General features: G+C 38.7%; 2 protein-coding genes across 3 annotated transcripts; one reads left to right on the top strand and one right to left on the bottom strand.

Annotated features, from left to right (window-relative positions):
- Positions 6263–12848, bottom strand: LOC109211847 (probable WRKY transcription factor 32). Of its 2 annotated transcripts, XM_019375430.1 has the most exons (5): positions 12454–12848; positions 11895–11947; positions 7661–8325; positions 7398–7553; positions 6263–6862 (listed from the first exon to the last, which is right to left on the bottom strand). In XM_019375430.1, the coding sequence occupies exons 1-5, from the start codon at positions 12731–12733 to the stop codon at positions 6505–6507; spliced, it is 1512 nt and encodes a 503-aa protein (XP_019230975.1). In that variant the 5' UTR covers positions 12734–12848; the 3' UTR covers positions 6263–6504. The 2 variants fall into 2 exon arrangements, with proteins under 2 accessions (XP_019230975.1, XP_019230984.1); XM_019375439.1 differs by lacking the exons at positions 11895–11947; positions 12454–12848 and adding an exon at positions 8976–9700.
- LOC109220557 lies at positions 59945–61309 on the top strand. The gene is made up of 2 exons (XM_019385020.1): positions 59945–60616; positions 61010–61309. The coding sequence occupies exons 1-2, from the start codon at positions 59945–59947 to the stop codon at positions 61307–61309; spliced, it is 972 nt and encodes a 323-aa protein (XP_019240565.1).

The following is a 66896-nucleotide window of genomic DNA, read 5'->3' as shown; positions in this document are numbered from 1 at the left end:
AGCTCGAAATAACACCCCTACGGCCAAGGGCCATCGCCAAAAAGAAGAATTCGGCCTCGTCCGAATCAGCCTTCGGCCTCATCCGAATCAACATTCGGCCTCGTCCGAATCAACCTTCGGCCTCGTCCGAATCAACCATTACGGCCAAGGGACGTCGCCAAAAAAGAATAAGTCGACCTTACGGCCAAGAGCCATCGCCAAAAAAGAGAAGGTCGACCTTGTTCAAACCACGACGGGTTAACATATCGACAAGCTCGAAATAACACCCCTACGGCCAAGGGCCATCGCCAAAAAGAAGAATTCGGCCTCATCCGAATTAGCCTTCGGCCTCGTCCGAATCGATCCTTACGGCCAAGGGCCGTCGCCAAAAAAGAATAAGTCGACCTTATGGCTAAGAGCTATCACCAAAAAAGAGGAGGTCGACCTTGTTCAAACCACGACGGGTTAACATTTCGACAAGCTCGAAATAACACCCCTACGGCCAAGGGCCATCGCCAAAAAAGAATAGGTCGACCTTACAACCNCAGCCAAGGACCATCGCCAAAAAGAAGAATTCGGCCTCGTCCGAATCAGCCTTCGGCCTCGTCCGAATCAACATTTGGCCTCGTCCGAATCAACCTTCAGCCTCGTCCGAATCAACATTCGGCCTCGTCCGAGTCAACCTTCGGCCTCGTCTGAATCGACCCTTACGGCCAAGAGCTATCGCCAAAAAAGAGGAGGTCGACCTTGTTCAAACCACGACGGGTTAACATTTCGACAAGCTCGAAATAACACCCCTACGGCCAAGGGCCATCGCCAAAAAGAAGAATTCGGCCTCGTCCAAATCAGCCTTCGGCCTCGTCCGAATCGACCCTTACGGCCAAGGGCCGTCGCCAAAAAAGAATAAGTCGACCTTATGGCTAAGGGCCATCGCCAAAAAAGAGGAAGTCGACCTTATGGCCAGGGGCCTTCGCCAAAGAAGAAGAGTTCGACCTTGATCGAACGATGACGGGTTAATATTTCGACAAGTTCGAAATAACACCCTTTAAGGCCAAAGGCCTCCGCCAAGAAGAAGTGTTCGACCTCGAACGAACGACGACGGGTTAATATTTCGGCAAGTTCGAAATAACTCCCTTTAAGGCCAAAGGCCTTCACTAAAAAGAATAGTTCGACCTCGATCGAACGATGACGGACCAATATTTTGACAAAATCGAAATAATACCCCCTAAGGCCGTGGGCCTTCGCCGAAGAGAATTCGAAATGTCCCTAAGGCCAAGTGCCGTCAGAAAATATAAAGGGAAAGAAATACCGGGACTCGCCATGCGGGAATCTACCTCGCACCAAAGTCGCGAAAAGCGAAAACATGGAAAAGTACAAGGCGAATAACAACGAAAAATTCGTCTTTATGCAAAGTCACTGCGCAAGTAGTCGCAGATTACATACGACCCGGATCAATGGTCAAAAAAGACAGCTATCTTTTCACTCGGCGTCACCATCGCCACTCTCTTCACCACCATCTCCAAGATATTCTCCATCGGCATCCTCAGCTGCAACCCATACTATTCGACCTCCCCATCCGAATTTCTCGAACTACGATTATTGAAGTCCGCTCACCGAGCTCAACCAAGAGACGACCTCGATAAACGGAGGGACTAACTCTATGGGTCAAAATTAGACCAAAGAAATTCGGCACGCGAAGACATAAGGACAAGGTCGGACCGTCCTCAATAAAGCTGAGGTCGGACAGGCCAAGGTCGGACAGACCGAGGTCGTGATGAAACAACTAGTCTGCTTTGGGATCCTCAAAAGGAATATTCTACTGAATATTCCCTCTAATTGTACCTTTTTGTAGGATTTTCTTTGGATACCTCCTTATAAATAGGAGGGAAGACTTCCCCAAAAAGGGGGCTCTCTCTCTGTCTCCCTCTCCCTCTTTCTAAAAAAATATGTAAACACACCTCTCCAAAGAATTGAGAGGATCAGTGATCACATACCTTCATCGGATCCAAAAAGGGTCATAAGGTTCTTGTATTTGTCTACCATTGATCTTTATTAAATGAAAGAAGATCCGTCTCACTGAAGATCGAGTGAATCTTTTCCTTTATTCATATTTTTGTTAGTTAATGCATTTTTACTTATGCCATTAAATCCGATCTTAATCGCTGTCAACATTTATACTCGGTTATGTTTTTCTACTCATATTATTCGTCTCGGATCTAGAGTTAATTATCTTTAACTATACCCCTTCATCTTTGATTGATTTGCTTAAAAAGAGTTTAACATCTTTTGAGCCAAACACACTTTGTTTTCAATTACTACATTCGTACTACTTTCACAAACTTCACCAACCTATAAATATTCTTTAATTTCTACAAACATAATACATATATGGTATGTCCTTCTTTATTAGTTGGAGTTATAGAGGTTGGAACATAGCCCATATTGGAAAAAAGAAGTTTGTCACTCTTCGTTCCTCGTCAGCTTGCCTTCCGTTATAAGCGTCACAGCAATATAAAGAAAAAAAAAAAAAAAAGATCATTCTTGTTACAATAAATAAATTGTTTTTGCATACAACATGTTTTGTTTTCGACCCTCCAAAAGATGAGATAAAATTTTGAAAAACGAGAAATTGAAAGGGTTCCTATTTGAATCATTCAAGATTAAGAAAAAAAATTGGAATTAGCACCTTGACATTATTGACAACGATTGTCACTAATTATTTTAATCAAGCTATCATAATGATTTATGCAAACAAGAAATGATTGATGCCAAGAACCAACACCAAATTGAGAAAGCATAGCCATAGAACACACAAGTTAAAATGAAAGTATAATATCTATCATCATAGAGGAAATTAGCAGACAGGAGAAGAACAAATTGTTGGATTTAGCACTTTTAATTTACTAAGTTCTAAATTAATATTTTTTATTAAATGATTTTTCTAACAAAAATACAGAGTTTGAACCAAAGTTACTGGGTTCAGCAGAACCCGCACCTCGGTCTCTAGCTCCACCCCTGATTAGAGTAATGATTGGATACATGAGCCAAAGAAGAAAACAAGTGGAAAAAGTGGCGAAAATAGGATTTTCATTTAAGGGGAGTCACAATATTTAAAAAGTAAACATAAGAAAAATTTAAGTGCATATAATATATAAATATTAAAAAAACTACCTATTTACACTGTGTAATTTCCGAAATGGTATCGATTGACACTTCTTGAACAAAGGTGGCTCCGCTACGGAGTGTAGGATTCTACCTTGAATAAATATAACATGAGTTTAATTTTTATATAATAATTACACTACCAGTGTATTTAAAAGTAATTGTAGGTAATCTGTGTAATCAAGAATTAACATATGCCAACAGATAAGGGGAAAATGAGAAACCAGACTTAAGAAATAATACGCAAATACCTACAAAAAAAAAGATTTGCCTAATATAATAAAAAAATTAAATACATTTTTGGTTTAATGTCAATTGTAAAAAGGAAAAGTAAAGAGTTGGTACTTTATATAATAGTAATACTTTAAATATTATTAAAAATATTATATAGAATTTATTCACGATATTCACTTATCTAACATTCTCCAAACAAATATCTTATATAGAAGGACGAAGTCAAAGATTTCTCAAGAGTATTCAAATTTGAAATAAGTAAAAAGAACTCCTCGACAAAGGATATTCAACATATGTCATATACCTTTAAAACCTAATATTTTATTCTATATACACAATGTAACATTCTCCAAACAAATATCTTATATAGAAGGACGAAGTCAAAGATTTCTCAAGAGTATTCAAATTTGAAATAAGTAAAAAGAACTCCCCGACAAAGGATATTCAATATATGTCATATACCTTTAAAACCTAATATTTTATTCTATATACACAATGTAATTTTTCGACGAATGGTCCTTATGGTCCGGGAAAGGTTCACATCCCAAGTGGGTGTAATGTAGGTAATTTATATCAGTGGCTGATTCCACGACTCGAACCCGTGACCTATAGGTCACACGGAGACAATTTTACCGTTGCTCCAAGGCTCCCCTTCAACTAATAAAATGCAAGTTGACAAAGTTACCCTCCGGTCCAACCATATCCGGTTCAGCAGTCCTAAAACCGGTTGTCCGGTCTGCAATCAACCCCAACAAGAACCCTCTCCGATTCATTTCACTCTCTTTCAACTCCAAGAAAAAAAAAAACCAAAACATGATTATTAATGGGATGATCACTTTATAGTGCCCGTTTGGACATAAAATTTGATGGAAGATTTTTCCGAAAAAAATTCACTTTTTTTCGAAATCGATGTTTGTTCATAAAATTTTCAATTTTCACTTGAAGATGCATTTTAAAAATTTTCGAAAAATTGAAAAACTGCATTACTGCAAAAAACTGATTTTCAAAATTTTCATTCAAATCACTCACAAAACTTCAAAACAACTCAAACTAAAATTTATGTCCAAACACAACTCTAAATTTCAAATACCATTTTCACTTGAAAAATCTTTTAACCATTTTTTGGAATTTTACAATTCTTATGTCCAAACGCCTACATAGTGTCAGCTTTTATATTTCATTCACAAAATGATGAATTTCTGAAAAGACAAAGTCTCAGTTCATCTCCTCTCTGCTAAAAGAAAGCAAAGAAAGAGAAAATGCAGTATTTTGGGTACATTTTTATTATAAAGTTTAGTTCTTTTATAGTATGTGTATGTTTGAAAATATGGGAACTTGAATCTTGTCTTTAGGCCCCGTTTGGCCATGAGTTTTGCCAAAATAAATTTGGGATTTATTTTCAAAAGTCATGTTTGGCCATAAATTTTGCCCATATTTTGGCCAAATCCCAAATCTCAAATCTCAAATCCCAAAATCAGCTATTTAGTTGATTTTGGGCCAAAATCTCAAAACTTGGGAATTATATACATGTTTTTCCAAAATAAAGTTGGAAAATATGTTTTCAAAACGTATGTCCAGACACATTTTCATCTTCAAACCAAACTTCACCCAAATCAGACTTCAAAATAAATTTGGGATCTGTGGCCAAACGCTAGCTTAGTGAAAGGTGAATGAGATTTTTCTTGTGCATTTGAGTATTTATAGATATGTTGAATGCTTAATTTAATGGGGTTTAAAGTTTGATTCTTTGATTGAAAAAAGGTTGTAAATTGAGATGTTTAGTTTCGAACCTTATATTTGTCTTAAGAAATCCACTGAATATGTATAAATTATTAATTTAGAACCTAATAACTTAAAAAGATTAGAATTCCCAACCCAATAAGCTTGAAATCCTGCCTCCGCCTCTGGTCACAGGCCAAAACTATCTGTTTTGCTACATTTTATATTATTAGTTTAGTTTTATGTAATATATGTATTGTATGGAAATTTTGGAACTTGAATCTTGTCCTCTCTCAAAGGTGGATGAGATTTTAGTGTGTATTTGAGTATTAGTTTAATGGAGCTTAAAGTTTGAATCTTTGATTGGAAAAAAAAAAAGATTGTAATTTGAGATGTTTGTGATGTTGGGTCAGCCTTTTCACCGGTGTGATTTGAGTCATTTTGCATTTCAACGAGACAATTCAGAGCCTACTTGTAACTGCTGGTTATCATCTTAGCTCAACAGATTTAGTAGCAGAAACTGGTTGTGTACAAAAACGACGTCGATTCCTCTGCTCCCGCTATCTGCAAAGTCCAGGGAAGAACTGGGCCACAAGGACCTTATATATTTTTAAGGAAGTCCCAAGTCTATATGACCTGTCATCTTTAGGGCTATGGTGAAACGGTATGGACGATAAACATAAAGTGTCCATTAGGTGCATGTTACGAGTTCAAATCTTACCACTTAGTATCAAGTAGGAGTAGGGTAAAGGAGTGGACCCATACTCCCCCAATTATTGAGCTTAGGTGCATGTTACGAGTTCGAATCCTACCGCTTACTATTAAGTAGGAGCAGGGTAGAGGAGAGGATCCATTTCCCCCGTTATAACTTGTGAGCACAATCGGGCTGAGGCTGCTATTAAGTAGAAATGACACCAGATAGCCACTCTAAAGGGTTGCTATTTAAGAATTAGCCAATGCATTCTGAATTTCTTAATCTCTAAATAGTATTTGTGTACTTGCCCCGCTATTAACTCGTGGGAGATTTCTCGGTTATTGAGAAAAACTCTCGAGAGTTGTCTAATCATGCAGTTCTTGCTCATAGTGTTCTGCCAATTACCAAACTGTAGGTTGGCCCCTTAATTCTTGAAATGGTAAATGAGAAGCAAATGATTGTTGGACATGGACAAACATATGAAGATATTCTCTCTAAGTTCTATTTAAATTAGTTTGATCCTCAATAATGTACATAACCAGAGTATAAACTATCTATATTGGACGACTACAACCAATCTACTCAACCTATTGATAAACTGTAAGACTTAAAAAAAAGGTACATGCTTCTTATTTCTACAAGAAAGCCCTATGACGGAAAACTAAATAAATGCAAGGGGAAAAAAAGGCGATAAAAATCAAAGCAGCTAAACAATTTCAGCAAGGCTTTATTTCAAATCCAATACTCAACAGAGTTCGAGCCGACTCCATTGCCTTTTCTCCTCCAAGGTCCAATTTCTCACCTGTTAACGCACCTTCTTTATCCACGGACCATTGTGTGGTTGATTTTTGATGCTGTAGCAGTTCGGGTTTCTTACCCTGCAGATTGGTCAAGGAAGCAGGGGCAGCAGCAGCAATAAGAGGTGCACTCGGTGGACTTTGACGCTTTTTTGGTACGGGCATGTCATGATCGTGTACTCCCTTATATGTTATTATCAATGCACTCGTGCTATCTACGGCTCTCTCAATGTGCTTTCGAACCGGACATCCAGCTGATGTACAGCGATAGTAGTTCCTAAAAGTTATCCAATAAACAACTTAGAATAGTACAGGAAAACCAAGGAAGAAAATTGGAGCACAACTTTGACCAACAATGAGTTAACTGTAAAGTAGATAAAAACAAGTAATATGTGAAAGTTATTTTTAGGTTTACAGATGAATGACAACGCCATCTCCTTAATTGTCTACTCATAAGAGATGCTATCAAGCTAGAATATACCATTTGACAAGCTTTTTTACTTTGTTTGACTCAAGGCTTGGCATTTCTATTTCTTTTAACAAAGGACCAAAAATTGATGTTGCATAAAAAATCCAAATTTCTAACTTAAAATGGAAAACGTGATGGAAAATATTACATGAAGAATGGCTAAGATACAAGGTGCAAGAAAAATAGCACTCGCCTTTAAAAAACAGGATAGGGTGCATAAATAGTAGCACTTTCATCCATCAATACAATCAAGTATGAATCATGGAATGCATCAATGTGGCATCAGTCTTTCTGGCAGAACGAAAACGAATTATCAAGTGTAAAGCATGAAAAAATATAGTACCTTGGGTGGGGATTTCCCTTCACCATTTTTTGTCCATACTTGCGCCATCTATAGCCATCACTTGAGATTCCTACGTCACAAGCAGCATGCACCACAAGTTTGGGTTTCTTTCCGGGTCTAGAAACAGATTCAGAACTTTCGCCACTTTTCTTCAACCTGGAAACCATAGGTGAGTTTTGTGATCAATTCTATGGTTTTGAACATCTGTGAGATGAAGGCCAGATAAATAATGATAACTAAATTACATACAAGAGAGAACTTGCCTCTTCTTTTCATCACTGTGCTCCTCTTTAATAGTGATTTCAGTGTCAGTATCAGACCCACAAGAATCCTGATTTGCTTTCTCAGCAATAGGTGAAGTTTCTTGTAAATTTTCTTTTAAAGAGGACGGCACGGTCTCATTAAAACTTCTCTTTGGACAAGCTATCATACGGTTGTCATTTGCAGGTGCAGGCAATACTATGGGCTTGCTTTCCTTTGAGCAATTTACTCTCGGGGGTGGATCATGATTGTGTTGACTTCTATAAATAATCTCCATCACACGATTACTGTGATCAGAGCACTCAATCTTCTTGGCGCAACACTCAGAATGAGTGCATCGGTAATAACTTCGAGAACCTTGAGGAATTTTAACTTGCTTTTGACCATACTTCCGCCAATTGTACCCATCACGGGATGGTGTCTTCAGGACTGGCACAACAGGTAGAACCTTGCCATCGGAACTCCGCTTAGCCACTTCTCCTGTACTACCATTTACTGCTGCTGACAATTGTCTTTCTGCTAGAGTTGGGCTCGGCACTGATGAAATGGACGGTGTAACAGATGTAGGGGACAGCTCCAATGAGGATGCTTCATCAGGCATACGTTGCTGATGTTCTGTTTGTACTTGAGCACTCAAAGTATCAGGCCTGGTAACACTAATTTTATCCTGCATACAACATGAAATGACTCATTTGATGTCACCCCATCCCACAAACAAACATATCCAGTTCCAACATTTGCCTGAATTAGCTTTTCAGTAAAACTATAACATTATACACAGAAAAATAGAAAATCAGATACTCCGAAAAGCTAAATATATTACGAACCTACATAAGTAATTTGACAATGTTCATTTATAACATCACGTGATAATATTTTTGCAACTAGAGAAATTATGAATTACATTCAGTTTTGGAATTTTCTCAAGTACACGTACAGTCATTCAAATGATTTCAATTGTCCCCAAGCTCCGGAAACAAGAAAGCAGTTTTATTGTGAGATGCGATTCCTAGCCACCGTGGGAAGCAAGCTTGAATCGTGATGACACTTACAACTTATACAAATTCTAAACCTGCTTTATGATTTTGACCAATTTCCTTCTTCATATTCCTGGATCATTTTACTGAAATTATACTGGATGTCTTGACCACATGACCTGTTTTAACCAGTAACTCTCTACTCTGAAGCTTAATCAGTTGAAAAATCCAGCAGTTAATGACCTAATAAGGACAATATTATGATCTTGATCACAAACACAACTGAAAGCACCTGCAAAAGACATGCGATAGTCACTTAGCACGATGTTAAGTTTCCTACCTTTGCTTGGCGCAACTTCAATTTATCCAAACACAGGATTATGATGATCCCTATGGTAGGAACTGCAATTCTAAACATGAGAATAAACAGCAACATCCTCGGATAAAACACTTCCATTGTAAAGTTTCATGGTGCTTTTCTGTATAATTCACTATCATCCAATTTCCACCAACCACAAAGTGCCCAGGAATGAGAGATACATGTCAGGCCTTTGCCAGCTTATGTGCACCTTGACTATTTCCACCGGGTACCTGCTATCTCCCACTAGCACAAGTACATGCACAAGTACATGGTAACTCTGCACACCAAGACTTGGGTAGATATGAAGAAATCACCTAAAGTTTTGTGACAGTGTTGGGATTTGAACCGTGGTTTCCAAGGTTTTCACCCACTTCATTGACCACTATGCCGCGCCCTTAAATGCTAGAGATACATGTCAAGTTAAGATGAATAATTTGATTTTAGGCCTAGAACACAATGAATGAGTATTGAGCACTGTAAGGAAACGAAGTCTAATGCACAAAAGATAATATTGCTATGTTAGTATGTGTTTTCATCTATGTAATTATAAGCTCCTCTCTTTCTAATGTACAGTGCCACCTTACGCATATAAACAAAAACTCTTACTTGTAGATCAATGTAACAATACAAAGTAAATACAGGATCCTTCCTCTCTTTCACAAAAACTCTTACTTGCATAACAATTTACTCCCTCTTTCCTAATTTGTTTGGCCTAGTTACGTTGACACGGATTTTAAAGAAGAATAAGATAATTTTACATATATAGGATAGATAATAATAAAATAATAATATGCCCTTGTACCAAATTATTTACTTTTGTATTCAGTGGAGCGTGGCCTACAACAAGTCATGTCAATGGCAAAACAAGAATGTAAAAGTAAACTAGTATCTAGTCTAGATATAGAAAGGTGTCTGTCCTTTTGGTATGGACATAAAGGACATGGTGTCAAAAATATTGGGATGGAAGGAGTATTTCTCGGTGACTTTAATCTTGATTGACAAAATGTCCTATTTTCCTTTTATTTATTCCTCTTTCATTTCTTTAGTCTGCAGGGAAATCATGAATGCTAAATCTCTTCCTGTTTTCAATCTTGATAAATTTTTTTAACAACGGCAGTATCCGGGACAACTTGCTATTCTATCAGGTACTTGCTACTTTCCACTAGCATACGTACAGGGTAATCTGTTCAAATCTGTTCACCAAAACCTAGATAGATGTAAAGAAATCGCCAAACATTTTTTATTTCTGCTGGGATTTGAACCTTCTCTTCAAGGTTTCACTCGCTTCATTCTCCACTAGGCCACATCCTTAGATGTTTGTGTCAATTTAGAGAATACCTTGTTAATAATAACAACCATTGACTTTTCCGTTTGATTTCAATTTCAGGGGAGAATCTACAACTCAAAGCATGCAGAGTCCTGAATATAAGAGTTGATAAATAAATGACGAAGCATCACAAATGCTAAATAATTTAGTGAGATAAAGAGATGTTGCGGATAACGCATTCAAGAGCCAAAAAGATGAGTAAAAACATGAGCTTCACATTTCACTAGGAAAAGCGGGAAAATAAGAAATAGAGAGTAAATGTGAATTAAACAGTACTGTACTTAGGATTGAGACAACTGGGTAAAGCAAAATGTTGGTTAGATGATTCTTGGGTAAGAGAGTTAAATTGTAAGTATAAATAAATAAATCTATGTCCCTCTCAGGCAATTTAACATTTTCCAAGAGGTATTATTAACATACTTCAACATGATAACAAAGTTGACAAACCAATTCTCACAGTAGCAAGTAGGGTGTTCAACAAAAATCAGAAAAAAGCAACATGCAACTTTGATTTGATTCAGTTAGTGTTAAATTAAAAAGAAAAAAAACAATATTTGGTTTGATTTGGTTTAGTATTAAACAAAACAAAAATGGCAAAATATCCCCCCCCCCCCCCCCAAAACCTATGGCCGCCGACTTTCCAGTTGTAGTCCCCACCTTTGTGGCGATCTTATTACCTACCTGGACTTGTTTGAAATAAACCCCCTAAGTGCTAAGGTGGCAAAGGAAGAGCGAGAAGGCACAAAAAATGTTAAAACATTATTTTTCCACAAATGGAAACAGAGAAGCACAGAACGGTGGGATCAATAGAGCATCCTACTAACAATTTTTCCACTTCTCAGTGGAATCCCTTTCGTGGACTACTAGCTTCCCATCACCTACTTACACTTCCCAATATCAACCATCAAGAAAAAGAGGGTATGAACTATGACGTCGTTCTACTACATTTTCAACTCCTTCCTTACATTGAGTTTTACGTAGCAAGCTGCAGAATAGTTTGTAACTTTGTATATGCAACCATGACATGTGCACAGGATCTTATATAAAACCGATAATCATGCATCCTATTACCACATTAACCTCAAGAGATCTCAGCGCTTTACCTTGCAGAAATTTTTGGCTCTACCATAAACTAACATTTAAGTTTCAGCATTAGCTGAGTCTAACCTCCATATCCTTATCATCCTAATAATCCACGTACATATCCTCTATTTTTCTTTATGCAAATCTAGTACACAAAAGCAGCGAGATCTAGTGCCCAAATAGTGATTAAGCATTTACCTTGAATTTTCTAATTGCACATGTCTTACCCCTATGGTGAATTGCCTCGGTATTTCTGTGCTACCATTCAAAATACACAGCTCATTTTTTCTTTTTTTGAATAAGTACAATTCAGCTAAGCAGCAGAACTATGATTTTAAGTAGTATAATTGAAAAACTAAAACATTAAAATTAAAAAATGTATGCTACCACGGCGAATCTACTCAAAGATCTCCCGAATCTCGAAATCTCCAGATAAACTGAAAACAATGCCAAACCAATAAATATCAAGTAAAAGCAAGAAAGCAAACCTTGATTTCTTTCGCTGGTTCAAATGGTGGCAGTGCATATTCCACTGGTACTTCTGTCAGATTATTCAACACAATAATTACAGACACATACACAAAAAAACAAGAAAAAATAATTTACATACAATTATATAAGCAAAAACAAAAAAGATAAAACCAAATGTATAAGAATACTCCCTTTCTTCCAATTTATGTGAACTGACACGGAGTTAAGAAAGAAAATAAGACTTTTGCAACTTGTGCAAGTACATCATAACAAGTATGGTTACAAGACTTTTGAAATTCGTGATCTTAAATATATCATAACATTTGTGGCTATAAAAGCTTATTATTAAGGATAAATTGGAAAATTTACATTAAATGTATACAGAATTAGAAAAGGATCATTCTTTTCAAGATGGACTAAGCAGGTAATCGGGTCACATAAACAGGGAGTAGCAGTTTTGATCGTACAAAACCAAACTCAGCTAATAAACATGCTACAAGTAGTTCTTTTCACAAATAAATAAATAAAGCAAAGTTAGAGAAAAAAGAACGAATTATACAAAATTGGAAACAGTACCAGAAAGTTGGTGAGAGGAAGAAGAGTCGGTATCAAATTTGGATTGCACATCACTCTCAATTTGTTGTACGGATGAGTGAACAGTAGCAGGAGCTAGGGTTTCTGATACCGAAATTTTCACCTTCGGTTCTTGTAAACTCTCAATTCCACTCTCCGTACGTTCATCACCACCATCATCGAGTACTCCGCCGTCGTGTACAGAGGAGTTTTCGTTTTTGTTTTCTTCTGGATTTGAATTCTCGGCTCCGCCAGCTTTGGAGCTCTCGTTTTCTTCGTCCATGGCGGATTCCGACGAGCACCAACTGTGTGTGTGTGTGAGGAGAATGAAGAGAGGAAAGAGAGAAAGTAAAGGTTTTTGCAACAGAGCTTTTCTTATTTTTATTTTTTGTTCTTTTTTTTTTTGTTGTCCGACTTTTCCTTTTTACATAAAGTATTTGATGGTGACATTGCTATGAGCACTCCCACCTGTGGAATGACCATTTTAACCTTTATTATTGTCTTCTAAAATATAGAGTAAGACTTGGAGCCCATTTGGACATATAATTTTTTTTTCTTTTTCCAAAAAAATTTTACTTTTTTCGAAATCAGCGTTTGTTCATAAAATTTCAATTTTTCATTTGCATATGCATTTTAGAAATTTTCGAAAATTTCTAAAACTCCAAAAAACTATTTTTCAAAATTTTCACTGAACTCACTCACAAAACTTAAAAAACAACCCAAGGTGAAATTTATGTCCAAACACAACTCTAAATTTCAAATACCATTTTCACTTGAAAAAAAAATTCACCATTTTTTGGAATTTTACAATTCTTATGTCCAAACACCTACTTACTATTTATTAGTACTTCTTATAGTTTCAATTTCAATAGTAAGATTAGAGATATCCATTTTGAGAGAGTTGAAAAAGCTTCCTCTCACCTTCATATGTTTTTCTTCAAATGTTTATGGTTATAATTTGACCTATGCTATTATCACATTATTTATAGTCCTCTCAACTTTATATTTTTTTCTTTTTGTTCATTCTCTGATTTTTTATTATCTTATTTTTTTTTTATCAATTTACATAATTTTAATTTAAAGAAAACACGAATGGTTAAGATACAAAAGATAATAGAAGTGGCTAACAAAATTACTGACATTATTATCTAAAGGACTAATGTACCGTCCTATTAATGAACTCCTATATTAAACATGAATTGTGACCTTTTTAGAATTGAATGGATAAATTTCTATCAAAATAAATAAATGAAGAAAATGATGGATATATCGTCAAAAGATGAATTTTTTTGGAGCGTCAGAGTAATCTATGCTTAATCTAACATGCTAGACTAGTTTATGAGCTCTAATTAACCTGTAAATTGCATTAACTCAAGGTGTATCTGCTAATAAAATTGATGAAACTCGAGATGATAGGTTAATTTTTTTTTTTTTTTGACTTCTTTTCCATTTTTTGGATAGTCCAAAATTGTAAAGATTTTTATATTTGGACAAAAAAAATAGAAATTTATTCACATAAGGTTAAAATGGTAATTTAGCTAGTAAGAATGGTCTTTCTTTTGTGAAGTGGCAATAGAAAAACATGAAGAGACATAATATAATCAAGTCCGGATCCGAATTATTTGCCGTAAGAATCGGACATTTGTGTACTGTTCCGGTTCGGGCTTTTCGGAACCAGAGTATGTGAGTGTGTGACAGTGCATGTCGTTGACTCCTATTGACTCCATTTACTCCGCAGGTGCCATTCTTTTTTCTTTTTTTTTAATTCGACCTTCCGGCAAAAGGAGGATTATTTTGAGCGAGCTCAATGGATAACCCGTACTCAGGATGAAATAGCGGACATTCTATCTTTAGAGATAAATGTTGGACTTTAAGCCATTGGGCTTTAAAGTAGAACAAGTGTGAATTGAAAATGGAGGGAAATTGAAAATTTGAAGAAGTAAACTTTTGCCTTGCACTTTGTCCCTCATTGGTGAGGGACAACAACATTTGTGTGCTTATATATAGAATCACTTCTTAAAGCTCTTAAAAGGAGTTGAAGAGAATGAACCCTCGCGCCGTCGTCGCTCGGCTCGGCTTTGCATTTGGATTTGGATTTGTCAAATGATCGATCGATAAGATTATTTTTGGACAAAATTTATTTAATTATTGAATAATTAATTAAATGCCAAATCACTGCTGAAAATACGCCAGAACCCTGCTGAAGGTTCAGAGGGCTTCTCTGGCCGCGGTTCTGCCGCGACCGCGGTAGAACCGCGGCAGGCTGATTCAGAGAGCCTCTTTGACCGCGGTTCTGCCGCGACCACGGTAGAACCGCGGCAGGCAGCGTATTCTTCTGAAAAGGCACCTTTTCCAGACACCTCTTTTGATAATTGCCTATAAATTCTGAGGCAAGGCTCCATTTTCTACACACGAAAAACACTCCAGAACTTCTTTCTTTTTGAATATACTGCATCCTAATTCGCAGTCTCTCTCTCAAATTCGTAAGTGTGATTTTGCTCCGTTTTTTAAATTCGTTGGTATCCTGCAATTTGTATTGCCACTGTTGCAGGAAGGTTTATTCCGTTTTATCCTGGGAGGATTTAATCCATTACCTTGGCAACGTGTGAGGGGGTTAAAATTCCTTAAGGACACACAAGAAAATTGTGGACTCGGAATATTTCCGATTCTCTACTATTTTCAGATTTCTTTAATTCTTCTAACAGTTGTTTCTCTGATTTTGTGTTTTAACACAGTAACGCTCACAAGCTTAAGGAATTTTATACTAACGTTTCTGTGTTGAAACATATATTAAACTGTTATTCATATTTTGTATACTGTTTTGGAGACTAAAGCCTTCGTGCTTTCTACTCCAATAATTGTTCTGTCCGGTTTAAAGTATATAAAAACTTTACTGGAATAATAAAACGTACGGGCTGTCCGGTTTAAAGTATATAAAAACTTTACCGGAATAATAAACGTCGGGTTTGAAGTATATAAAAACTTCACCATTGTTACGTGTTGTATGTTTGGTTTGGTATTCAGTTTGAAGATATCAAAACTTCACTGATTTAACAAAGTTCTGTATTGTTTTCAACTTTACAGAAATATGACGAATGAAAACCAAACTAATGGAAGTGTTGTGGGAACGGGTGCTACTGTTACAAGTGTTGCTGCCTCGTCAAGCCGTTCAACTCCTGCTCATGCTATGGCACTAGCAGAAAAACCCGGAAAGTTTTCCGGAATAAAGAAGGCTTCTGGACCAAAGAATTACCCAAGCAAGAAAAAGTTCAAGGGTAATTGCCACAACTGTGGAAAATCTGGGCATGAGGCCGTGGATTGTTGTGCACCAAAGAATGATGTACAAAAGAAAAAGAAGAAGAAAAATCAAGCAAACATGGTTGAAAATGTTGAAGACATGGAGGACTTGTGTGCCATGTTGTCTGAATGCAACTTGGTAGGAAATCCTAAAGAATGGTGGATAGATTCTGGAGCCACCGCCATGTTTGTGCTAACAAGGAGTTATTTTCTTCTTATGCCCCCGTAGGACCCGACGAGACAATTTNACGGTTTATTACCGGTTTATCCTGGGAGGAGTTTAATCCAGTTACCTTGGCAACGTGTGACGGGGGTTAAATCCTTAAGGACACACTAGAAATTGTGGACTCGGAATATTTCTGATTCTCTACTATTTTCAGATTTCTTTAATTCTTCTAACAGTTGTTTCTCTGATTTTGTGTTTTAACACAGTAACGCTCACAAGCTTAAGGAATTTTACTACTAACGTTTCTGTGTTGAAACATATATTAAACTGTTATTCATATTTTGTATACTGTTTTGGAGACTAAAGCCTTGTTGCTTTCTACTCCAATAATTCTTTCTGTCCGGTTTAAAGTACATAAAAACTTTGCCGGAATAATAAACGTACGGGTTTGAAGTATATAAAAACTTCACCATTGTTACGTGTTGTATGTTTGGTTTGATATTCAGTTTGAAGATATCAAAACTTCACTGATTTAACAAAGTTCTGTATTGTTTTCAACTTTACAGAAATATAACGAATGAAAACCAAACTAATGGAAGTGTTGTGGGAACGGGTGCTACTGTTACGAGTGCTGCTGCCTCGTCAAGCCGTTCTACTCCTGCTCATGCTATGGCACCGGCAGAAAAACCCGGAAAGTTTTCCGGTATTGACTTCAAACGCTGGCAAATGAAGATGCTCTTCTATCTTACTACGTTGAGTTTGCAACGTTTCATCAAGGAGGATCCTCCCGCCATGGCTGAAAATACTCCGGATGATGAACGACTTGTTGTAACTGAAGCATGGAAACATTCTGATTTCCTGTGCAAAAATTACATTTTGAGTTGTTTGGAAGATGGCTTGTACAATGTCTATAGTGTCATGGAAACTTCAAAAGCATTATGGAATGCGCTTGAGAAGAAGTACAAGACTGAGGATGCCGGACTTAAGAAGTTCGTGGCTGCAAGGTTCTTGGATTTCAAGATGATTGACACTAGGTCGGTCATAACTCAAGTCCAAGAACTACAAGTCATTGTACATGACCTCCTTGCTGAAGGTATGACCCAAATTAATAATTTTATTAATAAGATTTATCTTATTATTAATAATGAATTTGTTATTGAAGGTATGGTCATAAATGAGGCCTTTCAAGTCGCTGCTTTCATTGAGAAGTTACCTCCGCTGTGGAAGGATTTTAAGAACTATCTTAAACACAAACGGAAGGAAATAACACTAGAAGACTTGATTGTTCGTTTGAGGATAGAAGAGGACAACAAAAATGCTGAAAAGAAGTCACGTGGACACTCGACAATAATGGGGGCAAACATTGTTGAGGAGGCACCACAAAATAAGAAGAGGAAGAAAGCTTCTGGACCAAAGAATTACCCAAGTAAGAAGAAGTTCAAGGGTAATTGCCACAACTGTGGAAAATCTGGGCATAAGGCAGTGGATTGCCGTGCGCCAAAGAATGATAAGAAGAAAAAGAATCAAGCCAACATGGTTGAAGATGAAATGGAAGACTTGTGTGCCATGTTGTCCGAATGCAACTTGGTAGGAAATCCGAAAGAATGGTGGATAGATTTTGGAGCCACCCGCCATGTTTGTGCTAACAAGGAGTTATTTTCTTCTTATGCCCCCGCAGGTCCCGACGAGACAATCTTCACGGGAAATTCATCTACGGCCAAAATTGAAGGAGTTGGCAAGATTGCATTGAAGATGACGTCGGGAAAAATAGTGACTCTAAACCAAGTCCTCCATGTTCCAGAAATTCGCAAGAATCTTGTGTCTACCTCACTTCTTGTCAAGAATGGATTCAAATGTATTTTTGTTTCTAATAGTGTTGTACTAAGTAAGAACGATTTGTATGTAGGAAAAGGTTACCTATCAATAAAGTGAATGCTTCTTCTTACTTGCTTGAGTCAAACACTTTATGGCATTCACGTTTAGGTCACGTAAACTTCAAAACATTGCGAAAGATGATAAATCTAGAAGTATTGCCAAAATTTGATTGCATTAATTCCAAATGTCAAATATGTGTGGAATCAAAGTATGCTAAGCATCCTTATAAGTCCGATGAAAGGAATTCAAGTCCTTTAGACTTAATTCACACAGATATTTGCGACATGAAGTCAACACCATCTCGCGGTGGGAAAAAGTATTTTATTACTTTTATTGACGATAGCACGAGATACTGCTATGTTTATTTACTTAATTGTAAAGATGAGGCAATTGATGCTTTCAAGCAATACAAGAGTGAAGTTGAAACACAACTAAACAAAAAGATCAAAATGATAAGAAGTGATAGGGGTGGCGAATATGAATCTCCTTTTGAAGAAATATGTTTGGAAAATGGCATTATTCACCAAACAACTGCCCCTTACTCTCCACAATCTAATGGAATTGCGGAGAGGAAGAATCGAACGTTGAAGGAGATGATGAATGCATTGCTAATAAGTTCTGGCTTACCACAGAACTTGTGGGGGGAAGTTATACTTACAGCTAACCGAATAATCAACCGTGTACCTCATAGTAAAACACAATCCATTCCTTATGAGAAGTGGAAAGGAAGGAAGCCTAGCTTGAAATACTTCAAAGTGTGGGGGTGTTTAGCTAAGGTACAAGTTCCTAAACCTAAAAGGGTTAAGATAGGTCCAAAAACGGTTGATTGTGTGTTTATTGGATATGTAACCAATAGCAAGGCATATCGGTTTCTGGTTCATAAATCAGAAAATCCAGAGATTCACGTTAATACGATAATAGAATCAGATAATGCTGAATTCTTTGAAACTATTTATCCGTATAAAAAGGAAAGTGAAGTGACCTACCAAAAGTCAAAACGACCTCGGGAGGAAATAATAGATAGTATGCCTAATGAAGAAAATCCGAGAAGAAGTAAACGTCAAAGGACATCTACTTCATTCGATCCAGATTTTCTGACTTTTCTGTTAGAAAATGAGCCTCGTACCTTCAAGGAAGCAATGTCTTCCTCAGAGGTACAATATTGGAAAGAAGCTGTCAATAGTGAAATAGAATCCATATTGAGCAACCATACTTGGGAATTGGTTGATCTTCCTCCAGGTAACAAAACGTTGGGTTCTAAATGGATTTTCAAGAAGAAAATGAAAGACGATGGTACTATTGACAAATACAAGGCAAGACTTGTTGTCAAAGGATTTAGACAGCGAGAAGGTCTTGACTATTTTGACACATACTCGCCGGTAACAAGAATTACATCCATTCGGATGCTAATAGCGTTAGCCGCTTGTATGATCTTCAAATCCATCAAATGGATGTAACAACAGCCTTCTTAAATGGTGATTTAGAGGAAGAAATCTACATGGACCAACCTGAAGGGTTTGTGGTTCCGGGAAAAGAAAAGAAGGTGTGTCGACTTGTTAAGTCTCTTTATGGACTAAAACAAGCACCCAAACAATGGCATGCGAAATTTGACCAAACAATGTTGTCAAATGGGTTTAAGATTAATGAATGTGATAAATGTGTTTACATTAAGAACGTTCCAAATCATGTAGTCATTGTTTGCTTATGTGTTGATGATATGCTAATAATGAGCAAAGACATTACCGACATTCAAGCTACTAAACGCATGCATGCTAGTAAGTTTGATATGAAAGACTTAGGAGTTGCCGATGTAATTCTAGGAATTAAAATCCAGAGGACTCCTCAAGGTCTAGCTTTGTCTCAATCACATTACGTGAAAATGGTACTTGAAAAATTCAAACACTTGGAATTTAGAAGTGCAAGAACTCCAATTGACTTAAATCATCATCTCATAAAGAATAAAGGTGAAAGTACGTCTCAATTGGAGTATGCTCGTGTGTTGGGAAGCTTAATGTACATCATGAACTGTACACGACCTGATATAGCTTGTGCGATAAGTAAACTTAGTCGATTCACAAGTAATCCCAACAAACATCACTGGGTAGCAATGAAACGAGTTCTGGGATATTTGGAATATACCCAAGACTACGCTTTGCACTACAATAAATATCCTGCGGTTATCGAAGGATATAGTGATGGAAATTGGATAACCGGCTCAACAGAAACAAAGTCCACAAGTGGATATGTTTTTACTGTTGGTGGAGAAGCAGTATCTTGGAAGTCTTCCAGACAAACATGCATTGCTCGCTCTACAATGGAATTAGAGTTTATAGCTTTGGATAAAGCCGGTGAAGAAGCTGAATGGCTTCAGAATTTTTAGAAGACATTCCGTTCTGGCCAAAACCTTTGGCTCCTATTTGCATACATTGCGATAGTGAGGCTGCAATAGGACGGGCAGGGAGCGTTATGTATAACGGAAAGTCTCGTCATATACGACGAAGACATAACACCGTTAGACAACTACTTTCTAGTGGAATTATCACTATTGATTATGTAAGATCAAAGGATAATGTGGCGGATCCGCTTACAAAAGGCTTAACTAGAGAGGGAGTTGAGAAATCATCTAAGGGAATGGGACTATGGCCGAGGACAAGTCAACATGGCGGTAACTCTACCTAGAATTTTGGATGTTCCGAGATCTAGGTTCAAGGAGCTCAAACAAAGTTATGATTGACCGGTTCAACATTGTCAAAATAAAATCTTTGGTCCATTCTTGTGATGAAGACAATGTTCAGTAACAAGGATAGAACTTTACACGTTCTTTAATGATTACCTAAGTTTGATGAGGTATTTATCAAATAGTGTCAATCTAAAGGATTACACGTTTAGGAATCACCTACGTAAGTGTGAAGTGGAAGCCGCTTCAATGAGAATTTTGTAAGGCCAATTCTCTACGCACTTATGAAACCAGGCGGTGTTCATGGCTAAAACGAACACAACAATGAGAACCAAAAGACGGTTAAGGGTTGGTTGTGTGACATATGGTTGTCTAGGTATACACTAAAGTTCGACGGTTCAAAGATATCAAATCTACCGATTGACCGAGTATATCCGACATATGTTCACTACGGAAAGTTCAAAGGGAAACCTACTTATCCAGATGCAATTAATCCTTACTTGCAAAATCACATAGCTTTCATCTATGATCTTTCTTAATACAGCCATTCCCATTCATGTGGGTGATTGTTGGACTTTAAGCCATTGGGCTTTAAAGTAGAAGAAGTGTGAATTGGAAATGGAGGGAAATTAAATGGAGGGAAATTGAAAATTTGAAGAAGTGAACTTTTGTCTTGCACTTTGTCCCTCATTGGTGAGGGACAACCACATTTGTGTGCTTATATATAGAATCACTTCTTAAAGCTCTTAAAAGGAGTTGAAGAGAATGAACCCTCGCGTCGTCGTCGTCGCTCGCTCGGCTCGGCTTCGGCTTTGGATTTGGATTTGTCAAATGATCGATCGATAAGATTATTTTTGGACAAAATTTATTTAATTATTTAATAATTAATTAAATGCCAAATCACTGCTGAAAATACGCCAGAACCCTGCTGAAGGTTCAGAGGGCTTCTCTGGCCGCGGTTCTGCCGCGACCGCGGTAGAACCGCGACAGGCTGATTCAGAGAGCTTCTCTGATCGCGGTTCTGGCGCGACCGCGGTAGAACCGCGGCAGGCAGCGTATTCTTCTGAAAAGGCACCTTTTCCAGCCACCTTTTCTGATAATTGCCTATAAATTCTGAGGCAAGGCTCCATTTTCTACACACGAAAAACACTCCAGAACTTCTTTCTTTTTGAATATACTGCATCCTAATTCGCAGTCTCTCTCTCTCAAATTCGTAAGTGTGATTTTGCTCCGTTCTTTAAGTTCGTTGGTATCCTGCAGTTTTTATTGCCACTGTTGCAGGAAGGTTTATTCCGTTTTATCCTGGGAGAATTTAATCCATTACCTTGGCAACGTGTGAGGGGGTTAAAATTCCTTAAGGACACACAAGAAAATTGTGGACTCGGAATATTTCTGATTCTCTACTATTTTCAGATTTCTTTAATTCTTCTAACAGTTGTTTCTCTGATTTTGTGTTTTAACACAGTAACGCTCACATAAAGAAGGCCGTGAATTTTTTGTACGTCGTATGCATACTTGTTTTAAAACATTTCCGATTGTTTTGGTAGACGGCGATGGAATTGTTAGAGCCGATGTTATTTTTAGAAGGACAGAATCGAAGTATAGTGTTGAACAAATACGTGTAATTATCGCTTTGGCTCTGAACTTGAATTCGTGCATTTAAGGCTCATTATGGGAGAAAATGTTGGGTTTTTTAAGCTTATTTTAGCTTAAAAGATGGTGAATGAGAAATGGAGGAAAACTGAAATATTTGAGTTTCCTTCCTTGACAAAGGGACATTTTTCCATATTGGAGGAGGAAAAGACTTTTGATGGGTATATATATAATTGCTCTTCTTCTAGCTCTTAAAGAGTTAAGAAGAAAGCAAGTATCGCGCTGTCATCGTCGCTCGCTCGACTTCGGATTTGGTCGATTGATTGATTAATTTTTTGGACCAAATTTATTTGTTAATAGTAAATATTAACGTAATATTATTAAATATCCGATTCTGTAACGAAAAATTAATATTAAATCCAAATTATCCATTTTTTGTAACGGAAAATTAAGTTTCCTATGCGTTTTGAATTCCCGTTTTCATTTGCATAAATGGCCATTTACATTATGGCCGTTTTACGTGAACAGTTTACTAACAAGCTTAAGGAACTTAATCCCCTCCTAGTATCCGAGGTTGTGGATTATTTCCTTCCAGGATAGAACGGATTACACACTGGTATAGCGGTACTTCAAACCCCAGTGTTTCGGCGAACACAATGATCGGTAGCAAATCACACTTACTGTTGCTTTCTTTGTAGTTAAAATAGTGTACTAGAAGAAAGGAGGCGAATTCAGAATTCCGTATGGAAAATCTAAGAGAATGGACTTCTATTTATAGCCAACATGTTGAGTTCAAAAACGAAGAGGTGCAACTCTTCAGAGGTCAGTTATGACTGTTCAACATTGTCAACTAAAATTTTGGTCCATTCTCGTGATGAGAAATGTTCAATACCAAGCATAAAGCATTAAGATTTTTTAATAATTTCTAAATTTGATACGGGGCATATCAAATAGTGTATCTACGGGATGACACGTTTAGGAATAACCTATGTAAGTGTGAAGTGTTAGCCGCTTCAAGGAGAATTTTGTAAAGCCAGTTCTCTATGTACTTATGAAACCAGGCGGTGTTCATGGCTGAAACGAACACAACAACGAGAATCAAAGGCGGTTAAGGGTTGATTGTGTGACTTATAGTTGTCTAGGTATACACCAAATTTCGACGGTTCAAAGATATCAAATCTATCGATTGACCGAGTATATCCGACATAAGTTCACTACGGAAAGTTCAAAGGGAAACTACTTATATCCAGATACGATTCATCCTTGCTTGCGAATCACACATGTTTTCATGCATATTTCCGTGATATAGCCATTCTCCATTATGTGGGGAATTTTTGGGGTTTTAAGCTTATTTTACCTTAAAAGATGGTGAATGGAGGGAGGAAAAATAAAATATTTGAGTTTTCCTCCTTGACAAAGGGACATTGTCCCATATTGGAGGAGGAAAAGACTTTTGATGGGTATATATATAATTGCTCTTCTTCTAGCTCTTAAAGAGTTAAGAAAAAGGCAAGCCTCGTGCCGTCGTCGTCGCTCGGCTCGGCTTCGAATTCGGATTCGGTCAATTGATTGATTAATTTTTTGGACCAAATTTATTTATTAATACCGTTTTTGTCACGAAAAATTAATATTAAATCCAAATTATCCATTTTTTGTAACGAAAAATTAAGTTTCCTCTACGTTTTGAATTCCCGTTTTAATTATGGCCGTTTTACGTGAACAGTTTACTAACAGAAAATACTTTATATCAGGTTTTTTTTATTCTCAGGGTTCGAACCTTAGATTTCTTTACTATTCTAATATTAAAAGACAAAAAGGTTTAACTCCTTTAATATTGAATTACTCCTTTTGTCATTTATGGAGATGTTTGATTGAACGCAGAACTAAAAAAAATTGAAAATGCTTTTAGAGTTAGTAAGTCTTGAACAAGTCATGATATTTTTGTGATTATAAGAATGTGTCACTAAAGTAAAATAAGAATTTTGACAGTTAAAAAGCTTCTAAATATATAAAAAAATTATTACTGCTGTTTTTTTTTTTGAAACAAAGTAAAACTGAAAAAGTGCCTCATAAATAAATAGAAATTATTTTTATAATAATGTATGCCATTTGCACATATACCTCAATTTTTTTTAACCTCAACTAATTTTTTGATATTTGAATCTTTCACTAAAACAAATATCGGATGACTGTATCCATCAGAACATCGGCCAAATCACTTTTTTTCTTTTTTTTTTTGGGAAAAATGAGAGGGGTAGAGGAGTATTGACACCAAGTGAATTTTTCTTTTTTGGTAGATAAATTTATAGGTGGAATGTTTAGTTTATTTAAATAAGAGAAAAAATAATTTAATTTTTATTATTTTGATAAAACGATTCAAAAGTAAGAGGGAATCTTTTCAAATGTATATAATTGTTTCGTTTAATGAAGTCATGAAATATGTATGAGATTTTTGTCTCTGAAATGTGATTTTTGTGACATTTAGTTAGACAAAGAAGATTGATAATAGTGCTAAGCAGTGAGCGCTCTCCTCATGAGACTTGTTTGGATGTGTTCGAAATGTGATTTTTGATTGATTATTATTACTTTTAACCCGCACCAAAAATTATTTATATTAGGTAGCTGAAGTAGTATATAAATTTTGTATATAACATATAAAATGTATATATATATATATATATATATATACAAAATTACTTGTTTGGAAAAGTAATTTTTTTTATAGCTCAATTTTTTCGACATAAGGAAAGCATCTGCATGGGTAGCACTATAAGGCCAGTAAAGCGATCACTTGGGTCTCCAATTTTTTTGGGCCCCATCTTTTCCTTAAAGATGTATTGTATATGTATTATTAAAAAATATGTGTACATTAAAAAAAAAATTGGAGCAAAAGTACAATCACTTAATGTGAGAATCGTTGAATGAAATATTTTTTATATTTTTAGATTTGGTAGATGTTTGAGATTCTGATTTATTCTCGTTATCAAGTATCATCAATAGCTATTTTTTTTTTTTTATGTGTTTGACTCAAGATAAAAAGAATCAAGGCCGTACGTGAAATACACTCCTAAACAAATAAATAAGCATGTTTGCTCCCTAACACTTTAAGTTTTAGATAATTAAAACTGTGTTGCCCTAATTGGGGTACTCTAGCTAGCTTTCCTTCCACCTATTACAGCTACACACATGAGAAAAAGATAACATTGATTGAGGTGACGTGATAACTATATTCCTCATTCTTAACCAAAGGATCGGATTCGAGACCTGGTATAAGGTTATGTTTGTTAGGGAGCGTTTTCAGTGGCGAATTCAAAATTTTCAGCAAGAAGTGTCATAATATAAATATTTAGATATATCGAAAAATGAAGGGATGGAAAATAAAAATGAAGGGATGTAAACGTACAGTAAATCAACATAAAATAAAAAACTCTATCTAGCGGTATAGTGTAATTTTTCGGCGAAGGGATGTCGCTTGACACCCCTTGGTTCAATGTGACTCCGCCACTGAGCGTCTTACCTCCAATATGGGATTTACCGACACGGGTAATCCAGATTTAGTAGGACTTCAATGCGGGCCATGACAAAATTAGAAATTTCAAAATATAAAATTAGTAAACATATGAAGAAACTAAGGGGATTCAACATATTACTATATATACATAAAAAATAAATTGACCTAGTATATATAGTATGATTTTTCGGCGAAGGGGTTCGGATAAACTCCCTTCCGCTCCCCTGGCTCCGCCCATGCAGGTACCAAATATCGGGTAAGAATTTTTTTTTTTTCAAAAAAAAAAAGAAGAGAAAAAAAAAATTAAAAGGAAAATCAGAAGAGAAGCATCCCAACCTGTTAAAAGAATTAGAACAGCAAAGGCACAAAAAGTTGGGGACCATAATAAAATGGCCATATGATTCAGTGGAGCTACTGATTGTTCTTAAATATGGATCATAATTCATAACTAATTATCTAATTATTCTCCAAGTGTCTATACCAACTAGAAAGACCGACATGGGTTGTGGTGAGATGGATATGATCCCTCCACCCTTAACTAGAAGTCTCGGATTCGAGCTTTAGATACGGAAAAAATCCTGTTAGGGAGTGCTTTCCCCTTAAATGGGTCATACGCGGTGTAAATCAAGATATAATCGGCGTTATTGCGGGTACCGAATACCGAGTGAATAAATCCAAACTAACTAGGAAAGACTACAAGTTATTATTTTCTTTCTTGTCTTTTAAGGTTAATAACAAGAGAGAGAGTCCAACTAGATTGGCGTTGACCAACTAGATTAAGGAGATCAACTAGATTGATAAATCAAATAGGCAGTAATTGCATGAAGTGGGAGGATGAATTATATAATTGAACCGTTAAATGAGGGTAGTCCGATGCACAAAGTATTCTGCATTTACGTAAGGTACGGGAAAGGGCCGCACCTCAAGAAGTGTAATGTAGGTAGTCTACCCTGATACAAGTATCAGTGGTTGATTCCACGGCTTGAACCCGTGACCTACAGGTCATACGGACACTACCTTTTACCTCCTGATACCCAAAAGTGTATGAAAAGTACCAAGTTATAATTTCCTATAGTGAAAAGCTAAAGAATTAACTAAAATTTGTTTAAAAATATATTTGATAGGTTACGAAATTTCAACAATACCAGCTCTCTTTTATCGAATATACCAACTGTCTATTAATCAAATTTAGCACTTGTATTCAAACACGTAACTAATCATTTATCATATTGGCTTCGACACTTAATACTTATCGGCAACTTTTAATCAGCTGAGCCAAACGAGCTCTTATATCCAAAAACCTAACTTAGGGAAAACAGTCATGCCAACACATGCAAAATTTATACTCATATCCACTAAATTCATTGCAACGTGGTTCTGGACGAAGTCCACTGTAGTAGCTTCTGCATTCTCTGACGCAACAATCTTGATTGCAATATGTATCGTTGCATGGACCCAAATTACTTGCACATCGATAATGATAATCTAATACTGTATCAATTACTTCTCTCCCATTTTCTTCAGCCACAACCCTCTCTATTTCCATTGGAGCCAAGTTGCTATTTCCTTTGCCAGCTACATTAGGAAAAGAAGAGAACAAAGTGAGAAATGAACCTATATATGTACACACACACACGTAAAGAGCAGCCCGGTGCGCGCACAAAACATCCCTAGTTCATGTAGGGTTGGGGGAAAGGCTGCACCTCAAGGGCATGCAGGGGCAGAAGTAGTGTTTCGAGTTCAATTAAACTCATAACTTTCGATACAGAGTAAAAAGTTATATGTAAAAAATTATTAAAATTATAAAAATAATAGATATGAACCCATAATTTTAAAAATATAATGGATTCAATGCTAAAAACCTTAAAAGTTGAACCCATAAGACTTGAATCCTCGATCTGCCTCTGCTTAAAGGGGTGTAGTGTACGCAGACTTCCCTCATGCAAGTGTCAGTGGTTTGCCACGACTCGAACCCTTAACTTATAGATCACATAAAGATAATTTTTCTATTGGCGGGGCTTCCTAAATCAACACATTTTAATTTCCAACTTCACACTAGTTAGTGTGTGTATATATATATATATATATATATATATATATATATATATAGGTTCACTAAGAAGATAAAATGCTTCTTTCTTAGAAGTTCTCCATTTTTTAGGACTCAAACCTGAAGCCTGAATTATTCCTTTTTTTAAACCATTGATGAATACGATGTTTAAAATGTTATTTACTAATTATTGGTTAAAAAAGTTGTTTGATTGATAGATTGTCACTTTAAAAGTTTGAATCATAATATTTAAATGAATATCAATTCTTAATAAAGCGTAACGGTGTCAAATATTATGAGACGTCATAAAATAGAAATATTATCACATAAATTCAGACGGATGAAATGTAAACAAAGACAGCCACCTACCTCACTGGCAGATGTGTACAGCCTTAATGTCATAGGTTTTACCGAAAATAGTATTTTTTTTCACATATAAAAATATATATGAATAATAAAAATGCAATAAATATTAGATTATGAACGCACAACTTTAAAAATATTATAAGTGTTACCTGATACAAAAATGGGAAGAAGAATAAGGCAAAACGACAGGGAGGGAAACAAAATGCCCATCCTCACGAGTTGTGAAGAAACTAGTGCTGAAAACTATGGATTTGGATTTATTTATTTTTTAAAAATATTGATACACATTGGTTTAATTTCTGTTGGCAAAGTTTGGCTATATATATTGCTTAGAAATGTATTGTGGTGTTGATTTAATAGGATTTAGAGTCAAACAAGGAATATTTTGCAAATATGAATGCATTATATTTTGCATTTTGTCTTTTGTGTAGATTTTTATAATCTTTAACTAATTTTATTGAGTTATTATAACTTGACTACATTTTTTTTGTCACTTAGTTGAGATTTTACTACTAATCATGATTTTAGAAATTCCGATTTAATTAACTCTGATTCATATTTGAAACTTTTGTTTTTCTATCTTAGCAGAACTATAGAGTAAGAAATTTGCCTACATTGGCTGTCAGTTAATTTTTTGAAAAAAGAAAGCTGGCGATATATTAAATGGGAGTGTCCAAATTGACCGTCTCATGAGATTTTACTCAATAAAGATTTGCTTTAGACCCGAAAAATTAAAGATTCCCGATTTCACTACTTGGTTTTATCAATGTATACCCTGTGTGTATGTTTCAAATTTTACACTTTTTTAAAAAGAAAATTGGCTGAGTTTGTGCACACAAGTGAAATTATTTTGAAATTCTATTTAAAGTACAATAATGAGAACGCTATACAATGAGAAATTCCTAAAAAAAACATCTCCTTAATTAACCTTGAATTTCCTTAAAATATTACCTGCGTTTTTGTGAGTATAGTTACCCCATACATCTATTGATGGAGTCAAACGGTGAATAATTGTGATGTGGATAAGATTTATAAATCGAACACCACCGTTAAAAAGAAAAAGATCAAATCCAAAAAAAATATTTATAAATTTTATTGAGTAAAATAAAATCTTTTATTAAGATTTGATTTTAAGCACAAATTTTATTAATACGAAATGAAGGAAAAGGGCGATAGAAAGAAATAGGATTACACAACCGGCATAAATGCATAGGTTGGATTTAAGTTATATTTTTTTCTTCTCTATTGGCGGAAGAACCCCTTATCTTTTTTTTTGGAAGAATTTTCTGTTATTATCAAAAGCAGGAAGAAAACCGACAAATCTCATCAAATCGATAATTCAAGTCAAATCGAGAAAAAAAAATTCGATTATGGTTTGATTTGATTTGGTTTGGTGTTAGAAAAAAATCCGACCATAATTGGTTTGATTTAGTTTTAATTAAAAAAAGTCAAACCAAAACCAAACCAACCCGATATTACATGTATACAAATTTAAATATTATTTTATACATAAAAATAATAATTGTAATATAATTTATGAATATTTTATAAACTTTTTCATAGTTCTCTCTTTTAATATATTATTTCAAGTTTGGACTTAGAACTTTTGAATGATCAAATATATTTTATAGCCCATAAAAGTTGTAACTCAAATAAAGCCCAAAGCAAAATCAAATCAATACTAATACTAAAAAAAAAAAACAAATCAATACTAGAAAGTACAATATTATTGGATTTTTTCTTTCTTTTAGTTTTGCGTTGGTTTAGATAGTGAAATGCATAACTTACTTTTAATACTATTTAGTCATGTAATTAATACTTAGTAGTACTTATTAGTCGTACTTATTTTAGCATGACTTAGTACTTTTAGATTATGTTTATTTTTAGGAATTTTTATTATGGTTTATTAATTAGCAATATTTATTTTATGTGATTTGTTGAGTATTTTAGCATAATCATGATTCATCTCATATTATTTTGTATTATTTTATTGGAAACATCTTATATAATTTTATCCTACTAGGACCTAAGAAATATTAGAGCATAAATTATATATTTTATGCTATGAAGATTTTGTCCGGAAAAAAACCCGAAAACCCCGAGAAAATCAAAAAACCCGAGAAAAATCGAGATTGAAAAACCTGATTTTTGTTGGTTTGATTTGGTTTGGTTTATAGATTTAAAAATCCGAGATAATTAATTTGGTTTAGTAATTGAAAAACACAAACCAACCCTGCCTATATACACCCCTAGTTACCGCCCCTAAAACAATCTTCTATAGCTTAATCAAGATTGGACATATGGCCCCAATTTTAGTGATCCACACAGCTATCTGAACACTAGAGTCTAACCCAGCATTAATCTTTCAATCCATCTATTTCCATACACAAACTTTTAGGGCTCGTTTGGTACGAGGGATAAAGGATAATTAATTCTCGGATTAAATTAGAGATTAATTTATTCAATGTTTGGTTAGAATAAAATCGCGGTATAACTAATTTCAAGATTAATTATTCTGAGATTGTAATATTATTCTTATCACTATAGGAGGATGGGATAATAAATCCGGGATAATTAATCTTGGGATAACTTATTTCCTAACCAAACGATCCCTTAGGGGTAGCATTATTCTTTCCCTTTGCATTTGTTCACCGTTTCTTGTCATTGCCTGTCTGTTGGTACCCTGCCATTTAAGGGGTCGTTTGGTACGAAGGATAAGGGATAATTAATCACGAGATTAAATTTGAGGTAAGTTTATTCCATGGTTGATTGGGATAAAATCATGGTATAACCAATCCCGAGACTAGTTATCCTGGGATTGTAGTGTTTTTTATTCCCATGGAAGGGTGAAATATCTACTTCCGGAATAACTATTCCCGAAATAATAATTATAGGATACCTTATTTCCCAACCAAACGTCCCCTAAGCTTTTTGCCCCATACTTCTGCAGAATACTTACCTCCAACGAACAAGTGCTCAATGTATTCTTCTTCCTCACTACACAGAGGGCATAACAGATTATTTGTCACGTCCCATTTGTGCAATTTGTCCCTCCAAAGTCTTCTTTGTCTTCCATATTTTTCTTATGATCCAGGAAGCTTGTTTTGCTGTGTCCAATACTTGTCTTTCTTTATATAAAAAAATCACAAATTTGTATTGCATAACTACAAAAATCGATAAAACAAACTCGACAGTTATGGTGAAACAATAAGTATTAGCCACTAGATCATTTTCTATGGACGTACGAAATTTCATACCAATCGGAGTCCGTAAAAAAAATCTATAAATTTAGCATGTATTAATACACACAAGAAAATAGATATAATCATAGATCGTATTGTATGACCAGAAAATACCAAAAGATAAATTCAAAAGTTATGGCAAAGCGATTAGTATTAGTCACGAGGTCGTTTTATATGGACCTACAAAATTTCAAGCCAATCGGAGTCCCTCAATAAAATTTGTTTAACTTAGCATGTACTAATACACCCGAAAAATTGGACACAATCTCAAAATTGTATTGCATGACCACGAAACGTTATAAAATGACCCAGGAAGTCATGACGAATTAATGAGTACTGGTCACTAGGTTGTTTCCTATGGACCTATAAAATTTCTAGCTAATTGGAGTCCGTCAAAATAATTTTACAAAATCAGCATGTACATTAACACGAAAAAGTAGATGCAATCAGAAATTTATGTTGTATGACCACGAAACGCTATAAAATGAAGGTCGAAACTCCACGAAGCAACATCAATCACGGAGAAACAATGAGTATTGATCACTAGGTTGTATTCTATGGACCTACAAAAATTCAGGCCAATTGGATTCTGCAAAAAATTCTACAAAATCATAATGTATTAATATTCACGAAAAAGTGAGTACAATCACAATTTCATATTGCATTACAATAAAACACCATAAAATGAATGCAAGAGTCATGATGAAGCAATAAGTATTGCTCACTAGGTAGGGTTGTGCATAATTTGGTAAATACCGAATTACCGTACCGAAATCGAAAATTTTGATATTCGATATTTTGTTATTCGGTATGATATTTGGTTTATGTTTTAAAAAATATTGGTATTAGGTATGATATTTGGTATTTTAAAACGAAATACAGAAATACAGATACCGCATCAAAATATATATTATATTACACAATACACATATTATTAATTATAACATAAATATAAAAAACTAAAGTTTTACTTTCCTTTATTCTTTAAGTTCATCAATTAACTCTCAGCAAGTAACAAGACATTTTTAATGATCAAGTTTATTCCTTTTATGTACAGTTTTCTCTCTCTGGGTTGATATTTGCTAGTTTTGAATAAACTTTTATCAACAAACGTTTTTAGTTTTGTACTTTGGAGTACTTTAATTAAAAATATTACAGTCTATGACTCTATGCACTAGTTAGTATTCAAATCGAATAAACCGAAGTTCCCGAACCGAATAAACCGAAACCGAAAGGAGAAAAATTGAACCATACCGGATTTAATTAGGTACGGTATTGGTACAATATTTTAAGAAACCGAATACCGAAATACCGAACCGAAATGTCAAAATACCGAACCGTACCGACCGACGAACACCCCTATCACTAGGTCATTTCTTATGAACCTACAAAATTTCAGGCCAACCGGAGTCCGTCAATAAATTCTACAAAATCAGCATGTACTAATAAATATAAAAGAGTGAATATAATCACAAATTCGTATTGCATGACCCAACACACAAAAAATAAATCTGAAAGTCATGGTGAAGCGATGAGTATTGGTCACTAGCTCATTTTCTACGGACCTACAAAATTTCAGGCCAATCGGAGTTCATAATTTTTTTTACAAATCAGCATGTACTAATACATACGAAAAAGTGGGTCTAATTATAATTTCGTATTGCATGACCACAAAATGCTATAAAATAAAATCGAAAGTCATGACAAAGCAATGAGCAACGGTCATTAGGTTGTTTCTTATAGATCTACAAAATTCAAGCCAATCAGAGATTGCTAAATTTTTTATAAAATTAACAATGTATTAATACAAAGGAAAATAGATATAATCATAAATTCGTATTGCATGACACCAAAAAGGCCATAAAATGAACATTAAAGTCATAGCGAAGTAATGAGTATTGATCACTAGGCCGTTTCCTACGCACCTACGACATTTCAGATTAATCGAAATTCGTCAAAAGAACTCAACAAAATCATCATGTATTACTGTGATGACCCGAAAGGTCATCACTTGTTTTAGAAATAAATTCTGTGTTCCGAGGCCTAAAAACCTCCTATTTGTCTCACCTCGATTTGCGTGCGCAGTCCGGGCGGTATCCGGAAAGCCATTATGTGAAAATCTGTAAAAATGGTAAATTTTGCTTTTAAAATGAATTTGAGTTGACTTCGATCAATATTTTGGATAAACGGACTCGGACTCGTGATTCGACGGTCCTGGAGGGTCCGTAGGAAAATATGGAACTTGGGCGTATGCCCGGAATCGAATTCCGAGGTCCCAAGCCCGAGAAATAAATTTTTAAAGAAAATTGTTTTCTGGAATATATATGAGTTTTTGAAAATTTGAATGTTTTTGAAATTGATGGTATCGGGCCCGTATCTTGGTTCCGGAGCCCGGTATAGGTCTTATATGGCGTTTAGATTGAGCCTGTAAAATTTGGTAAGAAATGGACTTGAAATAACGTGAATCGGACCCTCGGTTGTAAAATTTGAATCTTAAGTGTTCTTGAGATTTTTCTTTGATTTTGATGCTAAATTCGTTGTTAAAGGTATTAATTTGGCGATTTGATAGCACGAATAAGTCCATATGATGTCTTTGGGTTAGTATGCATGTTTGGTTTGGAGCCCTGAGAGCTCGGGTGAGTTTCGGGATGTTTTTAAACTTAGAAAAGTTGCCGGTTTTGCTGTCTCAGGTGCACAGAGGTTTGGTTCTTCGTGTTCGCGTGGTTCCACTCGCGAACGCGTAAGGCAAACTTCCGCAGGTTCCAGACTGTTCTTCGCGAACGCGAAGCTGTGGGGGGGGAGTACCCTTTGCTCGCGTTCAGGCACTCGCGAACGAGTAAGGTTAGTGGCCTGGGGGAGGGATTTCACATTTGTTCTATGCGAACGCGGCCATCTGACCGTGAACGTGAAGGCTCTAGGAGCTGAAGCCCCGCGAACGCGAGCCATTGAACGCGAACGCGATGGTCAGCTGGGCCTGACCATCGCGAACGCGACAGGCCCATCGCGAACGCGATGAAGGCCTGCCCAGTCATTTTAAAACAGTAGCCAAAAACGGGCAGAACCCATTTACTTCATATTTTCAAAATTTGGGAGCATTGAGGCGATTTTCAAAGAACAAGTTCTTCCCCAAAGCTTTGGTATATGATTCTAAACCTTTTTCTTTCGATTTCCCATTGCATTTCATCAATTTTCATCCAAAAATGTAAGGTTTTTATGGTAGAAATTAGGAATTTGGGTAGAGTTAGGGCTTTTTGATTAATTGGGATTTAGACCTCGTTTTGGGGTCGGATTTCGAAACTAATTGCATATTTGGGCTCGTGGGTGAATAGGTGATCGGGTTTTGGTCCGAACCTCGAGTTTCGACCAAGCGGGCCCGGGGTCGATTTTTGACTTTTTGGGAAAAATGATAGAAAACCTATAATTAAGCATTTGATATGAATTCTTTAGCATTTATTGATGTTGTTAAATTAATTTGGACTAGATACAAGTAATTTGGAGGCGAATTATAAAGAAAAAGCGGTGTTTGAGGTAAGTGTTTGGTCTAACCTTAGCTTGAGGGATTAGGAGTTGTATCTTATTTGCTATGTGTTAATTGTGGAGTACAATGTATAGGCATGGTGACGAGTATCTATACGTCGGTGTCAAGCATGCCCGTGAGTCTTGTATTGTAATTGTTGTGACTCCGTATTGGTTTCTTCATGCGTAATATGTTGTTATTCTATTATTGTTCCCTTGCCGGGATGTTGTTGTTATACTACTGTTCCCTTGCCGGGATGTTGTTGTTATATTATTGTTCCCTTGCCGGGATGTTGTTGTTATATTATTGTTCTCTTGCCGGGATGTTGTTGTTATATTATTGTTCCCTTGCCGGGATATTGTTGTTGTATTATTGTTCCCTTGCCGGGATTCTTCTACGATTGGTGTTGAAATATGAAAGGTGTTGAACTATGAAATGGGAGCGGGTTGCATGCCTGCAACGGTAATATATGAAATGGGAGCGGGTTGCACGCCTGCAACGGTAATATATGAAATGGGAGCGGGTTGCACGCCTGCAACGGTAATATATGAAATGGGAGCGGGTTGCATGCCTGCAACGATAATATATGAATGGGAGCGGGCTGCACGCCTGCAACGAGAAAGAAATGAAAGTGAATACTGTGTTTGTTTTCCTCATTATTGTTGGCAACTAAACTATGGTTTCTTTACGTTCCTGTTTGGTATTTTGTTGTTATTTGATACTCCCCGTAGCATGCCTTCCCCTCCCCATCTTTAACTGTGAATATCTGCTTTTATTTTCCGCTGTATATGTTTTAACTGCACTGGTTTATTTGGTAGTCTGGTCCTAGCCTCGTCACTATTTCGCCGAGGTTAGGCTAGACACTCACCAGCACATGGGGTCGGTTGTGCTGATACTACACTCTGCACTGTGTGCAGATACTGATCCCGGAGCGTTTGGACCGCAATGAGGGTGCTGTCTTCAGTCCATTCAGGCGACCCGAGGTAGTCCTACAGACGTCCGCGGGCCATGGCGTCTCCTCCTATCATTTCCCTTTCTGTTTTTTTTACTTATTCAGAGACAGATTTGTGTATTTCTATTCAGACCTTATTTGTAGTATTCTTAGATAGTCCGTAATTTGTGACACCAAATTTTGGGTAGTATTGTACTTCAGATTATGTAGTAGTGTTTGGTTGAACTATTAAGTTTTCGTCTTCCGTATTTCTGGTTATTTAACTTATTCCGCTGTTTAATCACTCATTACTTTGAATTGTTGAACATGCTTAATAAAAAGGGTATTGATTTAATAATATTCGGCTTGCCTAGCTTTCACGAGTAGGCGCCATCACGACTCCCGAGGGTGGAAAATCCGGGTCGTGACAAGTTGGTATTAGAGATCTAGGTTACTTATGTCTCACAATTGGCGGACAAGCTTAGTAGAGTCTGAGGGATCGGTACGGAGACGTCTGTATTTATCCCCAGAGGCTACAGAGTTAGGAAAAACTTCACATTTATTCTTTCCTGTCGTGCGGTTTGGTTTCTGAATGCTAAGTGAATTTCTACTCTGTTCTTTCACAGATGGCGAGAACACGCGCTTCCTCATCCACTAATCAGCAGCCCGAGCCCCCAGCAGCAGCTCCCACGAGGGGCAGAGGGCGAGGCCGAGGTAGGGGCAAAGCTCAGCCTAGAGCAGCAGCACTAGCGGTGGAGCCTCAGGTGGAGTTTGATGATGAGGTTCCGGCCCAGGCAGTTCCGGTGGGCCCAGCTCAGGTTCCAGAGGGGTTCATTGCTACCCCAGTACTCCAGGATGCACTGGTCTGTCTAGTAGGCCTTATGGAGAGTGTCACCCGGGCAGGCTTGCTTCCTGTAGCACCAGCCGTCTCTCAGGCTGGAGGAGGAGACCAGACTCCTGCTACTAGCACTCCGGAGCAGATGGCTCCCCGGTTTCAGACTCCATCAGCTCAGCCAGTTAGAGCAGTTCAGCCGGGTGTGGTAGCTCAGACCGGTGATGGAGCAACTATGTCTGCTGATGCCTTGTGGAGCTTGGGCAGGTTTACCAAGCTCTTCACTACCACTTTCAGCGGTGCATCTTCTGAGGATCCCCAGGATTATTTAGACAGCTGTCATGAGGTTCTCAGGAACATGGGGATAGTGGAGACCAATGGGGTCGACTTTGCTACTTTTCGCTTGTCTGGATCCGCCAAGACTTGGTGGAGAGATTATTGTTTGGCTAGACTAGTTGGGTCACCATCTTTGACTTGGGATCAGTTTTCTCAGCTATTTCTGGAGAAGTTTCTTCCTATCACTCAGAGAGAGATCTATCGGAGGCAGTTTGAGCGTCCCCAGTAGGGTTCTATTACTGTTACCCAGTACGAGACCAGGTTTATAGATTTGGCCCGTCATGCTCTTCTTATACTTCCCACTGAGAGAGAAAGAGTGAGGAGGTTCATTGAGGGACTCATTCAGCCTATTCGACTTCAGATGGCTAAGGAGACGGTGAGTGAGATTTCTTTTCAGGAGGCGGCCAATGTGGCTAGGAGGGTCGAGATGGTTATTTCACAAGGGGGTGGTCAGGGGTCTGACAAGAGGCCTCGTCATTCAGGCAGATTCAGTGGAGCCTCATCTGGAGGCAGAGATTCTTTTGGTAGAGGCCATCCTTCTAGGCCTTTTCAGTCAGCACTTCAGGTTTTTCACGGTGCTTCAGGTGACCGTGTTCTCATACGCAGTATTCTGATCAGCAGTTCTACAGTGCACCACCAGCTCCTATCAGTGCACCGCCGCTCTAGAGTTTTCGGGGTGGTCATTCAGGTCGTCAGGGTCAACAGTTCCAGCAGCAGAAGACTTGTTTACTTGTGGCGACACGAGGCATATTGCTAGGTTTTGTTCTCGAGCTCCGAGCAGTAGGGGTGCTAGAGGTGGAGGTAGAGGTATTATAGGTGGAGGTCAGGCCGCTAGAGGTGGAGGCCAGCCAGCAGGAGGCCGTTCCAGAGATGTGCTTTTGAGTGGTGGGCCCCAGCCCCGATGTTATGCTCTTCCAGCCAGGCCTGAGGCTGAGGCTTCCGATATAGTCATCACAGGTACTATTCTGGTTTGTAGTAGGTATGCTTCAGTGCTATTTGATCCAGGGTCTACATACTCCTATATGTCATCTTATTTTACACCGTATCTGGCCATGCCTAGTGATTCTTTGAGTGCTCCTGTTTATGTGTCTACACCGGTGGGTGATTCTATTGTGGTAGATTGTGTTCATCGTTCTTGTATAGTCGTGATTGGGGGTCTTAAGACTCGTGCAGATTTGTTACTTTTGGATATGGTTGATTTTGATGTCATACTGGGGATGGACTGGTTATCACCTTACCATGCTATCCTCGACAGTCATGCCAAGACTATGACCTTAGCCTTACTGGGTTTACCTTGTCTTGAGTGGAGAGGGACTCCTGGTCATTCTACCCGTAGTGTTATCTCATATATGAAGGCTCGGCGAATGGTCGAGAAGGGGTGTTTGGCCTATTTGGCATATGTACGTGATTCTAGTGCCGAGGTTCCTTCTATGGATTCTGTGCCTGTTGTTCGTGAGTTTCCTGAGGTATTCCCTTCAAACCTGCCGGGTATGCCACCCGACAGGGATATTGACTTCTGCATTGATTTGGCTCCAGGCGCCCAGCCCATTTCTATTCCGTCGTATCGTATGGCCCCGCCTGAGTTGAAAGAGTTGAAGGAGCAGTTGCAAGACTTGCTTGATAAAGGCTTCATTAGACCTAGTGTCTCGCCTTGGGGTGCGCCGGTGTTGTTTGTTAAGAAGAAGGACAGATCAATGAGAATGTGTATAGATTACCGGCAATTGAACAAGGTCACAATCAAGAATAAGTACCCATTGCCGAGGATTGATGATTTGTTTGACCATCTTCAGGGTGCCCAACTGTTTTCTAAGATCGACTTGAGATCTGGCTACCACCCGTTGAGGATTAGGACATCCGATGTCCCTAAGACAGCTTTCCGCACTCGGTACGGGCATTATGAGTTCTTGGTGATGTCATTCGGATTGACAAATGCCCCAGCAGCTTTTATGGATTTGATGAACCGAGTGTTCAGGCCTTACTTGGATTCTTTCGTGATAGTCTTCATTGATGATATTTTGATTTATTCCCGCAGTCGGGAGGAGCATGAGCAACATTTGAGAGCGGTTCTTCAGACTCTGAGAGATAGTCAGTTGTATGCCAAGTTTTCGAATTGTGAGTTCTGGTTGAGTTCAGTTGCTTTCTTGGGTCACGTTGTTTCAGCAGAGGGTATTCAGGTGGACCCGAAGAAGATAGAAACAGTCCAAAATTGGCCTCGACCCACATCAGCTACAGAGATCCGGAGTTTCTTGGGTTTGGCAGGCTACTACCGTCGGTTTGTGGAGGGGTTTTCATCCATTGCAGCCCCGATGACCAGGTTAACTCAGAAGGGTGCCCAGTTTAGGTGGTCGGATGAGTGTGAGGCGAGCTTTCAGAAGCTCAAGACAGCTTTGACTACGGCGCCGGTGTTGGTTTTGCCCACAGGTTCAGGGTCATATACAGTTTATTATGATGCATCTCGTATTGGACTTGGTGTGGTATTGATACAGGATGGAAAGGTCATTGCTTATGCTTCGCGTCAGTTGAAGATTCATGAGAAGAACTACCCAGTCCATGATTTGGAGTTAGCAGCCTTTGTTCACGCGCTGAAGATTTGGAGGCACTACTTATATGGCGTGTCATGTGAGGTGTTCACGGATCACAAGAGCTTGCAGTATTTGTTCAAGAAGAAGGAGCTAAACTTGAGGCAGAGAAGGTGGTTGGAGCTATTGAAAGACTATGATGTCACCATCTTATATCACCTAGGGAAGGCCAATGTGGTGGCCGATGCTTTGAGTAGGAAGTCAGCCAGTATGGGTAGTCTTGCATATATTTCGGTCGGTGAGAGGCCGCTTGCTTTGGATGTTCAGGCTTTGGCCAATCAGTTCGTGAGGTTGGATATCTCTGAGCCCAGCCGCGTGTTAGCTTGCACAGTCGCTCGTTCTTCATTATTGGAGCGTATTCGAGATCGGCAGTATGATTATCCCCATTTGTGTGTTCTTAGGGACACAGTGCGGCACGGAGGTGCTAAGCAGGTTACAGTTGGAGATGATGGAGTTTTGAGGATGTAGGGTCGAGTTTGTGTGCCTAATGTGGATGGACTTCGCGAGTTGATTTTAGAGGAGGCCCATAGTTCCCGGTACTCTATTCATCCGGGCGCCGCCAAGATGTATCAGGATTTGCGGCAGCATTATTGCTGGAGGAGGATGAAGAAAGGCATCGTTGCATATGTGGCTCGGTGTTTGAATTGTCAGCAGGTAAAGTACGAGCATCGGAGACCCGGTGGTTTGTTCCAGAAGATTGAGATTCCTGAGTGGAAGTGGGAGCGTATCACTATTGACTTTGTTGGTGGACTCCCACGGACTCAGAGGAAGTTCGACGCAGTATGGGTTATTGTTGATAGGCTGACCAAGTCAGCGCATTTCATTCCTGTGGCAGTCTCCTATTCTTCTGAGAGGTTAGCTGAGATCTATATCCGGGAGATTGTTCGTCTTCATGGTGTGCCCATTTCTGATCGAGGTATGCAGTTTACCTCGCATTTCTGGAGAGCAGTGCAGCATGAGTTGGGCACACGGGTCGAGTTGAGCACAGCATTTCATCCTCAGACGGACGGGCAGCCCGAGCGTACTATTCAGATTTTGGAGGATATGCTCCGAGCTTGTGTTATTGACTTTGGAGGCTCGTGGGATAAGTTTTTGCCTTTATTGGAGTTTGCCTACAACAACAGCTACCAGTTGAGCATTCAGATTGCTCCTTATGAGGCTTTATATGGTAGGCGGTGTCGGTCGCCGGTTGGGTGGTCTGAGCCGGGAGAGGCTCGGTTGTTGGGTACGGATCTAGTACAGGATGCCTTGGACAAGGTCAGGATCATTCAGGATAGGCTTCGTTTAGCTCAGTCCAGGCAAAAGAGTTATGCCGACCGTAAGGTTCGTGATTTGGCATTCATGGTCGGTGAGCGGGTGTTGCTTCGGGTGTCGCCTATGAAGGGCGTGATGAGATTTGGAAAGAAGGGCAATCTTATCCCTAGGTTCATTGGCTCGTTTGAGATTCTTGATCGAGTGGGAGAGGTGGCTTACAGACTTGCTTTGCCGCCGAGTTTATCAGCCGTACATCCAGTGTTTCATGTGTCCATGCTTCGGAAGTATCACGACGATCCATCCCACGTGTTAGACTTCTACACTGTCCAGTTGGACAAGGATCTATCCTATTATGTCCCACCCTCGGGAGTCGTGATGGCGCCTACTCGTGGAAGCTAGGCAAGCCGAATATTATTAAATCAATACCCTTTTTATTAAGCATGTTCAACAATTCAAAGTAATGAGTGATTAAACAACAGAATAAATTAAATAACCAGAAATGCAGAAGACGAAAACTTAGTAGTTCAACCAAACACTACTACATAATCTGAAGTACAATACTACCCAGAATTTGGTGTCACAAGTCACGGACTATCTATGAATACTACAAATAAGGTCTGAATAGAAATACACAAATCTATTTCTGAATAAGTAAAATAGCTACCGGCTCCTCCTCATAGGTCAAGTCCTTGTCCAACTGGATAGTGTTGAAGTCTAACACGTGGGATGGATCGCCGTGATACTTCCGAAGCATGGACGCATGAAACACTGGATGCACTGCTGATAAACTCGGTGGCAACGCAAGTCTATAAGCCACCTCTCCCACTCGATCGAGGATCTCAAAAGGACCGATGAATCTAGGGATTAGCTTGCCCTTCTTCCCAAATCTCATCACGCCCTTCATGGGCGACACCCGAAGCAACACTCGCTCTCCGACCATGAATGCCACATCACGAACCTTGCGGTCGGCGTAACTCTTTTGCCTGGACTGAGCTGTATGAAGCCTATCCTGAATGATCTTAACCTTGTCCAAGGCATCCTGTACCAAATCCGTACCCAACAACCGAGCCTCTCCTGGCTCAAACCACCCAACTAGCGATCGACACCGTCTACCATTTAATGCCTCATAGGGGGCCATCTGGATGCTCGACTAGTAGCTGTTATTGTAGGAAAACTCCGCTAACGGCAAGAACTGATCCCACGAACCTCCAACGTCAATAACATATGCTCGGAGCATATCCTCCAAAATCTGAATGGTACGCTCAGACTGTCTGTCCGTCCGAGGATGAAATGATGTGCTCAACTCGACCCGTGTGCCCAACTCACGCTGAACTGCTCTCCAGAAATGCGAGGTAAACTGTGTACCTCGATCAGAAATAATAGACACGGGCACACCATGAAGACGAACACTCTCCCGGATATAAGTCTCTGCCAACCGCTCAGAAGAATAGAAACTGCCACAGGAATGAAATGCGCTGACTTAGTCAACCTATCAATAATAACCCACACTGCATCGAACTTCCGCTGAGTCCGTGGGAGTCCAACAACGAAGTCCATGGGAATATGCTCCCACTTCCACTCAGGAATCTCAATCCTCTGAAACAGACCACCAGGTCTCTGATGCACGTACTTTACCTGCTGACAATTAAAACACCGAGCCACATATGCAACAATATACTTCTTCATCCTCCTCCACCAGTAATGCTGCCGCAAGTCCTGATACATCTTAGCGGCGCTTGGATGAATAGAATACCGGGAACTATGGGCCTCCTCTAGAATCAACTCACGAAGTCCATCCACATTAGGCACACAAATACGACCCTTCATCCTCAAAACTCCATCATCTCCCACTGTAACCTTCTTGGCACCCCCATGTCGCACCGTGTCCCTAAGGACAAGCAAATGAGGATCATCATACTGCCGATCTCGGATACGCTCAAATAATGAAGAACGAGCGACTGTGCAAGCTAGCACACGGCTTGGCTCAGAAACATCCAACCTCACGAACTGATTGGCTAAAGCCTGATCCAAAGCAAGCGGTCTCTCACCGACCGGAATATACGTAAGACTGCCCATGCTGGCTGACTTCCTACTCAAAGCATCGGCCACTACATTCGCCTTCCCTGGATGATACAAGATGGTGATATCATAGTCTTTCAAAAGCTCCAACCACCTTCTTTGCCTCATTGAGCTCGTTCTGCTTGAACAAATACTGCAAACTCTTATGATCTGTGAACACCTCACACGATACGCCATATAAGTAATGCCTCCAAATCTTCAGCGCATGAACAATGGCTGCTAGATCTAAATCATGAACTGGATAATTCTTCCCGTGAATCTTCAACTGTCGAAGCATATGCTATAACCTTGCCATTCTGCATCAACACCGCACCAAGTCCAATACGAGATGCGTCACAACACACTGTATCTAGACCTGAACCCGTGGGCAAAACCAACACCGGCGCCGTAGTCAAAACTGTCTTGAGCTTCTAGAAGCTCGCCTCACACTCGTCCGACCACCTGAACTGGGCACCCTTCTGGGACAACCTGGTTATTGGGGATGCAATAGATGAAAACCTCTCCACAAACCGACGGTAATAGCCCGCCAAACCCAAGAAACTTCGGATCTCTGTAGCTGATGTGGGTCGAGGCCAGTTCTTGGCTGCCTCAATCTTCTTCGGATCCACCTGAATACCCTCTGTTGATACGATGTGGCCCAAGAATGCAACTGAACTCAACCAAAACTCGCACTTCGAAAACTTGGCATACAACCGACTCTCTCTCAAAGTTTAAGAACGAATCAAAGATGCTGCTCGTGCTCCTCCCGGCTGCGGGAATAGATCAAAATATTGTCAATGAAGACAATCACGAAGGAATCCAAATAAGGCCTGAACACTCGGTTCATCAGATCCATGAATGTCGCTGGGGCATTTGTCTACCCAAACGACATCACTAAAAACTCATAATGCCCGTACCGAGTGTGAAAAGCTGTCTTAGGGACATCGGATGTCCTAATCCTCAACTGATGGTAGCCAGATCTCAAATCAATCTTCGAAAACACTTTGGCATCCTGAAGCTGGTCAAACAAGTCAGCAATCCTCGACAATGGATACTTGTCCTTGATGGTGACCTTATTTAACTGCCGATAATCAATACACATTGTCATCGTTCCATCCTTCTTCTTAATAAACAATACGGGCGCACCCCAGGGCGAGACACTAGGTCTATTGAAGCCCATATCAAGGCTCCTTCAACTCCTTCAACTCTGGCGGGGCCATACGATATGGCAAAATAGAAATGGGCTGAGTGCCCGGAGCCAAATCAATGCAAAAGACGATATCCCTTTCGGGTGGCATACTCCGCACGTCTGAAGGAAATACCTCAGGAAACTCACGAACAACAGGCACGGAATCCATAGAAGGAACCTCAGCACTAGAATCATGAACATTCGCCAAATAAGCCAAGCATCCCTTATCAACCATACGCCGAGCCTTCATATATGAGATAACCCTACGGGTGGAATGACCAGGAGTCCCTCTCTACTCTAAACGAGGTAAACCCGGCAAGGCTAAGGTCACAGTCTTGGCATGACAATCCAAGATAGCATGGTAAGGTGATAACCAGTCCATCCCCAATATGACATCAAAATCAACCATATCCAAAAGTAACATATCTACTCGGGTCTCAAGACCCCCAATTACAACTATACATGAATGATGGACACGATCTACTACAATGGAATCACCCACCGGTGTAGACACATATACATGAGCACTCAAGGAATCACTAGGCATGACCAAATACGGTGCAAAATAAGATGACACATAAGAGTATGTAGATCTTGGATCAAACAGAACTGAAGCTTCTCTACTATAAACCAGAATAGTACATGTGATAACTGCATCGGAGGCCTCAGCCTCGGGCCTGGCTGGAAGAGCATAACATCGGGGCTGGGCCCCACTACTCTAAACTACATCTCTAGGACAGCCCCCCGCTGGCTGGCCTCCACCTCTAATACCTCTACCTCCACCTCTAGCACCTCTACCTCCACCTCTAGCTGGCTGAGTGGGCGGTGGAACACCCGGTGCCTGAACCATGGCACGGGAACCCTGATGCTGTGACTGAACACCCACTAATCTCGGACAAGCCTTCCGGATATGACCATACTCACCACACTCAAAGCATCCACCTGAGTGCTGCGGCAGAGGAAACTGAGACTGACCCTGGCGGGCCGGCTGACCATGATGATAGCTTTGAAGAGGAGGTGCTCTGATAGGAGACACATAGGAATCACGCCCACTTGGAGCACCGTGAGAAGCCTGTAGTGCTGAATGAAACGACCAGGAAGGATGACCTCTACCAAAAGAATCCCTGCCTCCAGACGAGGCACTACTGAACCTGCCAAAACGACGGGGCCTTTTGTCAGACCCCTGACCACTCCCCTGTGATAGAACCATCTCAACTCTCCTGGCCACATTGGTCGCATCCTGAAAAGAAATCTCGCTCCTCGTCTCCTTAGCCATCTGCAATCGAATAGGCTGAACGAGTCCCTCAATGAACCTCCTCCTCTCTCTCTCTCTCTCTCTCTCTCTCTCTCTCTCTCTCTCTCTCGGTGGGAAGTATAAGAAGAGCATGACAGGCCAAGTCAACAAATCTAGTCTCGTACTAAGTGACAGTCTTAGAACCCTGCTGGAGACGCTCAAACTGCCTCTGATAGTTCTCCCTCTGAGTGATAGTTAGAAACTTCTCTAGAAATAGCTGAGAGAACTAATCCCAAGTCAAAGCAGGTGACCCGGCTGGTCTGGCCAAACAATAATCCCTCCACCATTTCTTGGCGGAACCTGATAGACGGAAGGCAGCAAAGTCGACCCCATTGGTCTCCACTATCCCCATGTTCTGAAGAACCTCATGACAGTTGTCCAAATAATCCTGGGGATCCTCAAAAGATGTATCACCAAAAGTGGTAGTAAAAAGCTTGGTGAAGCTGTCCAACCTTCACAAGGCATCAGCAGATATAGCTGGCCCCTCACTGGTCTGCGCCACAACACCCGGCTGAACTACCCCAACTGGCCGAGCTGCTAGAGTTTGAAACTGGGGAGCCATCTGCTCCGGAGTGCGAGTAGCGGGAGTCTGTGCTCCTCCCCCAGCCTGAGAGACGACTGGTGCTATAGGAAGTATGCTTGCCTGAGTGACCCTCTCCATAAGGCCCACTAGACGGACTAGAGCATCCTGAAGTACCGGGGTGGCGATGAACCCCTCTGGTACATGAGCTGGTCCTGCTGGAATCGTCTGGGCTGGAACCTCACCGTCAAACTCAACCTGAGGCTCCGGCGCTGGTGCTGCTGCTCGAGCTCTGGGCTAAGCTCTGCCTCTGCCTCGGGCCCTAGCAAGGCCTCGGCCTCTGCCCCTCGCAGGAGCTGCTACTGGGGGCGCGGGCTGCTGGTCAGCTGACGAAGCGGTACATGTTCTCACCATTTGCGAAAGAACAGAGTGGAAGTTCAATTAGCATTGAGAAATCAAGTCGCACGATAGGAAAGAATAGATGTGAAGTTTTTCCTAACTCCGTAGCCTATGGGAATAAACACAGACGTCTCCTTACCGATCCCTCAGACTCTACTAAGCTTGTCCGTGAATTGTGAGACCTAAGCAACCTAGTGCTCTGATACCAACTTGTCACGACCCGGATTTCCCACCCTCGGGAGTCGTGATCGCGCCTACTAGTGAAAGCTAGGCAAGCCGACAATTACGGATTTTATTTACCTTTTTTTTCCTTTACCTTTTTCATTAACGAGTTAATATATGATCAATAGCGGAATAATAAAAATAATAAGAAATACGGAAGACGAAATCTAATAATTTAACTTAATACAAATACGATTCCATAGAAATAATCCACCAAAAACTGGTGTCACAATCTCACGGACTATCTAAGAATACTACAAATAGGGTATGAACAAACAAAAATACATGTCTGTTTCTGAAATAAGTAAGAACAGAAGGAAATAGGATAGAAGGGGACGCCAAGGCCTGCGGACGTCTGCAAGACTACCTCGGGTCTCCTCTGGACTGAAGGCAGCAACCTCACTGTGGTCCAAATGCTCCAGTACCGGGATCTGCACACAGTTCAGAGTGTAGTATCAACACAACCGACCCCATATGCTGGTAAGTGTCGAGCCTAACCTCGGCGAAGTAGTGAAGAGGCTAGGACAAGACTACCAAATAAACCCGTGCAGTTAAATCATATACGGAAAATAATAACAACAGAAACTAGCAGTTAAAGATGGGAAGGGGGAACATGCTGCGGGGAATATCAAGTACTAACAGAATTTCAGTAGAGAAGCATAAAGTACACCATAATTTCATATCGGCAAGAATAAGGAAAACAGTAACAAGTGCACGGCATCACCCTTCGTGCTTTTACTCTCGTCCTCACCATAAGAATCAATATTCACTTTCACTCTTTCTTGTTGCGGCGTGCAACCCGATCCTAATCATATAATACTGTTGTGGCGTGCAACCCGATCCCATATAATATTGTTGCGGCGTGCAACCCGATCCCAATATAATATTGTTGCGGCGTGCAACCCGATCCCAATAAATATTATTGCGGCGTGCAACCCGATCCCAATATAATATTGTTGCGGCGTGCAACCCGATCCCAATATACAAATCAACACCAATCACAAAAGAATCCCGGCAAGGGAACAATAGTATAACAATAATATCCCGGCAAGGGAAACAATATCTTAAGCAATAACATCCCGGCAAGGGAAACAATATCATAAGCAATAACATCCTGGAAAGGGAAACAACAATATACTCATCTCGTTTCCACAATCACCTCACAACATAAGTCTCAACTTGAGCCAATGCTCAACAATGATCAAATTACCAAGAATACTTTCATAAGCCTTGTTCAACATTCATAGTCATCATATTAAGCATGGACAATACATAACGGAGTCACCATAATCATAGTATAAAACTCACGGGCATGCTTGACACCAACGTATAGATACTTGTCACCATACCTATACGTCGTACTCAACATTTAACACATAGCAAATAAGACCACAACTCCTATTCCCTCAAGCTAAGGTTAGACCAAACACTTACCTCAATGCCACGAACACAATCAAGCCTCAACTACCGCTTTACCTCTCAATTCCACTTCCAATTTGCTTGTATCTAGTCACAATTTACTTAACAACATCAATAAATTCTAAATGAACCAATTCTAATGCATGAAAATAGGTTTTCGAATAATTTCCCCAAAAAGTCAAAAATCGACCCCGGGCCCGCTTGGTCAAAACCCGAAGTTTGAATCAAAATCCGATCACCCATTCACCCACGAACTCAAATATATAATTTGTTTTGAAATCGGACCTCAAATCGAGGTCCAAATCCCCAAAATTTGAAAATCCTAACTTCTACCCAAAAACACCCAATTCCCCATGAAAAACCCTTGATTTTGAATTGAAATCATGTAAAAAGATGTTATAGATTGAAGAAAATAAGTTAGAAATTACTTACTAATGATTTGGAAGAGTTTGTGCCTTTGAAAAATCGTCCAAAGATGTTTTAGGGTTTGAAGAGTTGTAAAAATGGATGAAATCCCGTCTGAAATTTCACTTAACAGGTCTCTGATGTCGCAATTGCGACCAGGGTTCACAATTGCGAACCCTTAAGGACCCTGCTACCTTCGCATTTGCGAAGGATATGTCGCATTTGCGACTCCTGCCTCCTTTGCATTTGCGAAGAAGTCGTCGCATTTGTGACTGCTGGGAATATACTGAAGACTTCGCATTTGCGAAGTATACCTCGCATTTGCGAGAAATGGCTGGCCCTGGGTTCTTCGCATTTGCGATAAAAGTCTCGCATTTGCGACCCCTGCTTACATTGCAATTGCGATGCCTGATTTTGCATTTGCGGGATCAGAGGCCTACTACACATCTGCAACACACCAGCAATTCTCCTAAGTCCAATTTCACTCCGTGGCCTATCCAAAACTCACCCGAGCCCTCGGGGCTCCAAACCAAACATGCTTGCAAGTCTAAAAACATCATACGGACTTGCTCGTGCAATCAAATCATCAAAATAACATCAACAACTACCAAATTAACCTCAAATTCATGAAATTCTCCAAGAACATTGAAATTTTCATTTTCTCAACTATAGGTCCGATTTATACCAAATCAATTCCGATTCTTACCAAATTTCACAAATTCGACTTATTTATTATTTTAAACTTGTACCGGACTCCGAAACCAAGATACGGGCCTGATACCATCAAGAACATGCACCATTTCATTTCAAAAAGCCTTTATATTTTCCAGCAAACAATTTTTTTGAAAAAATCTTTTCTCGAGCTTGGGACCTCGGAATTCGATTCCGGGCATACCTAAAGTCCCATATTTTGCTACGGACCCTACGGGACCATCGGATCATGGGTCCGGGTCCGTTTGCGAAGAATGTTGATCAAGGTCAACTTTAATCAATTTTAAAGGCTAATTTCCTTATTTTACTTAGATTTCACATAAAAGCTTTCCGGGAATGCGTCCGGACTGAGCACGCAAATCGAGGTGAGACAAAATAGGTATTTAAGGCCTCGGAACACAAAATTTACTTTCAAAACGAGTGATGACCATTTGGGTCATCACAAATGAACCCGAAAGTCATGGCGAAATAATAAATATTGGTCACTAGGCCGTTTTCTGTTGACTTACAAAATCTCAGGCCAACTAGAGTTCGTCAAATATTTTTTACAAAATCAGCATATACTAATACGCATGTATTCATGTAGATGGCGTGACTATAACATACGAAAATTTGAAAATCGTGTAGAATTTATATTTTTTGGCCCTAAAAGGCAAAACAATGAGGAACGATCATGACAAAGAAATGACTATTGTTCCTTAGGTCATTTTTGATGGGCCGACAAATTTTAGGCGATTTGAAGCCAGTTGCCCGAATTCATGCAGATGGCGTGGTCTATAGAACACGAAAATTTGAAAATTGTGCTAAATTCCTATTTTAGTCCTAAAAAGTCAAAAAACAAAAGATCATGGCAAAGCGATAACTATTGTTCCTTAGGTCGTATTTGATGGGTCGGTAAAACTTTAGGCGATTCGTAGTTGGTCGCCCGAATTCATGCAAATGGCGTGGACTATAGCACATGAAAATTTAGAAATCATGTTGAATTCCTATTTTTTGGCCCCTAAAACGCCAAAAATGAGGAACAGTCATGACGAAGCGACGATTATTGTTCCTCAGGTCATTTTTTATAATCGCCAAATTTTAGGCGATTTAGAGCTGGTGCCGGAATTTATGCCGATGGTGTGGACTATAACACACAAAAATTTAAAAATCATCTCTAAAATGCCAACAAAAAAAAAGAACAGTCATGGCAAAGCGATGACTATTGTTCCTTAGGTTAATTCTAATGGGTTGGCAAAATTTTAGGCTATTTGAAACCGGTCGCCCAAATTAATGCAGATGGTGTTGGCTATAGCACACAAAAATTTAAAAATCGTGTTGAATTCTTGTTTTTGGCCCTAAACACCAACAAACAAGGAATGATCATGGTGAATAAATGATTATTGTTCCTTAGGTTATTTTTTATTGGCCGGTAAAATTTTAGGCGATTCGTAGTTGGTCGCCCGAATTCATGCAGATGGAGTGGACTAAGCACACGAAAATTTGGAAATCGTGCTAAATTCCTTTTTTTTTGGCCCTAAAACGTCAAAAAAAAATGAGGAACAGTCATGACGAAACGATTACTATTGTTCCTTAGGTCATTTTTTACGGGCTTGCAAAATTTTAGACGATTCGGAGGCGGTCGCCGAATTCATGCACATAGCGTGGACTATAGCACACAAAAATTTAGAAATCGTGTTGAATTCCTTTTTTTGCCCTAAAACGCCAAAAAAATAAGGAACGGTCATGGAGAAGTGATGGATATTGTTTCTTAGGTCATTTCTTATGGCCGACAAAATTTTAGGCGATTCGAAAACGGTTGCCCAAATTCATGCAGATGGCGTGGACTATAGCACACAAAAATTTAGAAATCGTGCTGAATTTCGGTTTTTTTGCCCTAAAATGCCAAAAACGAGGAATGTTCATGGCGAAGCGCTGGCTATTGTTCCTTAAGTCTTTATTGATGGGCCGATAAAATTTTAGGCGATTTGGAGCCAGTCGTCCGAATTCATGCAGATGGCGTGGACTAATGTCCCATGTCATCTTCATGAATTCGGGTGACAGCTCCGAATCGCCTAAAATTTTGTTGGCACATCAAGAACGACCTAATGAACAATAGTCTATGACTGTTCTTGTTTTTAGGCTTTTAGAGCAAATAAAACGGGAATTCACGACTATTTGATATTTCGTGTGCTAATTAGTCCACGCCATCTTCATGAATTCGGCGATGGGCTCCGAAACACCTAAAGTTTGTTGGCTCGTTAGAAACGACCTAATGAACAATAATCATTACTTCGCCGTGATCGTTCTTTATTTTTTGGCGCTTTAGGGACGTGAAACAGGAATTCGGGACGATTTCCAATTTTGTTTGTGCTAATGTCCACGTCATCTTCATGAATTCGGGCGATGGGCACCGAATCGTCTAAAAATTTTTAGGCCATAGGGAACGATCTAATGAACAATAACCATTAATTCTTCATCACTATTCCTCATTTTGTTGGCGTTTTAGGGCAATAAAATAGGAATTCAGTACGATTTCCAATTATGTGTATGCTAATGTCCACGCCATATTCATGAATTCGGATGACGAGTTCCGAATCGCCTAAAATTTTGTGGGCTTGTCAGAAATGACCTAATGAATAATGGACATTGCGTCACCATGACTTTTCCTCATTTTTTTTATATTGTAGGGCCATGATAAAAATAGAAATTTACGATAGTTTCCAAATTTTTATCGCTAGTGTCCGCGCTGTCTTCATGAATTCGGACGACGGGCAATGAATCGCCTAAAATTTTGTGGGCCCATCAGAAACGACCTAATGGACAATAGCCTTAGTTTTTCCATGACCGTTTCTCGTTTTTTGGCGTTTTAGGGCTATAAAATCGGAATTCACGGTGATTTTCATTTTTTCATGTGCTATATCTACGCCATCTTCCTGAATTCAGGCGACAGGCTCCAAATCACCTAAAATTTTATGGGCCTTCCAGAAACGACCTAATAAAAAATAGTCATAATTTTGCCATGATCGTTTTTTTTTTTGTTTGCGTTTTAGGGTAAACCCAAAAGTCATGGCGAAGCAACTGGTATTTCCATTTTATATGAACGTAGAAAATTTTAAATTAGTCGGAGTCCATTTATTTATTTTTGTACAAAATTAAAATGTACTAATACACACGAAATATAATCACAAATTCGTATTGCATGACTACAAAACGCCATAAAATGAACAAGAAAGTCATGGTGAAGCAATAACTATAGATCATTACGCAGTTTCTTGTGGACTCACGAAATTCTAAACCAATCAGAGTCCGTCGAAAAAATTCTACAAAAGTAGCATGTACCAATAAATATACATGACAAAGTAGATATAATCACAATTCGCATTGCATGACCCCAAAATTCAAAAAAATGAATCCAAAAATCATGGCAAAACGATAGTATTAGTCATCAGGCCGCTTCCTATATATGGACCTAAGAAATTTCAGGCCATTCCGGATCCATAATTTTTTTTACTACTGTAATAAAAATTTTCTATTACACTTCGCAATCGAAAAAAAGAAAGAGAAAAAGGAGTAATAAGAATTGAACTTTAACCTACTATGAAAGGATTTCCATTAATAACACGATGGTTGGTAGAAGAAGAACTAATACATAGGACAATGAATTCATGGTTACATGATCTATATTCTCAATTTAATTTTTTTTTGGTAATTAAATTTTTATATTAACCACCAAAGTAATATTTACAAATCAGTAGGTCAACTCAACCTAACTTCTATACAGCGTACAATCAATCTAGCCTCCATCTAACTGCCTATCAACTATATCTATTAGTAATCACATTTAGCTAACAAAACTTTAGTATACCCCTCAGCTCTCATAATACATACACAGGCTACCTTTTTTGCGAGAATATCCCATGTTGTAGCTGTTTTCTCAAAGACTCTTAAGTTTCTTTCAATCCACAGAGCATACACATATTCCGCAATTACCATTTTGAGTATTCTAGCCATTTGCGATCTTCCCTTTGTCTTCTGTATTACCCATTGCTGCCATTCTGTCCATGAAGATAGACTAAATTGCATTCGAATCCATTGCATGAGTTTGCTCCACAAATCTCTGCCATATGCACATTCTGCAAACATATGCTCTTTTGTTTCCAAAGCTTGTTTACAAAAACAACATAGTTCATCCACTTGAATCTTCCATTTCTTCAATCAATTAGCAGTTTGAAGTCTACCATGCATCAGCAACCACAATGTAAATACTGCTTTTTGTCTAGCCTGATTCGATACATTATACCCTTCCATGCTACCTTTGGCATCTCCCCTATCAGCTTCATGTATACCTGTTTGATCACCGTCTTCTGTTTGTCTTGATTGTCATTAATCCCTGCCATATTACTTCTTGCTTCAAATACTTTCTTCAGCATCCAGGAAGTCTGTTGGGGCACCCTCATAGTAGAAAAAGACTGATCTTTTATGTAGTAACTATGGGTCCATTTGATCCACAGTTTGTCCTTCTTATTTGCCAGCTCCCATATAGACTTTGATTTTAATTACTAAAGTTATATTACTTGATATTATATAAACATCATGTGTTTGATAGTTATGAAGCATTTGCATGAATAATTCATTGTAATCATCTCAAAAATCTAATACTTTGCCGGTCCATAATAAGTGACTTTTTAGCATTTGGCATACCCCTTAAAAAAAAATACGAACTCCTATAGAAAAAAAAAAGATGTATTCACTAAATTACCTTTAATTAATTATTACCTTGACATATTGGGATATGTAAATAAGGTAAAATTTTGAAAAATTAAATTAATTCCTTCTTGATTATGTATAATGACACTTATTTTGGACCAAAATAAAAAGACCAAAAAGTTACTTATTATGAACCGAAGGGAGTAAACTCTAGGGATATTCATAAAGAGATCAAAGACATTAAATATTATCTTTCTCAAAAGCAACTCGGAAATTTCATAAACTCATGTAATATTCACAAAGAGATCAAGACATCAAATATTGTCTTTCTCAAAACCGAAGCGATCAGGAGACGTTTTTCTTTCGAATCAACTGAAATATAGTCGAACGCTTCTTGACAATCAAATACTTATCACTCTATAAATAATGAAAGCAGGAACCCTAGATGGGCAGATTGTTATAATATTTCAATAACAATCATGCCAACAAATACAAAACTTATATGGAAATCCATGAAATTCATTGCATTGTGGTTCAGGGTTAAGTTCATTATAATAACTTAAGCACTGTGTAATGCAACAATTTTCATCACAATATTCATAATTGCATGGACCTAAATTCCCAGCACATCGATAATGGTAATCATCCACTTTTGTCGAGTTTATTCCTCCAGCTAAAACCCTAGTCATTTCCATAGGAGCCAAGTTGCTATTTCCCCTGCCAACTACAATAATAATAATAAGGAGAAGAAAATGAATCTTGATAAAAAGAATTATATGATTAAATGTAAAATTATATATGTAGGGTTCTTTTGATTGATGATATTGAGACAATTGACCCCAACATGCATATTGTGTATAATTAGCAAATAATTTATATGTACTGGCTAAAAAAAAGTAAACATGAATCGAGCTAACTCTGTATTAAGAACCCAACACGTACAACAACTTGTTGACCGTATATGAAAAAAATAATCACCACAAAATTGACGCAATATTTGGTCGGCGGTATTAAATGATACAAGTATTAAGTCACGTGTGAATCTATTTTTTTCTTTTTTATGCAAGATATAATGAGCAATCAAAATAGGTGTATCAACAATGCAGGATAAAGTATTTAGTATGCATTTGAACATAAAAATTATAACTTTTGAAGAAAAAAAATAGTATTTGGAGTTAAGTTGAAGAATGATATCTGAAATGGAGTCGCCTTTGTTAGGGAGCGCTTTACCCCGCAATGTTGGACTTCCGGCGCGAATCCGGATTAGTCGGGCCCCAATGTGAGTACCGGATACCGGGTGAGAAATCAAAAAAAAAGAAAAAAGAATGGTATTTGAGTGTTAGAATTATGTTTAGACATGCATTTCACTTGAAAAATGTTGTAGTTTTATGAGTGGGGAAAAAATAAAAAAATTTGAAAAATTATTTTTGAAAAACTCATTTTCAAAAAATTTCAAAAAACTTGCAAAATTTTATAGACAAGCACATTTTTGAAAAAATATCGAAAAAAGGAAAAAAAGTTATGGACAAACGGGTCCATAAAAACAAAAATATCCTTTTAAAGTAAGTAATTTATATATAACAATCATATGATTATTACTCACCGCATAAATAATCAATTATTATAATTCCTGTATAACTAATAAGTGAACCAAGCGATTCCCTAAATTTCCTAAATCAACATTTCCTTAGCATATAAATTAATGACGGCTCAGAAGGCCTACCTATTATTTTTTCCAATCTGACACCTGGTTTATTTAAAACCTACTTTTTATTGATATTAAATCAACAATTCCTATGAAAATAGAGGGGTATTATCACTTTTAACCCGCGCCATAAACTATTTACATTTAGCAGCCGAAAAAATATATAAAATTTATATAATTTTTGTATAACATACATAATGTGTGTGTGTGTATATATATATATATATATATATATATATATACAAAACAATATACAAATTTATATATTTTCGGCTATTTTAAAAATTACAGCAACTATACAGTGTCATTTTTCCAATAAAATCAGATTTGGGTAAGAGAAAAATTAATTTTCCAAACTTTCCACCGGTATGAACTGTACTAATTATTTAACACCAATGGATGAACATATGATATTTTAAAATGTAAATTATTTACTAATTGGTAAAAAAAGTTTGTTGCATTGATATTAACATACATTGAAGTTTGAATCCAAATATAGCTGAACGACTTTGAATTCTTAAATGTTGTAAAAACCGTATAAATAATGTCATTAAATAGTAATTTAATATTGTCAAATATTATGAGACGACATATAATAGATAATTTAATCAGAAAATAAATACGCACCTGACACAAAAATGTGAAGAAGAACAAAGCAAACCATTGTAGAAGGAAACAAAATGGCCATCTGTGAAAAAAATTGGTGCTGGATTTTTTTTTATTTATTGATATGCAGTAGTTTTATTTTTCTTGGAAAAGTTTGGCTATATATTGCTGAGAAATTTATTAGGGTATTGATTGGATAGGGTTGAGAGTCAAAAAAAGGACTATATTTGGCTAATGCATTATATATATTTGTATTTTGTTAATTTTTGTAGATTCTCAAAATCTTTTTAACTAATTTGACTGAGTTATTATGAGTTGACTGTTTACTCCATTTTTTTTCTGATACTTTGTTGAGATTTATTTAGTCATTTAAGAAATTCTATTTTATTTTTGTTTCACATTTGGAAGTTTTTCAACCTATTTTAGCTAAAATACATACTAGTAAATAGTTACTATTTTTGTACTAAAGAAACTTGGTAAATGGAAACTTTCTCTCTCTATAACCGTTTCTCTCGGCGCTCGATTAGGTAAACTTACTAACGTGCGCTGATCACCGGAATGGGAGGGCGAGGAAGACCACGGAAGCAGGTGAATAAGGTACTGATTATGGATTTCAAGCTGCTTGAGGAACTGAAGGTAGGATCTGGAAATGAAAAATCACCAATTGGAGGAAATCTCCATGGATCTGCTGCAAAGCAAACAACGACGGATAAAGATAATCAACTGGACAAAAAGGAATTGGAGAGCACGCCTATTACTGGGAAGGGGAAATCAGTTGCTGGTATGGATGAATCAAGCACACGCAGGAAGGTTGACAATGATGAAGGTACCAACTGCCATGCAGGGTATACATCTGGGGTTAAGGCTGTTCAAATTCAGGGTAGCACTTCTGGCACTAAGGGATCTAACAACAACAACGAGAATGAAGGCGCTCACAAGGTAATAAGGAATGGAAATTTACCTAAGAAGACTGGAAATATGCAGACCTGGGCAAGTGTAGTTACAGGAAGTAAGCTGGCATCAAAAGGCATGAATCTGAGATATATTCCACCTAGCATCCAGGAAGGGAAGACAATTGTAAAATTGGAGCAGGAGGATATAGAAGAGGAGAGTGCAAAATGGAGAATGGCTATAATTCTGTATGTTATCGGAGATTCACCGTCGATAGGAGCAGTGGAGAGATTTCTCATAACACAGTGGAAGTTTGCAGAGAAGCCCCAAGTATACTACCACAATGATGATTACTTTGTCATTCGATTCAAAAGCATAGAAGACAAAGATGAGGTGTTGTTCTCAGGCCCAAACACAATTAATAATAAACCTGTGATAATGAAGGGATGGTCGGCAGAGTTTAATTTTCAAAATGAAGTGCTTAAAACTATTCCAATTTGGGTGAAGTTTCCAAAACTTCCTCTAAGTTGCTGGGGAGGGAAGTCACTAAGTAAAATCAGTAGTGGTTTAGGTACTCCTGTATACGCTGATGAGTGCACCACCAATATTGCACGCATATCATATGCAAGGGTCCTTATTGAAATAGATATTACTAGACCACTTTCTAAGGGCATTGCTGTCCAGGACCCTGGGGGGGGGGGTGTTTGAACAGGAAGTGCAATATGATTGGGAGCCTGAGTATTGTGCATCGTGTTTGCAAAATAGGTCACAATTGCAAGAATACAAATATGCAGAAGCAACCAGTACAAGGCCAAAGAGGAAAACAACCAAAGCCTATGCAAATTTGGAGGAGAAGTGATCAGTGAAGATAAGTGAAAAACAGAATGAGCAAATACAAAATACAAATGGGCAGACAATTGGTGGAAAGGATGCTGATAACAAAGGGCAGGTTACTGCAACAGAAGCACAAACAGAAGGATGGACAATGGTGAGAACAAAATCAACCACTAAAATGACCAAGAGTGGGGGTAACAAAGAAAGAGAGGTAGATACAAATAATGGATTTAGCTCATTAGCAGGATGGGCAAATGATCCACCACTCCAAGTCATGGTAATGAAGCAAGATAAGCAATATGAAAGGGGACAGAGTAGCCAAGGGGGTGCAGATAATCAAGACCATTTCCCTCCATTACTAAGATGAAAGTTATTACTTGGAATGTGAGGGGAATGAATAAGTTGTATAAGCAAAAGGAGCTAAGGGAGTTTATTAAGGAGAATAAAGTTAATATTATAGCCATCATAGAACATAGAGTAAAGGAATGTAAAGAGGGGCAAGTGATAAACAAAATAGTACCTACATGAGAATGGATCTCAAACACTTCCTTGAATAATTAAGGGAGGATATGGCTGTTATGGGATCCAAAATTTGCTGTGGTTAAGAAAATCAGTGTGCGTAATCAATACATACAAGCTGAAATCAACTGTGCTGCCAATGAAATAAAATTTCATTTTACGGCTGTTTATGGCCTTCATACAGTGCAGGATAGTATGGAGAAAGCTAAGGGAAATAGAAAGCAGGCAACAAGTACCATGGCTTGTAATGGGAGACTTCAATGCCATACTTGAGGTAGAGGACATAATGCATGGCAATGTGGTACAAGATCATGAAACAAGAGACTTTAGAGAGTTTGTAGAAGGTGCTGGTATGACTGAGCTAAAGGCAATAGGAAGACCATTGTTTTTAGCGAAATTGACAGGGCATTAGTAAATGGAGAATGGATGAACAATACGCCTCCTATTCAAGTTCATGTTCTAGACTTATATTTTTATGATCATTCACCTCTAAGTGTTGAATTGGGAAGACAACAGAAGACAACAACTAGGCCATTCAGATTTATGAATTGTCTGGCTGATGATCCTAACTTTAGGAAGATAGTAGCAGATAACTGGCAGATAAGTACAAATGCAGTATACATGAAAAAAGTATGGCTCAAGCTGAAGCACATGAAACAAGCAATGAAAGGCCTGAATGCAAAGGAGTTTTATGGGATTGCTGACAAAATTAATGGCATCAGGAATGATCTTCAATTGTTTCAACAACAGATGAGAACTTATAATTAGGATCCCCATAATTTTGAAGTGGAAAAAGAGCTAAGATTACAGCTAGAGAAATGGGATTTAATAGAGGAGAGAATCTATAAACAGAAGTCTAGAGTCCAATGGCTTAAACTAGGAGACTCTAACTCAGCTTATTTTTTTGCCAGCATCAAGAATAGGAGAGCCCAGAATCAGATCAAAGCACTTACTAATGCAGTAGGGGATATTGTCCAAACAGAAAAGGGGATAGAAGAGGAGATACTAAACTTTTATCAGGGCTTACTTGGGGCTGCAAGTCCTACACTACCTGTTGTAAATTTAGATGATATGAGGAGGGGACCTATGCTGTCAAGAGGGCAACAAATGCAGCTCATCCGACCATTTAATAGAGAAGAAGTTTGGCAAGCACTTTAGGGGATAGATGACAACAAAGCCCCAGGGATAGATGGGTTCAATTCACATTTTTTTAAGAAAGCATGGGCCATGATTTGAGATGAGGTAACTGAAGCTGTTTTGAATTGTTTTGATACTAAGAAGCTCTATCAACCGATAAATTGCACATCTATAACCTTGGTGCCTAAGGTTAAGAACCCCACATCAGTGAAGCAATATAGACCTATCTCCTGTTGCTCCACACTATATAAGATCATCTCCAAAGTGCTTACTAGTAGAGTACATGGAGTCATGGATAACATCATTGATAAGAGTCAAGATGCATTTGTACCTGGCAGACTTATCACAGATAATATTATCCTTAGTCATGAACTAGTGAAAGGATATAGGAGAAAAGGGGTGTCGCCAAGATGCATGATCAAAATCGACATGCAAAAAGCCTATGACTCTATTGAATGGGTGTTCCTAGGACAAGTTCTAAATGCACTTAATTTCCCAGAAACAGTTGTGAGATGGATCATAGTGTGTGTCAACAGTCTCATATTCTGTAGTCATAAATGGTAAACCAAGTGTTCCCTTTATTGCTAAGAGAGGAGTAAGGCAGGGTGATCCTTTTTCACCATTCGTGTTTGTGATTGCCATGGAATATCTTAGCAGATCACTGAGAACAATGGCAGAAAATCCAGACTTTAACTACAATCCTCGATGTGATAAATTGAACATAATACAAATGGGGTTTGCAGATGATTTGTTGTTGTTCTGTAGAGGGGATGTGGTATCTACTCAGCTTTTATACAAACAATTCCAGCAATTCTCTATGGCTTCTGGGCTAATTGCAAATCAAGGGAAGAGTGCTGTGTATTTTGGAGGGGTACCAGAACAGATTCAACAACAAATTATAAGGTTAGGCTTCTCTGTAGGAACTCTACCCTTCAGATACTTGGGAGTTCCATTGGGTTCAAAAAGACTAACTATTGGACAATGCCATCCAATATTGGAAAGGATGGTGAGGAGAGTAACCTCATGGACATCAAAGATGCTGTCTTATGTAGGGAGATTGCAGCTGATTAGAAGTGTGCTTATAGCTATCGAAAAATTCTGGTCTCAAATTTTCATACTACCAAAGAAGGTGATTCAGAGGATTGAACAAATATGCAAAAGGTTTTTGTGGAATGGGAATAATGAATGCTCAAAGAAGGCTCTAGTCGCATGGGATAAAATCTGTGTGCCAAAATCAGCAGGTGGCCTCAACATAGTAGATATATACACATGGATTAAAGCTTCCATTCTCAAGAATTATTGGAATTTATGCAAGAAGAAAGATAGGTTGTGGATTCAATGGGTGCATATCTACTATATAAAGGGTAATTAAGTGTGGGAAAGCAATGGTCCGCAAGCATCTTGGCTAATTCAGAAAATCCTAAAGACTAAGCAGTACTTGGAGGAAGCAGGGGTATCTATAGAGGAATTCCTAAAAGGTGATACATATGCTATCAAGATAATATATAACAAGATGAGGGACAAATATTCTAAAGTGCAATGGAGGAAATTGATTTGTACTAACCAGGGTAGCCCCAAATGGTTATTCATATTATACCTTGCAATACAAGACAGACTTTACACAAAGATGAGATTCAAGAAGTGGGATATGGGGTATGACACAATATGTGCACTATGTGATAATGAGGAAGAAGACATTCAGCACTTGCTTTTTAAATGTCCGATCACATCTCAGATATGGCAACAAATATACAAATGGCAGGGAATCCAGCGTCAAGCTATGAGGTGGAAGGAAGAAATTGAATGGGCTCAAAAACACGCTTCTGGCAACAGTGCCAGAGCAGAAATATATCGCATGTCTCTAGCAGGAAGTGTGTACTATACTTGGTTGGATAGGAACAACAAAATCTTTCAACAAAAAACAAGACCAGCAACAGCTATAGTGAGGCAGATCATTCAAGATATACACTGCAAAGGGAGAATGAGGAAGAAATTGGCACCATTATTGAAACAACTTGATTACTATCCTAGTTAGATTGTTTAGTAGATAAAGCATAGTTTATTATTTTCTATTTGTATGCATGGAAGAAGATTAAGTATACTAAAGTTAGGGCTGGTGTCCAACTTTAGAGGTTTCGGAACACTATGTAAATATTTTCCTGGTAATAAAAATTAATAATTACCAAAAAAATAAAAAAACTTGGTAAATGTAAGCTAAGAAATAAGAACTAACCAAGAATTACAATTTTGATGGCAAACATATGCTGTGAGGGAAACCAAAAATTTCGCTAAAAATATTTAAGATCTAATATATATGTATAAAAAATAACATTTAACCTATATGAAAATACAGTATATTTTTCGACGAAATATATTCCACCAATCAACCATGAGCTTACGTGGTTTTGCGAATGTCTAGAAAATCAAGCAAATGATGCAAAGTCTAAGTGGACGTTTGGACATAAAAATTGTGAAATTTTTGAATAAAACAATTCTTTTTGTTGAAACACTGGTTCTGAAAAAATAAGAAAAATTAAAAAAAAAAGGTAGAATTTTTTATGGCCAAAATACTTTGTCGTCTTTATTTTTCTTTGGGAAAAGGTCAAAAATTGCCCCTCTACTATGGTATATTGTTTACTTCTTCCACCCGTTATACTTTTCGTCCGAATATTTTCCTACCGTTAACAAAGTTTGCATAATTGCCCCTCTAACGACCCGGCCGGTCGTTTTAAGAATTAACGCCCCGATCCCCTATTGACTGCTTCCCCCGTGTTTATTTCTTCTATTTTGAGTTGCCGGGAGGTTTCGTTTTGAGTTTGGAGTATTTTGGGACACTTAGTCCCTAAATGAGAGTTTAAGCATTAGAATTTGGACCGTAGTCGGAGCAGTGTGAAGACGGCCTCGAAATGGAATTCCGTCGGTTTTGTTAGCTCTCTTGGGTGAATTCAGGCTTAGGGGCGTGTTCGGATTGTGTTTTGTAGGCCCGTAGCTTAATTAGGCTTGAAATGCCGAAAGTTGAATTTTTGAAGTTTCCGGTTCGGTAGTGAGATTTTGATATCGGGGTCAGAATGGAGTTCCGAAAGTCGCAGTAGGTCCGTTGTGTCATTTGGGATTTGTGTGCAAATTTTCAGGTCATTAGGACGAGGTTTGATAGACTTTTTGATGAAAAGCGGAATTACGAAGTCTTTAGAGTTTTTAGGCTTGAATCCATGGTTAATTCGATGTTGTTTTAGGCGTTTTGAGGATTGGTACAAGTTTGGAAGGTGGTATATCACTTGCTCGTGCCTTTGGTTGAGGTCCCGGGGGCCTCGGGGTGATTTCGGGTGGTTAACGGGTGATTTTGAGCTGAGTTTGGCAGCTGAAGGAGTTCTGTTGCTGTCATAACCGCACCTGCGGCTAGGGGACCGCAGGTGCGGGCACGCAGGAGCGGATAGGAAGCCGCAGATGCGGCCAAGAGAGGGGCAGGCTGGGATCGCAGAAGCGAGGTCCTGTTCGCACCTGCGATTGCGCAGGTGCGGCCCTGGTGTTTTAAATGAAGTTCGCAGGTGCACACCTCGGACCGCAGGTGCGACTATTTAACTGCAGGTGCGGTTTTGCTGGGGCAGAAACTATAAATTCCACCCTTCGCGATTTTTGACCATTTCTCTTAATTTTTCATTCGGGGTGAAGCTTTGGAGGGCATTTTCAAGGGAGATTTTTAGAGGGATTCATTGAGGTAAGGTCTTTGGTCCTTAAGCTCGTTATTATGGTGATTTTTATCATTGTAAGCATGAAATTTGAAGGAAAATCAACAGTAAATTGGGGGTTAGGGCTTGGTTAATAGGAGAGCTTTGAGTGGTGATTTGAGAGATCATTTGAGGTCTGATTTGGGTACTTTTGGTATGACTGAACTCGTGAGAGTGCGAGGATCTCGAATTTGTAAATTTTACCCGATTCCAAGACGTGGGCCCGGGAGGGGAGGGGAGGGGGGGGGGGCATTTTGGTCATTTTTTCTAATTTCGCGTATTAGCTTAGAATTAATTAGTTGAATTAGTTCCTTGAAGTGTTATTTACATTATGCAATTACTTTGAATAGATTTGGGCCATTTGGATTCGGATACTCTATGACGACCCAAAGGGTCATCACCTGTTTTCTTATTCATTCCGTGCTTCCGAGGCCTCGAAAACCTCACTTAGGGTTGCCTCGATTTGCGTGCGCAGTCTGGGCACGTAGCCGGAAAGCTTAAATATGAGTTATGTGTGAAAAATGCTAAATTTCGATATTAATATGAATATATTTGGCTTCGGTCAATATTTTTGGTATACGGACCCGGACCCGTGATTTGACGGTCCCGGAGGGTCCGTAGAAAAATATGGGACTCGGGCATATGCCCGGAGTCGAATTCCGAGGTCTAGAGCCCGAGAAATGAATTTTTCTGTGAAATTGTTTTTCTGAGATTATTAAGGAAATTGGAAATGAAAATTGATTAAAAGACTGTGGTATCGGGCTCGTATTTTGGTTCCGACGCCCGGTACAAGTCTTATATATGGTTTAAGCGCTCTCAGTAAAATTTGGTCGAAAACCGATGTCGTTTGACGCGTTTCGGACTTGAAATGGAAATTTGATGCTTTATGAAAATTTCAAAGAAAAGCATAAGTCTTGAGGCTTGATTCGATGCATATGATGTTATTTTGGCGATTTGATCGCACGGATAAGTCCGTAGGATGTTTTTGAGGTTGTGTGCATGATTGGTTTGGAGCCCCGAGGGCTCGGGTGAGTTTTGGATAGGTGTCGGATTGCATTTCTCATTTTATGAAAATCTGGTATTTCTCAGTCCTGGTGTTTTCGCATTTGCGAAGAAATACTCGCAAATGCGAGTTCGCAAATGCGACTCCCTGATCGCAAATGCGAGGAAAGGGAGGTGCGGTATGGGATCGCAAATGCGAAGGATATCTTCGCAAATGCGAAGGGCTAGGGATCGCAAATGCGTGGCCCTTTTCGCAAATGCGAAAGTCCCCCTCATGGCCTGGCTTCGCAAATGCGAAGCTGTGCTCGCAATTCCCAAAACTGGGCAGTCGCAAATGCGACTTGCATGGTCGCAAATGCGAACCCTGTATAGTTGGAGGGAGTTCGCAAATGCGAACTAAGGTTCGCAATTCCCACGTTAGCAGGCCGGGGTTCGCAAGGCCCAGCAAATTTTATACTTAGCCGAATTTTCATCACTTTTCACCATTCTTTCAAAACCCAAACACCATAGGCGATTTTTCAAGAACAATCTTCATCCTAAATCAATTGTAAGTCGATTTTTACTCAATTCTTTCAATCTTTAGCATCATTTAACATGTTTTCCACTTAAAATCAAGGATTTTCATGGGTGAAATTGGGGTTTTGGGTAGAACCTAGGTTTTCTAAAATTGGGGATTTGGACCTCGATTTGAGGTCCGATTTCAAAACAAATTACATATTTTAGTTCGTGGGGGAATGGGTAACCGGGTTTTTGTTCGAACCTCGAGTTTTGACCACGTGGGCTCGGGGGCGATTTTGGAATTTTTTGGAAAAACTTGGGAAATTCATTTTTTATGCATTCAAATTTATTCATATAGAGTTTATTAAAGTAATTGAGCAATTTCTGATTAGATTCGAGCGAATTGGAGGTGGAATCGCGGGGTAAAGCGATAGTTGAGGATTAAGTGGATTTCAAGGCTTTGAGGTAAGTGTATGGTTTAACCCTAGCTTGAGGGAATAGGAGTTGAGTCTTGTTTGCTAATTGCTAAATGATCGAGTACGATGTATAGGCATGGTGAGAGTATCTATACATTGGTGTCTAGTATGACCGTGAGTCCTCGTAATGTGATTATCATGATTTGGTTGTGATTTCCGTGTTTATTGGAGGATTTCTATATGTTGTGAATAACATGTGAACGATGATATGATCATTTGATTCCTAGGAGCATTGGCTCGAATTGTGATACGAATATTGAAAGTATATAAAATGACTTGATTCTTTGGAGCGTTGGCTCAAAATGGTAAAGTGGATTATAACGTAAGAAATGAAAGAAAGAGAAAGCGTTGTTGGTATTTCCCTTGTCGGGACGTTGTATTGAACTTGTTGGTTTCTTTTCCCTTGCCGGGATTCCTTCCAATATTTGTTTAATTTTATGCCCCTTATTTGTGACTATTGTTTGGGGAGCTAGACTGTCGAATGATATGGATCGGGTTGCACGCCGCAACAATGATAAATGATATTTGAGGCTCGGGTTGCGCGCCGCAACAATGTTAAATGAGATATGAGGATCGGGTTGTGCGCCGCAACAATGATAAATGATAAATGATATGGGTCGGGTTGCACGCCGCAACAGTGGTATTTGTGGATCGGGTTGCACGCCGCAACAATGGTAATTGTGGACCGGGTTGCATGCCGCAACAGTTATTGGTACAAATGTGTTCATATTGAGTATTGGTTCCTTGTTCATCGTAAATTTAGACTGCTTTAGATTGTTACTCTGGATTACTGTTAATATTGCCATCTCCCCATAGCATGTTTCCCCTCCCATATTGTTAATTGTTTGGTATTTCGATTCCGTTGTATATTTATAATTGCACAGGTTTATGTGGTGTCCAGTCTAGCCTCGTCACTACTTCGCCGGGGTTAGGCTAGACACTTACCAGCACATGGGGTCGGTTGTGCTGATGCTACACTCTGTGCATTTTTGCATAGGTCCAGGTTTTGAGGAGCAGCAGCAGCATTAGCACGGGAGCAGGCTTTCATTATCACGAGACCGAGGTAGCCTTGCAGGCGTTCGCAGGCCCGGCGTCTCTCCCTTATTTTCTTTTCTATGCTGTTGCCTCCTTGTTTTCTAGACAAATAGTTTATATGTTTCTTTCAGACCTTTGTATTTAGTAAACTCTTAGCAGTTCGTGAGTAATATGACACCAGTCTTGGGTAGAGGCTATTGTTGACTGTTCCGCGTTTTGATTTAGATTATGATTCAAACTTCCGCCATTATTATTAAATTTCATGTTCTATATTGATGTTATAAATTGTTAAAAGATTTGTTAGCAATGGAAGAGTAAATGAGTAGGCTTGCCTAGCTACCATGAGTAGGCGCCATCACGACCCCGAGTGCGGGAAAATTCGGGTCGTGACAAGTTGGTATCAGAGCACTAGGTTACATAGGTCTCACAACTCATGGACAAACTTAGTAGAGTCTGAGGGGTCGGTACGGAGACGTCTGTACTTGTCCCCCCGAGGCTACTGAGTTAGGAAAAACTTCACATTGTTCTTTCTTGTCGTGCGGTTCTTTTTCTCAAATAACGATTGAATTTCTACTCTGTTCTTCCGCAGATGGCGAGAACACGCGCTTTCTCACTTACCGCTCAACAGTCCGAGCCCCGAGCAGTAGCCCCAGAGGAGCCTCAGGTTGAGTTTGAGGAGGAGGTTCCAGCCCCAGCAGTTCCGGTGGGCCCAGCTCAGGTCCCAGGAAGGTTCATTGCCACCCCAGTTCTTCAGGACGCTCTAGTCCGATTGGTAGAACTCATAGAGGGTGTCATTCGAGCGGGTTTGCTTCTAGTGGTTCAGTCAGCGGTGGTAGGTCAGCCGGGTATAGTGGCTCAGGCCGGGAGTGAGATCACTTTTCGGGAG

Source organism: Nicotiana attenuata, chromosome 2 (assembly GCF_001879085.1).
Source record: "Nicotiana attenuata strain UT chromosome 2, NIATTr2, whole genome shotgun sequence".
NCBI lineage: Eukaryota > Viridiplantae > Streptophyta > Magnoliopsida > Solanales > Solanaceae > Nicotiana > Nicotiana attenuata.
Note: the sequence above shows the minus strand (reverse complement) of the source record. Positions and strands in the feature narration are given on the sequence as shown.

Excerpts from the sequence above, each read along its gene's own strand:
- LOC109220557 (XM_019385020.1), top strand. The coding sequence starts at position 59,945 with ATGGCAGAAAATCCAGACTTTAACTACAATCCTCGATGTGATAAATTG. Across the intron at positions 60,617-61,009 it reads ATAGGTTGTGGATTCAATGG|ATATGGCAACAAATATACAA; the intron begins GTGCATATCTAC and ends ATCACATCTCAG.
- LOC109211847 (XM_019375430.1), bottom strand. The coding sequence starts at position 12,733 with ATGGACGAAGAAAACGAGAGCTCCAAAGCTGGCGGAGCCGAGAATTCA. Across the intron at positions 8,326-11,894 it reads AACCAGCGAAAGAAATCAAG|GATAAAATTAGTGTTACCAG; the intron begins GTTTGCTTTCTT and ends TGTTGTATGCAG. Across the intron at positions 7,554-7,660 it reads CACAGTGATGAAAAGAAGAG|GTTGAAGAAAAGTGGCGAAA; the intron begins GCAAGTTCTCTC and ends TATGGTTTCCAG.